This window comes from Pinus tabuliformis, chromosome 9, assembly GCF_031772625.1.
Source record: "Pinus tabuliformis cultivar Carrire ecotype Pingquan chromosome 9, CPIR1, whole genome shotgun sequence".
Taxonomy (NCBI): domain Eukaryota; kingdom Viridiplantae; phylum Streptophyta; class Pinopsida; order Pinales; family Pinaceae; genus Pinus; species Pinus tabuliformis.
The window spans coordinates 685,342,700-685,414,788 of NC_142307.1; the positions used below are offsets into that span (position 1 = coordinate 685,342,700).

A 72,089-nucleotide genomic window follows, 5' to 3' on the forward strand; every position below is an offset into this window, starting at 1 on the left:
TCATGTTGAATCATGTTCAACTCCAAATGAAGTATGGAAAATTTTGGAAGAATTGTTTGGAAAACAGGATGAAATGCAAGGTCACATTCTCGAAAATGAGTTAAACTCATTAGATCCGAAAAACTTTGAGAACATTCAAGATTTTTTCACAAGGTATAAAGCCTTGTTGGTTCAGCGGAAAGGATGCGGGATCGACAAATCCAAGCAAGAAAATCAGTTGATTCTTTCCATTTTATCAAAACTTGGTCCAGAGTATGCAGTATTCGTATCTACATTTCACACAGTCAGATCTGCAACTGGTGCAGATTGGAAGATGCCCTCACTGGATTCTTTTATTCAGTCTTTGATGCATGAGCAATATAAGCTCATCAAAATGGGGACACTTAAAAATTCCAAAGCGCATGCACTTACTGTGCATGCAAAAGGAAAGGCAAATACCAACACCCCTAATGGATCATCTGGCTCAAAGGAAAGGAAAGGAACGAAAGGGCAATCAATGTGCAATTATTGCCACCGTGGTTTTCATCCTGAATCTGCATGCATGAAGAAGACTATAGATCTTATGGCGCAGACACTCCAGCAACACAATCTTGGAGACCACTTTCCTGAGAATGCTAAGAAGAAGTCTGGAGAAAAAGCATCAGATCCAAGAGGTAACGGGCATGCTTTGATTGCTCTTCATTCTGCACCACAAGAATGGATCATCGATTCAGGAGCTTCACATCATATGGCTTCTTCAAAGGAATCCTTTTCTTCTCTACATGCATGGTCAGGTCCTCCCATTCTCATGGGGGATAATTCTGCAGTTGCAGCAACTGGACAAGGAAGAGTGCAATTCGAAGATGGAAGTTTTGAAAATGTCTTGCATATTCTAAGGCTTTCTATGAATCTTCTCTCAGTGTATCAGATGACACACAGGCAGCGGAAGGAAAGTGGAATTTACCCCAGATTCCGTGAGCATTTATGACATGCAAACCAATTTGAAGATTGCATCTAGCAAGGTAAATGATCAATCTCGTCTGTATACATTTTCTGATTTTGTTCCTCAATCAGATTCCTGTGATGGAAATCGAGGTCAACAAGCAGTGAAGGGTTCTCTAGTTGTACCCTTCCCCCCAAATCCAATGAGGGTGAATGCCAAGGCTGCTCCACCTCTCAAGCCTTCCCATGATTGGAAAATATTTGGCCAAGAACTCAGCAAATCTACCGAAGCTGCCGGTACTCTACCATGGCTCCCTGCAGCTACAGGAGATTCTTCTGTACCTTGGGACGCAGAAAGGGCTTTATCAGAGTCGCAACTGTCTATTCACATGGTCACGCCGCATCTTAATTTTCTCGGGCAACAGTTGCAGCCACAAGTGGCGGCCTCTGGCCAAATTAAGCAGAAGAACGACTTCTATGAAGGATCTGCCGATTCCATTAATCATGCAGAAAAGCCACCCGCCATGCATATCGATCCAATTTCTCTGCAAGACATTCAACAGGTAGGCTTACCGATGAGGAACAATTCACTACCTCGCGGGCATGGCCTCACTGAATCCCCTCATACGAGTGGTTTGTCAAAAGAGGTTCATGATAAAGATGTCAAACAAGAGATCTCACGAGCAGACTCTTCAGACTGCACCGATCAAATGGAGGACGACGATGACCAGAAAGCTGCAGGCCGATCTGGCAGAAGACATCTCTCCAAGAACTTGGTAGCTGAACGCAAGCGGAGGAAAAAGCTCAACGAAAGGCTTTATGCTTTACGCGCATTGGTTCCCAAGATCACCAAGATGGATAGGGCCTCGTATGCATCGAAGTTTATACCCGTATTCACCTGGTCAAAGACGTCGTCAGCTTTCAAGTCTTTGGCGAAGGGGTTTACTTCGCGTTCACGAGAGCCACCAGAACGAGCGTTGGAGGTAGTATTACCCCACCCGCATCCTCCCGATGCACCCCATGAGGGTTTTTCGCCCCAGACCGGCTTCTCATCCCAGCCTAGAGACTTTTCAGATTTTTCACTCGGGGTGAAGGACACGACTGCCTAGCAGTTGTCTTTTCTCTACTTTTGCATTATATTTTGAGGGGGGGTTTTCTTCCCACTGGGTTTTCCCTCTTTCCTCCTTTTTATGCATTGTATATGGGTACCTAAAATGGCCATGTTGCCGGGACTCATTCATTTTGCATCACACTCACCTAAGTTATGCTTAAGGGGGGTGTTGGTGTACATGCACTTAGACTAGCTGTGTTGGTGTACATGCACCTAGATTAGCTCCAGTTAACTTATTGCTTGCATGTGGCACATGTACACATTAACATAAGATAAAGCACACTTAGCTTTAGTTAGCTTTAGTTATTGCATGTACAACTAAGCTTACCTTAGTTGCTTTTATGTATTTATTCTAAAACTAGTATTGGAGAATCAATTTTCATTCTTTTCTCAATTCTTGCTCGCTTCCTTCCTTCTCTTGCAAGCTTGTTTATTGTTTTGCAGATCTAGATCTGTGTATCTCAAAAATCTTACATTCTTATAGTACACTAAAAAAATATAAAAAAACCTTAACTCCTGGCATAAACCCAACCCATGTTATGCCAACCCATCTACCGGGGAAGGGAGTCGACGAATATAGATTCTAAATATGGATGCAAGTGTTCATCAAAGCCTGGTTGTTAAGGAGATTTGGCATTGCAAGAAGACCCCGACCAGAACAGTAGTCTGCCACGAAATTTTTAAAATTTCTTATTCCTTAACTTAGATTAAGAGAAGCCGATTGTTTAAATAATTTGCAAGACGATATCTGCTCATCTGCTGCACAAGAAGTGACTAAGTGGTATTTGAAATTAGGTATTTTCACCATGAAATTTCATTGCTGGATTCTTACTGCTTTCGGAATTAAGCTATACTCAAAAAATAAAAAATAAAAATACAAGCGCGTGGAACTCAGGAGGTTTTATATCAGATTTTTCATTAGAACTGACCATCAAAATTTTCTATTAGAACTTCGGTGTTGGGAGAAAATGGAGATTTATAGTTTATAAATATTACTATCATAGATTGTTTTTTAAATACGAATTTAAAATGAGTGGACAGGAATTTAATTTTTTCATTTTTTATGAATTAAATATTTTATATAGTCTTTTTTTTGAAATTGTTATTTAAGTTGAACAAAATTTCAATTTTAATAATAAATTGGCATAGTTACACATCATACTAGACTGTAAAATAAATCTTTTTGGTCAACAAAAAATAATATAAATAATATATTTTTCTCAAAATATAGATAACACATTAAAACTTACTCAAATTCTAGAAAAAATTAAGAAGCAAGTTATCTGAAACCAGACTAAAAATGATTATCCATCCCATGCACCCTTTTCCGTCAAATATACCAATTTTTAGATTCCATTTTGAGCCATAGGATTAATACAAGAAACACAAGAATTCCAGCTTTGAATTATTTTTTATGTCGCCTATCGGTTTCTTTTTGTTTTCCTCCCCAAACTCAAGCCGTAGAACTCCTCTATTTAGACATATTTTGTATTAAATTTAACTTGAGAAGCTGTATTGCAACTAGCATTTGCACCTGATGTTGCAAAGAAAACGCCGTAAGGCAAGCCAATAGAAAATGAACTAGTAGCTTGAAGTGTCTTGTAAAATCAATGCAATCTCTGCACAACATTATAATGTTTCAAAATGATATATTTACAATGTTGAAGATCATTTAGTCAACATTTATTACCATGAAAAGTAACAATATAAAGGCCTAGAAAATAGGCTTTTGATCACCCTATGAGGACACAAATAATAATGTTGAAGGTACATTTGGGATAATTTCACAAAATGGCTACTGAAGATGCAATATCCACTTGCAAAAATTAAATTACCCTGAATAAGCATAGAGGAATAGAGGAAGTGTGGGTTATGTAGATGGAAAAATTAAGAAGAAGCCTAAGATCATAAAATGAAGGAGAAATAAACTTCAAATAACAATGTTAAATTGACCCTGATTTTCTGAATACAACCATGACCATAAACAACAATGGTGTGATACACTCCATTCCTAGATCTCAACTATAATATTCTATAGAAAACCTTTGTGCCCATTTTCACTGAAGAAAAAACCATTACATATAATAAGGTGACAATAAGACAAAGATATGATAGATATGAAATGGGAAATAACCAATAATTGGCGACAAGACTGAAATAGCTATGATATTAAATTTGACAAATAAACTTCTAACTATAATAACAGTTCAATGAATGGAAAAGGAGCTCTACAAAATCTAGAAATAGATGTTGACTTATGAACTTCCATTTAATAAAAATATCCTATTTACGTTAAGAACTTGTAAAAGTACGGAATCAAGTTGTAGGTGGAAATTACCTGCATTGCTTCCCCCTCCTTATCACTAGATTTTGGGCCTTTCATTGGTCCTTCTTCACCAAAAATCTTTCCCTCATCCATAGCAATTTTCTGATTTGTTTCTTTCTTTGTTCTCACTTTAGCCTTTGCTAATAGATACAAAACAACAGTTGGCATTTTTACTGTAGAAGTTGTTTTTGGAGGTGTTGTAGGATGAGGATACTCAAATAATGAGGGCGTGGCGTGTGAAAGAAACTTAAATTTTGGCTAAAGAACCTTTGTGCCCATTTTCGTTGAAGAAAAAACCATTACATATAATAAGGTGGCAATAAGACAAAGATATCATAGATATGAAATGGGAAATAAGCAATAGGTTGTGACAAGACTAAAATAGCTATGATATGAAATTTGACAAATAACCTTCTAACTATAATAACAGGTCAATTAAAGTTAAAGAAGCTCTACAACGGGTAGAAAGAGATTTTGACTATTGAATAGCCATTTAATAAAAAATTACCATTTATGTTAAGAACTTGTAAAAAAATGGAATCAAGTTGCAGGTGGAAATTACCTGCATTGCTTCCCCTCCTTATCACTAGATTTTGGGCCACTTTTTTGGGATTTTTACCCTGACAAACTTCATGTCCATTTGAATCTGTTCAAAAAATGCAAAGATACAGAAGATGATCTAAACATGATACTATCATTTAATATTCGGTGTGCACCCTGCATTTAATTTCAGTCTCCTTTTATAGTATATGAGATAAATAAGAACCAGACATGAGATAAATAAAAAAACACTATCTCTTGTGGACTAAGAAGTGTACCCGTGTCACAAGTTGCCTCAAAATCAATCACAACGAAGCACTACAAATCTTGGAGTTGAAGTTCCTGGGTATTCCCTTGAGGATGCAGTTTGAAAGGTAGTTGCAGTTCCAAGGCATTCCCTTGAGGTTGCAGTTTAAAAGGTACATTCTGAAGACTGCTTCATGGTGGCACCATGTAGTCCCAATTCCTTTGACTAATAAGTCCCTGCTTCAATGTATGTGTTGGGTATGTATGAAAACTGAAAGCTTGTGGAAAGTACACAGGGGCATCTGGTACACTCAAAGATATTGCCTTTATATAACCTTCATTGAAAGGTAGTACATATCCATGGGGATTTAGTACACTGTCAGAATCTGGTATGCCACATGAAAACAAATCTCTCTCACTCTTTATTGCTGTGCAAACTCCAGCAGTGCCATAAAAGTTAAAACCTGCAATTCTATTTGGTGACCACATTATAGGAACCTCGTGGTTCCTTATAATTTGTTCTGCATTATCATGGAGAAAAAGTTAGAACACATCAGCCAGAAAAACAATTATTTAATATTGTATATTCCTAAGTCTAACCTAGTGACCTATCATATCTTTATGTTTAGGCTTGTAGATGGGAGTTTGGGTATCACATCCTTTTGATTTTTGTTAGTCTGCTTCTGTGGGCTATTTTGCATTCTCAACTTTGGATTTTGAAGGTGTTTTTTTGGCAATTTTGGCTTTCCTCAGAGTGGTACTCGGTCTGGCAATTAGAGAACTCTGGGCTTGTCTCTTACTCAAGCCTGGAAAACTTTGACTTATCCTTTTATATTTGTTTGCTCAAGGGATTCCTTTTGGATGTTTGCCATGTATACTCCATTAGGGCAATTATGGGAGCTTTGGGATATGGATTACCAGGAAGTTCCGTAAATGCACAAAGTTTTGTGAAGGCATGAAGACTTCATTAACAACAATAGGACATTTATATTCTTGGTAACATCTAAGGCCCATGAAAAATGAGCACCAATGAATTAGAATAAAATGGCTATTAGATAAAAATAAAAACAATACAATGCCAGAATCTCACAAAAGAAATAATAAAAAGAATTTGACTCTTGCAACACTTGCCAACTTTTGTTTGCCATTTTGATTGTAAATGAAGATTATAGAAGTGCTCAGAACCACTTATGTTGCATGCTTCAAGACATCCTAAATTAAAACCTAGGTTAACAAAGAAAATCCTCCATAAGCTGCATACATATGATAAGTCAGTGCTCCAAGTACTCTGGATGTAACAAATTTAAGGATGTTCAATTTGAACTAGTGATTTTTGGCAAATTTTTAAAGTCGTGAGTGATCTAATTATAAATTACAATTTACTTGCATCAAAGCAAAGCAAACAAATTAAACAAAACTGAAAACCTGCAACATTGTACATTGGATGCAAAGAGGTACACCTTAAAAATCAAATAACTACAAAGCTTTAAACAGTCTACAGTAAAATGGCATGCATCTTAAGCTCCACTAGCCAGAGCTAGCCACAGACTTGACAATCCATAGATTCAACCTACTATCCATCACGAGTTGACATAAGAAAATAAGTGATATAAATATACGCCGTGTGAAAAGCCTCCCATCAAAATTGGGAACAAAAACTGTAACTTAATTTGATAAAAATTAACTTCTGAAATATAGGCTCAATCTTAACAGTTACTGTCTCAAGCAGAGCAATCAATCTGCTAACTTATGCAAAAACAAGAAAAACTTTTGAGAGTGCACACCATGAAAACTTTGGTTGGCAGAATGAGGGTATTAGCGCATAAGACACAAAATAGTCATTATTTGCAATTATTTACCCACCAAACATGATCATAATCAGGAATCTCTAAATTTGCTAAGGCTCCTCACCTGAAAAGCGATTATACATGACATAAAAATGACTTGAAGTATGAGATGATGGCACGAGTCCGGACACTACTAATAATGTTCAAGCAATCCTGTGGAGGTAAGTGTGATTGACAGTTTCAGAATAGGGCAATCACAGAAAGAAATAGCAGCAGCAGTACTAAAAGCAAATTACCAAATGTGCCTCAAATTATGGACAAGGAGGCTGCTCTTTCACTCTATAGGGGACAGGGCAACTAGGGTAAAGTGCAATTTCAACTAAAGGAGGATCTGGTTATGATGGGCACCTGATACATTTGCTTTCTAATCCTAACGTACTCATCCTAGTCTACAATATATCATGTATTTTTTAAATGTATTATATTAAATTGCATTAGCAGATTTTGATGTTGAACAATGGATGTATGTGAAACCATGCACCAGGCCTCAACTTCTCCAATGGCAGGAAGCAGACTGGGCAAGGTGAAAGTCTGGGTGATTTTGACCAAAATATGCCCATGTCATAGCAGTAGCTGAGCCAAAGGAAGTGCATCAGGTTAATGGTTTGCCCTTGAGCAATGTGCTCAAAGCAAGGATGAAGCGGGTCTGTTTTTTGGAAGCAAAGCGTCGGAAGTGTTATTTTCCAAAAATCGTCAGAAGCGAAGCATCTTGTGTGTGTCTGTGTGTATATTATATATTTGCATTTATATTAAAAAAACATCCAAAATGCCAAATTAGTTGTAGAAGATATGAAAACATGCATATTTGTACATAAATCAAGATAAATATGGCATCCATTATACATCAATGATTAATTATTTAAGAATCAACCATCTAGAATCTAGATTCCTCTCCTCTTGTCTAGTTTTTGCCTCTAGTTCAATTCTCTAGGGATATTAGTCAACACTGCCCAATTTGATCAAACGTCTTAATCCAAGCCTTATAATATAGTAGAGAAAGCTTAGCATGCGTGATCAATGATTTTGACTTGAGTGAAGGGTACACTTTTGCTAAAGCTGTGGCAAAGGGGTTCAACAATCAACACCAAACACTGGGATACATATAGGGCTTGGTGCTCTTGATTAAATGCGAATCACCTATCCTCATACATGATATAATCTAATGAAATGCCACAATCCCGTTGATCCTAAAATCTCGAAAACTGTTAAGTCTGCTAAATTTTGAATGGGTTATGAAATTCTATTTTCTCCATATGAAGTCTGATGAGGTTGGAAACACTCTCCAACATAGCGAGTCATTTCATGGTAATGTTAAAAATTTCTAATCAAGTTTAAAAGGAGGCAATTACAAAAAGAGCTATTATATTAGTAGACATGTATCTAATCCCATGTCAATAACACTATATCATGGGGCCAAATACCCGGAAGAAAAACAACTACACTTTGGCAATGTACGAAGACCATACTAAGGCAGCAAACTGCACACCTATTTTTCAAGCATGTTTGAGTGAATTTCAAACTACTAACACCCACTGAATATGACAGAAACAACAAAATTCTATGTCATCTTTGGAAATGCATTACGGCCATTAATAAACACCAATTTGAAACGGGGCACAGCCTTCATCTTCTAAATTCCAACACATGAAAAAATATAAGTGGCCAGTAGGACCTTATACAACTGTCGTGTGATTGCTAAGAATGTACGGCCATCAACATTTGACGATAGAAGATGATCAATTCTTATATTTTTAGCATAGAATAGACTGATCCATTGCTCCACTAATAAATTGTCCTTTCAGCTTTGAGGCATGCATGAGATTCCAGAGTAGAAAGTACTTTGGCTAGATGGTAGAAACAACAAAAGAAAGTTACTCAATGACAAGCTGAAAAGTTCATCAAGCATATCAACAAAATGCATCGATGGGTGGAAGTGGGCATTGCAGAAGACTCAGAAGTATAAGGAATCTCTTGATAAGCAACGAGTCAACCACAATATTAAGCCAAAGGAAAAGAATGGATGAAGGGATAGAATTTTAAATTGAAAACAAACTAATATGGACTATTTCAAATTCTGAAGCAAAGTGGTAAAAGTGCCTTCAAATTGGATCTATCACAATACATAGTCATTCTTCCATTTTGTTCAGTGTGGATAAACTAATTGTTTTGAACCATCAATGTTAGATGTATCAACCTTTCGAGAAAGACACCATTCTACAAGTCAGGGAGAATGAACCAAGAACAACAATGCAATAAATACACTAGATTTGAAGACAAGGACAACTCCATTGAACTAGCAAGTGGTTTCTCGAAGACCAACTCAAGTCTCAAAAGCAATTCCCTCATTTGGTGGCCCAGATGATGGAGGAACACTATCCTAAAAAATGAGAGGTTTGATCTCTACCTGATTGACGTGAACAAGTTCACCAGCTGACCTCAATAGTGAGCTGACATAACCATGCCTTCCTTCACCCCTCCCCTTTAAGATTAGACATTTGCAATTAGAAATTCCCATTGACCAATGAACATAATATTCAGAAACATTGTCTACTATCTTCTCCCTCTTTTCGTATTTTTGGATTGAATGTTATCTATAACAGTAACGATAATCCCTTTGTACTCTTAATCGCAACTACTCTGATTAATCACGATTGGAATATCTCACATCCGTTCAAAAGAGGCAGGGGAACTAAATGTGGTTGCATATTCTCTCATCTTCAACCTCCCCGTTCTCTTCACCCCCCGAAGATGTCATTATCAGGAATGATATCTAAAAAGATCCATTCTAATTTTTAGGTTGCCCATTTTAGGCTTATTGGTCTTATGTTGACTTCACACTTTGAGAAGATCCTTCAAATTCATGCTAGCCATATAGTTCATCTCGATGATCCTCAAAGTCAGGGCATGTTCTCAAAAGCAGAAAGCAAAGACTGTCCATCACATTTCTTGTGAGGAATGGGTATGTAAGCTTTTGACCCTTATGGAAGGCAGAGACTGAAGAGAATTTTATCTTTTTTAAGTGCTCAATCTATTATATCAGGATGCAATATGATTTCCCTTCCAAGGATTTGAGGGAGTTTCCATCCATGTTTTACAAATACTTCGATTGGAGATGTTTCAATTTGCTCCTCAAAGAGGTGGTCACCTTGAAAACTCTCTTGAGTACAATGAAAACTGCATATATTATTTTTTTACTCCCTACAATAAACGATGATTGCATGGCCGCTGCTACTACAGATATTACACTGATATTCATGACAACAGTCGTAGAACCACTAGACATTGCCCTTTCACAATAATTACCCAGAAGTAGACCTATATTTGGAGACCCAATCTGTAGAGAGGAATAGGCCCCACTCAGTTTCCATTCCGTCATAGAGGACCATGCTGTGATCATATTACCTCCTCCGCGTCTTCTTGGAGGAATTTTCAATTGAGGCAATTCAACTCATTGGAAAAAACAGACTTCCTGTGGCCTTTATATGGTAAGAACTAGTTACCTAGCTCTAAATAGACATAGTGGTTCTAAAGAAGTTTCACTGTTTAAAGAAATCATGATGAAATTCCATGGCTATGCACAGTCATCCTAGAGCAATACTAAGAGGGCTGACCTCCTAGGAATGAGTGCTATTTTCTTTTCATTTGATTATGATTTTGCCCTGAGGGCTTAAACATAATACTATGTTTATTTTAGGCACACACATTCTCACCACGTCTTCGGACCCAACCACTTACAAATTTCAGATCATCACACTGTAGAGTCTAGTGATGCTCAGCATACAACATAGCCAGTGGGATGCGGTCATTCTGGTTCCTCTGCAGACCATGATCCAGGCTACATATTTCGTCAATTTGTACCAAATTTTGATTTCTGATAAAACGACATGATGACTGAACTTGTGGGTGGCTGATACTCCCTCAGCATAAGAGGAAGCCTAATTATTTAAAATGCTCGTCAAACAAAAAAATAGCAAAAGCATTTCTACATGATCTACAAGGGGCAAAATCAGAGAACATGACACTCCAAACATCAATCGGAGCCCATAAATTAAAAACAAGGGTTTTCAATATCTAGTCATTTCTTCTTGAATTGAATAGTAATAAAAACGCCTGCTCCGATTTTTCGGAACTGTAGACCCAACCTTGATTGTTTTATATTCAATTCAAGGCACCGCACCATTTTTCATGTATCAAACTTTAATTATGAGACTAACCCACTTGAAAAAAACGCATACTCAATTAATTGAGTAAATTACTGACCTCTCGGAGCTTGATCAATTATGGCTGCAGAAATTTTGATCGTTGATGCATTCGCTCCCTCGGTCTGCAACAATTTTTTGGTATTCGATTTTACACAAATAACCTAATTGCAGTTCTTAAAAAAAAAAAAACTATTAATAAAAAAATAAACGAACCCAAATTTATTATTGATTGGATGCAAAGAGGTACACCTTAAAAATCAAATAACTACAAAGCTTTAAATAGTCTACAGTAAAACGGCATGCATCTTAGGCTCCACTAGCCAGAGCTAGCCACAGACTTGACAATCCATAGGTTCAACCTACTATCCATCACGAGTTGACATAAGAAAATAAGTGATATAAATATACGCAGTGTGAAAAGCCTCCCATCAAAATTGTGAACAAAGACTATAGCTTAATTTGATAAAAATTAACTTCTGAAATATAGGCTCAATCTTAACAGTTACTGTCTCAAGTAGAGCAATCAATCTGCTAACTTATGCAAAAACAAGCAGAACTTTTGAGAGTGCACACCGTGAAAACTTTGGTTGGCAGAATGAGGGTATTAGCGCATAAGACACAAAATAGTCATTATTTGAAATTATTTACCCACCAAACATGATCATAATCAGGTATCTCTAAATTTGCTAAGGCTCCTCACCTGAAAAGCGACTATACATGATATAAAAATGACTTGAAGTATGAGATGATGGCACGAGTCTGGACACTACTAATAATGTTCAAGCAACCCTGTGGAAGTAAGTGTGATTCACAGTTTCAGAATAGGGTAGTCACAGAAAGAAAGAGTAGCAGCAGTACTAAAATCAAATTACCAAATGTGCCTCAAATTATGGACAAGGAGGCTGCTCTTTCACTCTATAGGGGACAGGGAAACTAGGGTAAAGTGCAATTTCAACTAAAGGAGGATCTGGTTATGATGGGCACCTGATACATTTGCTTTCTAATCCTAACGTACTCATCCTAGTCTACAATATATCATGTATTTTTTAAATGTATTATATTAAATTGCATTAGCAGATTTTGATGTTGAACAATGGATGTATGTCAAACCATGCACCAGGCCTCAACTTCTCCAATGGCAGGAAGCAGACTGGGCAAGGTGAAAGTCTGGGTGATTTTGACCAAAATATGCCCATGTCATAGCAGTAGCTTAGCCAAAGGAAGTGCATCAGGTTAATGGTTTGCCCTTGAGCAATGTTGCTCAAAGCAGGGATGAAGCGGGTCTGTTTTTTGGAAGCAAAGCATCGGAAGTGTTATTTTCCAAAAATCGTCAGAAGCGAAGCATCTTGTGTGTGTGTGTGTATATATTATATATTTTCATTTATATTAAAAAAACATCCAAAATGCCAAATTAGTTGTAGAAGATATGAAAACATGCATATTTGTACATAAATCAAGATAAATATGGCATCCATTGTACATCAATGATTAATTATTTAAGAATCAACCATCTAGAATCTAGATTCCTCTCCTCTTGTCTAGTTTTTGCCTCTAGTTCAATTCTCTAGGGATATTAGTCAACATTGCCCGATTTTCATCAAACATATTAATCCAAGCCTTATAATATAGTAGAGAAAGCTTAACGTGCGTGATCAATGATTTTGACTTGAGTGAAGGGTACACTTTTGCTAAGGCCATGGCAAATGGGTTCAACAATCAACACCAAACACTGGGATACATATAGGGCTTGGTGCTCTTGATTAAATGCCAATCACCTATCCTCATACATGATATAATCTAATGAAATGCCACAATCCCGTTGATCCTGAAATCCCGAAAACTGTTAAGTCTGCTAAATTTTGAATGGGTTATGAAATTCTATTTTCTCCATATGAAGTCTGATGAGGTTGGAAACACTCTCAAACATAGTGAGTCATTTCATGGTAATGTTAAAAATTTCTAATCAAGTTTAAAAGGAGGCAATTACAAAAAGAGCTATTATATTAGTAGACATGTATGTAATCCCATGTCAATAGCACTATGTCATGGGGCCAAATGCCCGAAAGAAAAACAACTACACTTTGGCAATGTACGAAGACCATACTAAGGCAGCAAACTGCACACCTATTTTTCAAGCATGTTTGAGTGAATTTCAAACTACTAACACCCACTGAATATGACAGAAACAACAAAATTCTATGACATCTTTGGAAATGCATTACGGCCATTAATAAACACCAATTTGAAAAGGGGCACAGCCTTCATCTTCTAAATTCCAACACATGAAAAAATATAAGTGGCCAATAGGACCTTATACGACTGTAGTGTGATTGCTAAGAATGTACAGCCATCAACATTTGACGATAGAAGATGATCAATTCTTATATTTTTAGCATAGAATAGACTGATCCATCGCTCCACTAATAAATTGTCCTTTCAACTTTGAGGCATGCATGAGATTCCAGAGTAGAAAGTACTTTGGCTAGATGGTAGAAACAACAAAAGAAAGTTACTCAATGACAAGCTGAAAAGTTCATCAAGCATATCAACAAAATGCATCGATGGGTGGAAGTGGGCATTGCAGAAGACTCAGAAGTATAAGGAATCTCTTGATAAGCAACGAGTCAACCACAATATTAAGCCAAAGGAAAAGAATGGATGAAGGGATAGAATTTTAAATTGAAAACAAACTAATATGGACTATTTCAAATTCTGAAGCAAAGTGGTAAAAGTGCCTTCAAATTGGATCTATCACAATACATAGTCATTCTTCCATTTTGTTTAGTGTGGATAAACTAATTGTTTTGAACCATCAATGTTAGATGTATCAACCTTTCGAGAAAGACACCATTCTACAAGTCAGGGAGAATGAACCAAGAACAACATGCAATAAATACACTAGATTTGAAGACAAGGACAACTCCATTGAACTAGCAAGTGGTTTCTCGAAGACCAACTCAAGTCTCAAAAGCAATTCCCTCATTTGGTGGACCAGATGATGGAGGAACACTATCCTAAAAAACGAGAGGTTTGATCTCTACCTGATTGACGTGAACAAGTTCACTAGCTGACCTCAACAGTGAGCTGACATAACCATGCCTTCCTTCACCCCTCCCCTTTAAGAATAGACATTTGCAATTAGAAATTCCCATTGACCAATGAACATAATATTCAGAAACATTGTCTACTATCTTCTCCCTCTTTTCGTATTTTTGGATTGAATGTTATCTATAACAGTGACGATAATCCCTTTGTACTCTTAATCGCAACTACTCTGATTAATCGCGATTGGAATATCTCACATCCATTCAAAAGAGGCAGGGGAACTAAATGTGGTTGCATATTCTCTCATCTTCAACCTCCCCATTCTCTTCACCCCCCGAAGATGTCATTATCAGGAATGATATCTAAAAAGCTCCATTCTAATTTTTAGGTTGCCCATTTTAGGCTTCTTGGTCTTATGTTGACTTCACACTTCGAGAAGATCCTTCAAATTCATGCTAGCCATATAGTTCATCTCGATGATCCTCAACGTCAGGGCATGTTCTCAAAAGTAGAAAGCAAAGACTATCCATCACATTTCTTGTGAGGAATGGGTATGTAAGCTTTTGACCCTTATGGAAGGCAGAGACTGAAGAGAATTTTATCTTTTTTAAGTGCTCAATCTATTATATCAAGATGCAATATGATTTCCCTTCCAAGGATTTGAGGGAGTTTCCATCCATGTTTTACAAATACTTCGATTGGAGATGTTTCAATTTTCTCCTCAAAGAGGTGGTCACCTTGAAAACTCTCTTGAGTACAATGAAAACTGCATATATTATTTTTTTACTCCCTACAATGAACGATGATTGCATGGCCGCTGCTACTACAGATATTACACTGATATTCATGACAACAGTCGTAGAACCACTAGACATTGCCCTTTCACAATAATTACCCAGAAGTAAACCTATATTTGGAGACCCAATCTGTAGAGAGGAATAGGCCCCACTCAGTTTCCATTCCGTCGTAGAGGACCATGCTGTGATCATATTACCTCCTCCGCGTCTTCTTGGAGGAATTTTCAATTGAGGCAATTCAACTCATTGGAAAAAACAGACTTCCTGTGGCCTTTATATGGTAAGAACTAGTTACCTAGCTCTAAATATACAGTGGTTCTAAAGAAATTTCACTGTTTAAAGAAATCATGATGAAATTCCATGGCTACGCACAGTCATCCTAGAGCAATACTAAGAGGGCTGACCTCCTAGGAATGAGTGCTATTTTCTTTTCATTTGATTATGATTTTTCCCTGAGGGCTTAAACATAATACTATGTTTATTTTAGGCACACACATTCTCACCACGTCTTCGGACCCAACCACTTACAAATTTCAGATCATCACACTGTAGAGTCTAGTGATGCTCAGCATACAACACAGCCAGTGGGATGCGGTCATTCTGGTTCCTCTGCAGACCATGATCCAGGCTACATATTTCGTCAATTTGTACCAAATTTTGATTTCTGATAAAACGACATGATGACTGAACTTGTGGGTGGCTGATACTCCCTCAGCATAAGAGGAAGCCTAATTATTTAAAATGCCCGTCAAACGAAAAAATAGCAAAAGCATTTCTGCATGATCTACAAGGGGCAAAATCAGAGAACATGACACTCCAAACATCAATCAGAGCCCATAAATTAAAAACAAGGGTTTTCAATATCTAGTCATTTCTTCTTGAATTGAATAGTAATAAAAACGCCTGCTCTGATTTTTCAGAACTGTAGACCCAACCCAGATTGTTTTATATTCAATTCAAGGCACCGCACCATTTTTCATGTATCAAACTTTAATTATGACACTAACCCACTTGAAAAAAACGCATACTCAATTAATTGAGTAAATTACTGACCTCTTAGAGCTTGATCAATTATGGCTGCAAAAATTGTGATCGTTGATGCATTCGCTCCCTCGGTCTGCAACAATTTTTTGGTATTCGATTTTCCACAAATAACCTAATTGTGGTTCTTAAAAAAAAAAAAACTATTAATAAAAAAATAAACAAACCAAAATTTATTATTGGTTGACATATCACATCCTAAGAATTAAAAAAACTATATAGCATATGATACATGATCACTACGGATAGAAAGATTGTTGATTGATCATCAAGAAATTGGTATCACCACCCCAAGATATGCAACAATTTTCTGGTATTTAATTTTCCACAAATAACCTAATTGCAATTATAACCAAAGAACGATTATTATTAGATAGACATATCTCATCCTAACTGTTTAGGCAGAATTGACCAGACATAATTACTAAGAGTACATGTATTCACAGGAATCAATCAGAAGAATGCATTGTATTATAGTTCCAAGAAAGCAGGGTACCAAACTTGGAAGCTTCGTAAACAGTAACTCCCCAGGGAACCCCGGATAAGCCCCTTTTCCATATATTCCTGATTCCATATATTCCCGAACAGGAAGATATGGTCTCCATAGGTGAAAAAGCATCGCCTGGGAAGTAGCCATTCTTGAACGGATTGATCACTGCTCCAACAAGAATAGTGGGGATGTTGAGCATCATCCCGTCGATGCGCACTACTCCGGACATTGAGTTTTGGAGTTCCCTACCCAGGCATAGGGTAAATGAACATTCTTCCTTCACAAGAGATTGGTATGGAATCCACATCTCATACAGAATCCTTCCATGGTAACATCATCGCCTTAGATTCTTCAAGTGCAGAGATTTTTGGAGAAGAACCCCAACGAGAATCTTGCATTTAATAGCGTTGAACTCGAACCCTACCAATAATTAACCCACTTGATCATTTTTAGATCCGTTTGCACCATGTTGTGCAGGGGAGGTTTGGAGGCGCAAGTGGAAGCACTACGTCTCCATTTCGAATCCCACTATGACGCCCTTGACCTCGCAGCAAGGCAGGACGTGCTGCAAGTCCTGACGCCCGCCTGGAGAACACCTCTAGAGAAACCCTACCTCTGGATTGGGGATTGGCACCCCGCGCTCTTCATAAATCTCTTCCACGGCCTCGTCACGCATTACTTGGACCGCCTCAGTCTCGAACCTGCGACGCCAGAGAAGAATTATTACCGTAGAGCCGGGCTGGCTTACGCGTCGGAGGACTTGCTGAACAAGGTTAAGAACATCATAATGGTGCTGCGCACCATGGTTCCTGCCCTTTTTCATAGAATGCCCCGCGTTCAGCTCGGCCTGGGAGGCCCCATTGCGAAACACTGGTTGTTGGCCCTGCTCTGAGACTGCCAAGAAATTTCCCCGAGATCGAGTCGCCAAGAGGATCAAGACGCTGTGGTGGCACTGGAGAGTGGATTCACGGCGCAGATCCGGGAATTGAATAGGGAATTACAAGATTGAATAGGGAATTGATCGATAGTTCAAGTGTTTGTAATCGTCTAACATCCAATCTTGTAACTGTTTTGATCGACGGTTCAAGTGTTTGTAATCGTCTAACATCCAATCTTACGGTGTCCAAGGATGACAGGTAGGCAAAAAGGGGGATGCATTTCAGAGGGAAACGCCATACAGCGTAATTACATAATTCAAATTTATAATAAATAAAAAAAACTCTGACCAATTTTGAGAAAAACTAAACTAGAAAATGCCATCTACAAAATCTTCGGGAGAACTCCACACAGGGAATGATAAATTTAAATTCGTTTCAAAATTTAGAACCCTGCATACTCTGAAATTTTGTGCGGTACTACACAGTTTATTAACACATTATTGAAACTTTACAGATACAAGAATAACAGTAAGCTTCTTCTTATCTTCATAATGGGAAGCCTAGTTCTCAATATATGATTTGCATTTAAGTCGTACTTTGCTATGACCACAAGCTTAGTATACTACATACCAGAACAATGGCAGAGAAGATTTGGATTTTCATTACTCTCTTCTATCATCCATGAAAATAATTGTTCACAGGTGATGCGACAGGAGACATGTGCAGTGGGCACTGGGAGCTCGCCGATAACACGAAAACCAAAATAGTCCAGCAAACTGTCATGGGTTCGAATCTCGAGCTCTGGAAGAACATGGAGGAAGAGGATCTCCGCAGAGTCCGTTGTTATCGGTGTAGGAGGATATCGGAAACTTTCGAAGTGGGATCCCATGCGGAATTCTTCCCGACAGGGAATTATGAGACAAGTTCAGTTGCAACAGAGACGTGAGATTCAGAAACTCATTGGGGATTTCTCCACTCAAGCGATTCTCATTCAGCTTCAGAGTCTTTAACTGTGCCAAACTCCCCAGCGTACTGGGTATGGGACCGTACAGTGTATTGCAGCCGAGATCCAGGGCCTTCAATTGTTTCATCATGCCAATTGAAGAGGGGATTTGTCCGCTGAGAGAATTGTGCGACAGAGAAAGCTGTTCCATGCTGTTCTGATCGCCTGCATTAGGAGGTATTGAACCAGTGAATCTGTTGCAGTACAAGTCCAAGGTTCTTAAATTTCCATCAGCAAAGGGGCTGCTGATGGAAAAAAGGGATGCTATAGGCCCGGTGAGGTAGTTTGAATGGAGGTCCAGAGTGGTGAGGTCTTGCAGGTTGCAAATTTCCTCTGGAATGGTGGATGTCAATGCGTTTCTTGACAAGTTGAGAGTATCTAATTGCATCATGTTGCCCAGCCATGGTGGTATGGTGCCGCTGAGGCTGTTGCTGGAAAGGTCAAGCAGAGAAAGAGGCCCCGGCGTTTTGGACAATGACTCGGGAATTCGTCCCTCTATGCCACAACCAGCAAGGGAGAGCTGATACAATCCAGGGAGCTCAAATAGTACTCTGGGAATATTCACAAACTTGAAATTATTGAATGAATTATCCAAGATTGCAGATCAGAAATCTCTGATAATTCCCACGGAAGGCTCTCGGAAAGATTGTTATGAGAGAGATACAGAAACATAAGATTAGAAATTTTTCCTATAGAGTTGGGAATCGAACCTGATAATCTATTATTGTTGAGGTAGAGATCCTTCAGGTTCGATAGCTTACCCCACGAAGCAGGAATGGGCCCGCCTATTATATTATTGGCCACTGAAAGTCTCTGCAAATTGACCAGACCTCAAAGGCGCAGCTTCAGAGTCTTTAACTGTGCCAAACTCCCCAGCGTACTGCGTATGGGACCGTACAGTGTATTGCAGCCGAGATCTAGGGCCTTCAATTGTTTCATCATGCCAATTGAAGTGGGGATTTGTCCGCTGAGAGAATTGTGCGACAGAGAAAGATGTTCCATGCTGTTCTGATTGCCTGCATTAGGAGGTATTGAACCAGTGAATCTGTTGCGGGACAAGTCCAAGGTTCTTAAATTTCCGTCAGCAAAGGGGCTGCTGATGGCAAAAAGGGATGCTATAGGCCCGGTGAGGTAGTTTGAATGGAGGTCCAGAGTGGTGAGGTCTTGCAGGTTGCGAATTTCCTCTGGAATGGTGGATGTCAATGCGTTTCTTGACAAGTTGAGAGTATCTAATTGCATCATGTTGCCCAGCCATGGTGGTATGGTGCCGCTGAGGCTGTTGCTGGAAAGGTCAAGCAGAGAAAGAGGCCCCGGCGTTTTGGACAATGACTCGGGAATTCTTCCCTCTATGCCACAACCAGCAAGGGAGAGCTGATACAATCCAGGGAGCTCAAATAGTACTCTGGGAATATTCACAAACTTGAAATTATTGAATGAAATATCCAAGACTTGCAGATCAGAAATCTCTGATAATTCCCACGGAAGGCTCCCGGAAAGATTGTTATGAGAGAGATACAGAAACATAAGATTAGAAATTTTTCCTATAGAGTTGGGAATCGAACCTGATAATCTATTATTATTGAGGTAGAGATCCTTCAGGTTCGATAGCTTACCCCACGAAGCAGGAATGGGGCCGCTTATTATATTATTGGCCACTGAAAGTCTCTGCAAATTGACCAGACCTCAAACGCGCAGCTTCTTCAACCTCCTAAGCCTCCCAAATGACAAGGGAATAGAGCCAGTAATTTGTTTCAAGGCCCCCATTTCCAAAATTTCAAGAAACTGGAGATCTCCCAAGGACTCCGACAGCGTGCCCTTCATCTGGGTATCCAATATGAAGTCACTCCCAGACAGCAGCCCCGGCAGCAGAAGCCCCATTACACGCCCTGTTTGTCTATTGCAGGATACCCCTTGCCACTGGCAGCAGTTGGAGCCGTTCCATGACCGCAGGCGCCCTGAGGTGTCATCAACAATCCCTGCCTTGAAGTGCAGCAGCGCCTGGAGGAAGTAGCGTAGCGTCGAGTGAGGGCAAGCGTCGATCTGCTGGGTCGCATCGTATACCGGTCTAATCAATTGGATGGGTAAGATCATTTTCATCGTCTAACACTTAAATCAAAGGCTCAGAAATGTACACGTAACCCAAGAGGAAAGTTGATTTCAAAAAGAAACGCCTTACGGCTTAAATATTTAGCTAGTATATAATTGGGATCCTCACATGGTATGGAAACTGAATTGCATGAAATATTTATCGAAATCGTAATGCTGCGATGAATGGGTCTGAATTAGTGTAATACAACAAACATGTGCGTGGTTTTTAACGTAATAAATGGATTATGAGGCTCAATTATTTAATACATGGTCTTCACAATCTTCTTTGCAATCGTAGAAACAAAAGTCCTATTAAAACTAAGGAACACAGTCAAAGGCCGGTATAAAAAACCAATTATGAGATGGAGATTAATATATATTTTAATTAGAATTATTACATAATTTTTGATATAATAAAGACTTTCAATTAAGGAACAACGATTGGTCTCGCGGTGGAACGTGGGATCTTTTAATCCTTTGCTACTCATTCTTAGGAACATTGTTTCTTACCTAATGATGGACCATGGAAATAAGTGTCAAATGAATGCGTAGTGTCATTCACTTCAACTTGGAGGGCCAGCTTTAATAAACCATGCTTTTCAAAGTGAAACATTTTATAATTGAAAATTCTCATAAATATTTTAGATTTAATGCTTTGGGTTTGGGATCTAAAATTAGAATCTTTTGAAAAAAGACCTAGAATATTAAAAAAATAGGTTTATCAAATAAATACAATTACTCTTCATTATATTATAAATATTTTTATCAAAAATTTAATTTTAGATTTAATCCGTTAAAAATATATTTATGAAATTATTATACATATTTTATTTAAAACTTTTATTCTCATGTCAATCTAATTAAAAATGAAAGAATATAAACATTACTTAAATATTCACAATAAATATGTGCATATTTTCACATGTACTTAAACTGATCAGTCTATCACGACAAAGCACCACTTATATATGTGGAGAATGTTAATGGCAATGTGAAATAATAGCATTACCATAACTATCTATTCAGTTCACCAAATTAATGTCTTTGAGATTGTTAAGCACTTAGAAAATTTGACGGGAAATTTAGAGGGTTATAAATAAGTGAAGACGACACTTCCTTTCTCAATCTAACAATGAAGCCTTTATAAATCTCAAAAGATTACTTCGAGATGTCTATGTTTGTTTAGATTGAGTTGAGATTGGTTAGCTTTAATGGTTTGGATTGAGTTGAGAATGGTAAATTTTAATTTTTGACATTAAATTAGGAGGATTTTCAATTTGACTTATAGTTTTCAAGATGCATAATAATAGAATTTGAGAAATGTTAATAGTACATGAACATTGGGTTTATTTAAAAAGATTTATTCATTAGTTTAATTACATAAAATTACATGATTTTTTTAAAGTGATAATATGAGTAATACTATATCAAGTTTAAGGTAATAGGTAATGTTGTTAAATAATATAAATGAGGAAAAATAAATAGAATATAAATACGTTTACTATGAATATAAGCATATATATTATATATTAGTATTTGTGTCTTTTATAATAAAAAATCAATTTAAATGATTTTTATTTTATTTTTTAAATAGGAGTGATTATTACTTAAAAGTGATGGATCCAATGTTGAAAAGCAATGGATTTTTTTATTATTGGGAAGTATTCAAATTTTATAAGGTTTTTTCAGCTTAGAAGTCATTGAGCTATTATTGAGACACCATGAGGTAGTAGTTGAATATGTGGTTGCACTTATAGACATTTATTAAATAACATGGCCTATGCATATATAAGTGAATTAAATCCCACTCATATGTCCTTTTAAATAATTCAAGCATCACTAGCATGACGATATTTTGAGGGTTTTGTTCGGTAAGAAAGCCAAGGTTCAAAAATTGCAATAATCGAGAAGAGACATAAAAAAATTTGCAACCGTGTGAAGGCTTGATGTGGCCTAGGATGGGTGAATTCTTCAAACTTAATTTTATGGCTTAGATGCCCATGGGTTATCAGTTTTTTACCAAGGATAGTACCACAAGTCATAGACACACTAGGAAAAATAAAATTAAAACTACTTCATAGATAGAATCTCAAATGTTGGAAATTATTCCACCAATTAATGTCAAGAGGCATCATGTCATGATCATCCAACATGCCCAAAATTTCTTTGAAAAAGTGTGCTTCTCCCATCGAATTTTGAATTTCCAACCATAATTATTTAGAGAAAAAGTCATCTAGGAATAGGTGATAATTTGTTTCATAAGCCATGCACTCAGGACTAGATCGACCAGTACCAAAGAAAGATCTCTTTTGAAGAACGTCCCAAGTAGTTGCTTTGTTATGTAGTAAAAATAACATGAATAATTTGGAATTTTGAGGGAATTTAAGCTTCCATATTTTTTTTGCAATTGAGGGCAAGACTTATCCAATTTTCTTTGGTAAGAATAGTGTATCTTATCTTTGGACCATATCCCCTAGAAGGGCTTAGGTAGCATATTAGTTGATTTGTGTGATTAATGAGGGCGGAAAAGGATTTCTCCAAGGATTTGATATAATAGTTCTAAAGGGGGGAAATCCCTTTTGAGGTCAAGTTCTCTACAAGAAAGCCAATGGGTTTTACCTATGATGAAATCTTGTCTCATTATGTGATTGAGGAAGAGGAAATATTCTTTGTTGATCCTTTGAATGAGCTACATAGAGAGAAGGTGATTGTTTTGACACCCAATCCATGGATCCTTCTTAATTAGAACTTGAGTTCCATCCTAAACTTGAATGCATCACAATAACAAACCATTGATGAAGGGATAGGCCTGTAGGATGGATTTACGTATGATGGATCCATTTGGTGATTTTTTTCGGTCACTTTGATCTAGTACACTATAGATACATAGAAAATGTACTTAGCCTTTGTAATATGAGCATATAAATCATTTCCTTGTATTAATCTCCCCATACTTTTGGAATCTAGGGCTTTTGAGAACATGGATTTTTTTTTCATGCCCCATCCCCTGTGCTTTTGGAATTTTCAGCCTTTTCCAATAGGATAGTATCGATGGTTTTTTCTCTTCATACGTAGACCATAGAACACAAAAATATAGTTGAGATATTTTGTATAAAATACCATAATATGAATGAGATGACTAGTATAATGTAATTGCTTCAAGGATGACTTTTACTAGGGCCAATTGTCCCACCCAAGTGTGCAATATATTATGTCAAATATAAATATTCTAGACTATTTTTATTAGTAATCAAAGCCAATAAATTTTCCTATTGTTGTTTAGCTTAAGAATAAACCCAAGTGTTTGAAATCCTACTTTATATCCTTCATTTGGAGGGAAATAATCTATGATATGCAATATTTTATGGAACAATCAATCCCCAAGAGAACATAGTGGATTTGGAGTTATTTATACACATGTGTGTCTTTGCTGAGGGTGCTAAGAAGAGCCTTTGAGTGCTAAATATACCTTATATTTCCTTCACAAAAAATTAATTTATCATTAACAAAAGGAAATTATGAGATGGAACATGTAGTACTTACAATGTTTTTATTTATTTCATCCCTAATCACTAAATTAATTATCAATCTACTTAGGTCTTCAACCGCTAAGAGAAAAACAAGCGAAGAAAAAGGGCATGACTCTCTCAATCCTCTTTCCATATTTATAAAAGGAGTGATAAACCATTGGTTAGTAGTGGAAAATACGCAAAACTCATCCAAATAATTCCCATGAAACAAATGTATGAAAAAATCCCAAACGAGTCGAGTATTTGTATGTGTCGGGAACTAACTGGTCAAATCTTTATGAAAATCAACCTTGTGTATCATTACTTTCTGGTTCCTTATGTGATTGGAGTCGTGACCTTCTCATTCCATACCCATTACTTCATGTACTTCTCTCCTCCTTAGAAAACCAAATTGTTGAGCGGAAAGTTGTTAGAAAGGATCCCTTTCAGTCAATTGATAATCATCTTAAGAGTGATTTTATTCAAAAGTAGATGGGTTGTCTAACTTTACAATGAGAGTAATGAAACTTGTGGTGAAAGTAGAAATAGTGTGTCTAAATGTTCTAAAGTATTGAAACCCTTTTAGGAGTTTAGAGCCAAAAATTTCAAAGCATTCAATATAATTCCACTAGGGATCCATCTAGCCCTAGAATTTTTTTCTTTTTTGAAACTATGCAAAACCTTCTAAAGCTCCTCCAATATTACCTCTAAAATAAGCTAAGAGTTCCCATCTTGGTCGATAAAAATAGAATATATGGATGCCACTTGGAGTACGGAATCAGTATCCCTCCAGTCTTCTTTTAATAATAACCAAGTGTTTGAAATCCTATTTGATATCCTTAATTTGGAGGGAAATAATCTATGATGTGCAATATTTTATGGAACAATCAATTCCCAAGAGAATATAGTGTGTTACACAGTAATTTGTCACTGTCTCCCTGTCAGTCTCCCTACTGTGTCAGGGTTTCAAAATAATCAAGCCCATGCTCTCAAAATTGGCCAAATGACCCACTTTGCCAAAGTTTATTTCATCAGCGCGACTGTTATTAAAATATCCGCGCTGACTGGCGGCTTATAGTGCAACTGATGCGCTGCCAGCGCGGAAGCACACGGGTTTCCCGCGCTGGTCGAATTTCATAAGACAACGCATCCCATATTTGTATTAAGTCGCGCTGACACAGCCTGCTCCATTATTACCTTGCGATGTCAGCGCTCCAGTCCAGTTATGCACCCGCGCTGATCCTGTTTGGGCGAATTTGTTCTAACAACCAACCTTCCATATGACTCCAGACCTGGTTGTTGGCCTTGAGAGTATCGCCCTCCCTTCTATGGCATGTCTGTTCGTCATTTGAGCCACCTTCCTTAGAGATAAGCTCATCCTCTTGCCCTCCATGGAGGCTCCTCCTCCTATTTAAACCTCTACCATTGCCAAGAGCAGCTAGTTTGGATTGTGTGGAGTTTATAGAGCTTGAATTGCTGCTAGTGTGCATTTGATAGGTAGTTGGTGTGACAAATGTGGGATTGTTGTAAAGCTTGAGGAAGGTTGTAAAGTGTGGCTTGTGTGAGAGAGAGTTTGTCTTGGGAAATCTACTTCTAAAGGTGAATGCTTAAGAGACTTGCTGGCTGGACCCTCTTGAGAAGGATTCGACGTCAGAACATTTGGTTGTACTCTTCTCTGTTATTGATGATTAATAATAGATGACTACTATTATGGTTCCATTCTCATTTGTCCTTATGATGGTTAATGTGAATTACATCCTTTCTGACTGATGTATAATTGCTTTTATTAGATTTCACGCTTGTATTTGTATCTCTCTTCGTGTGTGCAGGTATCCATTCACCAGGATCGTGAAGGATTGTGACCAGCCAAAGCGAAGGAGCGAGGACAGGGCTTCTTCATCAAACATAAGCGTTGGAATTCAAGTAGGTCTTCTTTGCCTACCTTTTACTTGCAATTAGGAACTTGCGTAGTAGCATTGTGTGATTGTTACTAGACCCGGTCTGGGCTAGTAGGGATCGTCTCTGTCCGCAGAGAGGATTTACCTCCGTAACAATTTGGCGACTCCGCTGGGGAGCTGGCCTTTGTCCCTTTTCATTCATTCTTGTTTTGAGTTTGTTTGATTGCTCTCTCTTTGAAGTTTGGGGATTAGTCTGCTGTTTTTGGATTTCCTGGTTCAATCTGGGAAGTGCTTTAATTGTTTAAAGAACCCTTGCCCTTGTTTGGGAGCTTTTTATTTGATTCTGCTTGTTTTTTAGCCTCAGCGCATTTTTAATTGAAACAGTCGCACTGACATCGCTTGCCTGTTTCTTGAGTCTCGCGGTCATCGCGCTTTCTCATTAAATAGTCGCGACGGTTCTGAAATCGAACCAGCGCGGATAACCCGTGTCCTTCCGCGCTGACAGCGCATTGTTGCTACGCGTGGTCTCCGATCAGCGCATAGTTGTTGTGTACCACCCGCGCTGACACCTGTAGAATTGAATTTTTTTCAATTCTTCCTCCTGGGCTTGTTGGTTTGGCTATTCCTTCTTCTTCTCACCTGGTTTATCACTTGTTTTTCATTGTCTGAATATTGGAGAACTTGCTTTGGGAAGCCTTGTTGAGCGGATCTCGCTTTTGTGTCTTGTGACCTGGTTTTACCATCCTGTTTTTGCTGGATTGGCTTTGTTTAGTTGCTTGTTCACAAAGATCTGTTTGTTACTTGACTTTGCTTTTGCGGGAACTTTCCTTCTTGCTTGGTTTTTATTCCACCTTGTTAGGCTTAGATCACATAGCCTTTTCAAGCTTTTGTTTTCCTTTGATTTGGAGAACTGTTGTAGTGTTTTGGGATTTTGTCGTGCCTTTCATTGAGTGATTTTGCTTCTTTTCACTCAGTGTTGCTATCTCTCAAAATTCATTTTAAAGTGCATAGTGCCATTGGAAAAGAAATCAAACTAGCACATTTTGCGTTCAAATAGTTAATGGGAAAAAGAGCATTTTATTGATTTGTGTTCTCAAAGGAAAAGTTTTATTTCGTTGCCATTAGCTGCATTAGGTTGTTTGTTTGATTGAGTTCATTTTGTTTGATTGAAAACTCTTAACCCTCTCATAGTTAGAATTCATCGAACGAAATGGTATCCTTTGGCATGTAGTTTGCATCTAAGCAATTGTGAGAGATCATACGGTAGGACCTGAAACTGAAACTTAACTCAAGATCAACCATAAAATAAACTGAATGAACATAAAAACGCATTGGAACATAACACTCATATTGTAGAGGTCTAGGCTAGAGACATGCTCCGGCGTCGTTAAACCTAGTCACTGTTGTTTCACATTACGGTTGGGTGATTCCTCCTCTTGTGACTCGATAGTGGTCTAGCACGGATTTGAGCTCCCACATACTGTTGCGTATATAGGGAAGACCCCACTAGGTTATCGACCTTGATCCCTAGGAAGCCGAGTGTGCCGCCTTGAGAACCGTAACGCACCGAACACATCATTCGGGAAGATTGACTGCAGTACGTAAAGTCCTTGGTTCTCATATGATTGCCAAGGTGTATAAGCGGTTTTACGGATTGCCTGGTAAACCCTTTGCCTAGAAGTCTCCAGAGTAGTCACTTTTGATCCTTTTCGGACTCCCTAAATGAAAAGGTGCCAGTGAGCGTCTTGTCACTTCGTGCTCATTAAATATTCGAAGGAGACTAGAGTCATCTTTTGTCCTTTTCTTGACTCTTAAAACATGAAAAGGTCAAGTTGTGTCTGTGCGTCTTAAAATTCATTTGGCTACGATAACATTACCTGATTAGATCTTGTGTGCGTTAGTTTTGAGTAGGGTTTTTATCGCTAGTTTCCCTTAGGTCTTGTTTGGGGTTTTGTCATCCTGGCTGACCCGTCAACTCCTGTTTCGAGTGATCAAGGTTCTCCATCTTCTCCCCCTCCTGAGGTACTAGTTGTAAGCGATACTCTTCCGATTATCTCGAGTATCCAGCCTATCAACTCTCGTGCCCCAGGCGGCGAAGATTACGAAGAAGATTGGAACCCTATCTGGGAGCCTGACGAGGACGATATTCCAGCTACCCCAACAAGTGTCTCGTCTCTGATGTCTACTTCCCCCATGGATGAGACATCTTCTAGCACGGGCGAGACGCCTGTGGTGTCGAATGTTGACAGTCCCATCCCAGCTACTTCTCCACTCCCCCCACGATATCAGTCGATGAGGGAAAGAATAGCTGCCAGGATGCCTACTACGACTATATGGGATCGTCAAATCGTTGCCACCACAGAGCCTTTTGTTTCACGACCCCTTCAAACATCCGTTACCTCATTTCCCACAAATCCAACCGTTTGTGTAGCTTATTCGACTCCGGTCGTCAGTGCCGTAACAGCGTCATCATCAAACTTTGGTGCTAGTCCTCCTCACGATCAAGTGAGTAGTGGCCAGCCGGAACTCTCGCCTAGAGTCGTCCACCCTGCACAAAGTGCTCCACCCTCTTCTGGTCTGTTTCCAGGAGCAGGGCCTTATGATGCCCATGGGCAACCTGTTGACCCGAATGCGCAAGGTCCACTCTTTTATTATGATTCTACTGGTCAATATCTCCAGTATACCCAAACCTTGCCGCTTGAACCTTTTATTGAGATTTCGACACCGTTATCCATTGCTTGGGACTCTAGTACCCATTCTTTCCATGGGGGCCAAGCAATTCCTGGGCAGTTTTAAGGACCGCCGTATCAAGGCCAGCCACCTTACGTGCAAGCCCCTCAAGGGCAACCACTTTATGGCCAGTCTTACCCAGGACAATCTGGGGGCCCACAAGGACAACCCTATCCGGGACAACCTTTGGCCGCCAGTGGTCCGTCATTTACCTATCAGAGTCAGCCTTCTGGTTATCTAGGGCAACCCGGTATCTAGCAAGGTTACCCTTCTGGACAACCGGGACATCCTTACATCCAACAAGGCCAACCTGGTTTCCAGCAGGGTTATCCCTCTGGACCTGCTGGGCAAACTTCTATTCCGCAAGCTCAACTGGCAGTCCAACAAGGATATCCCTCTGGGCAAGGGGGGCAACCCTACGTATAGCAGGGCCAACCCTCTGCTCAGTCTATGCATCCTTCTGGGTAAGGGGGGCAACCCTACGTGCAGCAGGGCCAACCCACTACTCAGTCTGTTCATCCGTCTGGGCAAACGGGCCAGCCTACTGTTCCACAGCAAGGCCAACCCACTGCCCGCCCTAATCCTCCTTCTGGACAAGCTGGCTAGCCTCAGGGTCAACCAGCCGTCCAGCCGGCTTGACCATCTGCTCCGCAAGGACAACCCTTGGTTGCCCAAGGACAACTTGGCACCCAGCAAGTACGTCCTTCTGGGCAAACAGGTTCGTCCCAAACCCAATCAGGCCAACCTTCCGGCCAGATGGTCCTAGCCCAACCCATTCAAGGACATCCCTCTGGGCCCCAAACTCAAATGGGTTATCAGATGCAAGGTGGGCCACGGCCCCAACCTTCTTACCAGACACAGCCTCCTTACCAGGCTCAGTATGGGGCTCAGCAAATGTACGGCTACCAGCAACCCCAGGGGCAAACACAGTTTACACCGTATCAAAATTATCAACGGATGCAGGTCACTCCTTACCAGAATTATCAGTATGCCGCACCTGCAAGACAAGTTTCTAATCCATGGGGTGCTGGGGGGTAGACCCAGGGTCAGCTGTCCGCATATGGACAAAATCCATATGGACAGAATCCGTACGGACAGAACCCCTACGGGCAAAGTCCCTATAGGCCAGGTCCCTTCGGACCGGGTCCATCCGGACAAAGCCCATGGGGGCAACCACCTCCTGGTTGGAACCCTGGTGCTCCTTCTGTCCCGCAGCCACAAATGTCCTTTAACCCTCAGTTGCCATTCTTAGCGACGTTGGAACTCCCAGACGTGTCCAAGCTGACAAATGATCCAATTCTTCATAATCCGTATTGGCCACCCGTTCCAACTAAAATACCTGGTGATTATCCGAAATTTGATGGTAAGGCAGGTGAAGACCCTCAAGCTCATGTAATGACTTATCACCTTTGGTGCTCATCGAACTCATGGCTTGATGACTCTATTCGGCTTCGCCTCTTTCAAAGAACTCTCACCGGCTCAGCCGCTAAATGGTATATTGAGCTTAATCGTGGAACATTTCAAGACTTCAACTCGTTGGCTATGGCGTTCTTAACTCATTTTCAGTTACCCATTCGGTACGAGACTGGGACACATCTCCTTACATCTCTCAAGCAGGATACGGCAACGCATATATTCGATCACATCCATGAATGGAGAAGGCGTCGTCGGTTGATCAAATTTTGGATTCCTGATCAACTCCTCACCGATTGGTTCACGACTTCCTTTGTCCCCGTGATCGCGCGAGACATCGCCATGGGAGCCTGTGTGACTGAAGAGCAAGCTATCGCGCATGCTCAGTACCTTGACTTAGTGTACTCTCAGTCAGGTACTCTTTATGATTATTTGCCAGATGCCCCGAGGCCTGGACAGACCAAAGCTCCACCAAAACCATCTGTTGATGGAGTCATTTGTTCTGTGAATTCGTCGTCAAAGAAATCGTCCGCAAACCCTGGGAAGCAAAAACAGAACGCTTCTAATGGAAATGTTCCTTAGGGCCAATCGAATCCTGGAAGTATCTCAGAGGTTAACGTCGTTCAGTCCACCGCGGCGGAAAAATCCTCGAAAGGGAAAGGGAAGGGAAAAGGAAAAGCTAAAAGTGAGACTAAACAACCCAAACAGGATGCCCCTAAAAATTCATCTGAAGAAGGAGCTAAGCGAAAACCTAAGTATCCTTGTCTCATCTGTGATGAGGATCACTACACCAAAGACTGCCCCAGGTGGTCTGAAGTTAGTCGGTTATTGAAAGGTGCTCTTGGGACTCCTGCTGTGTTGAAAGAGCCTTTCCCTTCTCAACAGACTCAAATGGTGGCAGACCCATCTCAACCCTCTTCCTCATTCGATTCTCAAGTCTTCATGGCTGGCACGATCCCCATCCATGTTTCCACTCGAGCGAAAGATTATCCATCTCATGCCGGGAAAGAGTCGGAGGTTCCCTCCAGCGCTCCTCCGTCCAGTTCTGGTCCTCTCCATATCGAAAGACCCAGCATTGAGACGATCCCCCGACCCCCTCCCAAAGGTGTACTCCGGAAGTCATCTTATAACCCTAATGCTCATGCTGCCCAGCATTATAGCATTGTCGAGGACTTAGCTCAGGCTCCGTCTACTATGTCCGTGTTAGAAGTCCTCCAGAGCTGCCCCTCACTGAGGAAGTCCTTGCTATCAGCTATTGGTGGCATCAACCCGGCAGATTCAGATTTGATTTCTTTTGATCTCGAGGGTTTTACACAGAGATTGCCTCACCAAGTCACTTTCCTTATACAGGTCATCATCAATAGCAAAATGATTCATCGTACAGTTATTGATGAAGGTGCCTCAACCTGCATCATGTCTGTTGCTTGCCGGAAGGCTATTGGTTCCCCTACTCTGAGCCAGTCTCCTACGATGCTAGAAGCCTTCGACAGAAGAGAATCCCGTCCATATGGTATTCTCCAACGATTGCCCATATCTTTAGAAGGTAAAACGGTAGAAGTAGAGGTGGAAGTTGTCGATGCCAATCTTACTTACAACCTCCTCCTCGGACGCAGCTGGACATACGCCATGTAAGCCATGGCTTCCTCCCTGTTCCGTGTCATTCGTTTCCCTCACCAAGGGAAGATTGTCACGGTGGACCAGCTCTCTTTCTTCGCCTCTTCTTCTGAAGGTAATGTGCCATTTGTGGAGCATACCTCTAAGTCGTTAGAGAGTGTGGGAGCCAGAATTTTCAAAGATCCTGCTTTAATGGGAGTCTTTCCCCTCCCACCTGCGAATCTCGCCCCTATCAATATGATCTCTCTACGCTCTGATCCATGGGTCCTTCCTCCCCCGAATCAGGAAGACTCCTGGGGCGATATGATGCCGTTGAGTCCTGCTGAGCTCAACTATGTCGAGATTGTCGCTGCATCGGCTCCCCCCCCTGAACCTGCTCTTCCGAGCAGTGTTCTCGATTCATATGGTCATGTCCCTTGGTTTGGAGAAGATGATACTTTGGACCCATTGAAGGAAGTTTTTCCCTCTGATGAAGCTATCATAGAGACCATGTCTCTTGGAGAGCCTCCTTGGTCAGATCACCACCATCGCTCTTCATTTCTCCCTCCCCATCAAGGCATGATCGCATGTCTCGAGCGGTTTGCTCCATGTATCCCATCTACGCCCCTGCAGACACCTATCCAGATATATCAAGTATCTTCTGAGGGCAACTTGGGAAATATCACGCAAACCCAGCCTATCAACATCTCTGTCAAACCAGGGATCGTCGAGCATATTCATATCGGAGTCACTTGCACTCCAGAGGAAGTTCTACTCTACACTGATTTATTTCGCGAATTTCGTGATGTTTTTGCGTGGTCCTACGAAGAGATGCCCGGCATCGACCCTAGTATTGTGGTGCACGAGATACCTACATATCCCGGGGCCAAACCTGTTCGTCAGCGCCTACGCCCTGTGCACCCCCGAAAGGCCGCCGCCATCAAAGCAGAAGTTGAAAAGCTTCTCAAGGCCGGTTTCATTTACCCCATTCCATTGACGGATTGGGTTTCTAATATAGTCCCTGTGAACAAAAAGCAGGGTACTATCCGAGCTTGTGTTGATTACCGCGATATCAATCGTGCTTGTCCCAAGGATAACTTCCCTACACCCTTCATTGATCAGCTTATCGATGACTGTGCGGGAAGCGAGATTTACTCATTCATGGACGGCTTCTCTGGATATAACCAGATCAACATTGCACCCGCTGATCAACACAAGATGGCTTTTATCTGTCCTTGGGGCACTTTTTCCTACAAGAAGCTACCTTTCGGTCTTAAAAATGCCGGCGCTACCTTCCAACGTGTGATGTCATATGCCTTTCATGATATTCGAAACATCGTACAGCCTTACCTGGATGACCTTCCAGCTCATTCAACAAAGCGTCAGGACCATCCATCACATCTTTGCGCGATTTTTCTCCGCTGTAGACACTATCGTATCAGGCTCAACCCTCATAAGTGTGTCTTCTGCGTGGAATCTGGCCAACTACTTGGGTTCATCGTCTCCCGAGAAGGTATTCGTTTGGATCCTCTCAAAGTTGAGGCCATCCTAAACCTTCCTCCCCCTGCTTCTTTGCAGCAATTGCAGAGCTTGCAGGGAAAAGCAAATTTTCTTAGACGGTTCATCCCGAATTATGTCGAGGTGGCTAAGGGTTTCACACGATTCTTGAAGCGAGACACACCCTTCCATTGGGATGCCATCGCTCAGGAGTCTTTCGAGCAACTCAAGCATCTTCTTGTCTCTGCTCCATTGTTAAGACCTACGAACTACCATCAGGATTACACTCTCTATCTAGCCGCCGCAGATACCACCATCGGCATGGTTCTGGTGCAGGACGACGATGATGGCACTGAACACGTTATTTATTACCTTAGTCGCAACCTCTTGGATACAGAGACTCGTTATGCTTATGTTGAGAAGTTGGCATTGGCCGCCGTGTGCGCCGTCCAACGTTTCCGTCACTATATCCTGTTGCGCACTACGACCGTGATTTCCGACTGCAACCCTATGACGTACATCCTGTCGCGTCAGCTGCTGGGGGGCAAGTACTCGAAGTGGATTGTCATCCTCCAAGAGTTTGACTTGGAATTTACTGCTGCCAAGTCTAAGAAGTCTCTGGTCTTCGCTGAATTGCTTTGTTCTTTGCCATCCTCTTCTGCACCCCCTGTTCCTGAAGAGCATATTCCGGACGAAACATTGTTTCTAATCAGCACCCTCGACCCTTGGTATGGGGACATCATCGTATATTTGCAGACGTCTTCCTTCCGTCCCAATGTATCGAAAGACGCTCGACAAAGGATTCGTCATCAATCCCAACCCTATCGCATCATTGGCGATACCCTGTACCGCCTCGGCGCCGACTCTGTTCTCCGCCGATGTTTGACTTTCGAGGAAGCTGAGCGGGTGTTGAATGATTGCCACTCCGGTGCTTGTGGTGGTCATATGTCCGGATATGCTACTGCTCAGAAGATCCTCCGCGCTGGTTATTTCTGGCCTTCGATATTCAAAGATTGCATCCTTGCCGTTCGCGCATGCCATGAATGTCAGATCTACCACCGGAAGATGCGTGCACCCCCTGCACCACTGCACCCTGTTGTTACCGTAGGTCCGTTTGCCAAATGGGGCATCGATTATACATCCTGTAACCCTCGCTCGGCCGGGGGGCATGGGTTTATCATCGTTGTCGTGGATTATTTCACCAAATGGGCCGAAGCGATGCCTACACTAAACGAAGACGGTCACACAGCGGCGCAGTTTTTGTTTAATCATGTCATTACTCGGTTCGGGGTCCCTCAAGCCATCGTCACTGATCACGGAAAACATTTTCGTAATCATATGATGACGGAATTGACAACCCAGCTAGGCTTGCGTCAGGATAGTTCGACACCATACTATCCCCAATCCAACGGTCAAGTGGAAGCTGTGAACAAAGTTTTGATCACAATGCTTCAACGTACCGTCAACACACACAAGTCTAATTGGCACCTGATGTTATTTCCCGCCTTGTGGGCCTATCGGACCTCTGTGAAGGACGCCACCGGTTTCACCCCTTTTCAGTTGGTTTATGGACTAGAGGCCACCCTTCCTATTGAGTGTGAGATTCCTTCGTTAAAGTTAGCTGTCGAGTTGCTTCCCAACACCACTTCGGTGGAGGAACGACTTCTTTATCTAGAACGGTTAGACGAGACCCGTCGTTTAGCTTCTCTGGCTATCGAAGCGCAAAAGAAGAGAGTCAAGGCTCACTTTGACCATAATATTCAACCTCGTTCCTTTGTTGAGGGAGACTTAGTACTGCTCTATGATCAAGCTAAGGATAAGCTGGGGGCAGGAAAACTCGAATCCATGTGGCTAGGTCCCTATATTGTGAAGAGAGTTTTACAGAAAGGGGCATATGAGCTGATTGACTATGAAGGAAATCCTCTTGACAAGCCCCGCAACGGGCTTTATTTGAAGAAATATTATGCATGATCTCGTGCACCTAGTTTGTACATACGTGTGTTTTTAGCAAGTGTGTGATGAGTGTATGATTTCATGTTTTGCTTTGGTGTGAAGGCGTGCTTGCCTCTTATTGTGTTTTCTGCTTCTTGTGCAGATGTCTAGTGCACCTTATGTTGGTTTCGCTGATGGTGCTTCCCGTAGCACTTGCAATTTGTCGTCTGCGGCGTGGGCGATCTATGATCCTCACGGAGAGTTGTTGGATCTTCAAGGTGTGTGCTTGGGACGTACCACTAACAATGTTGCCGAGTACAGTGCTGTGATTGAGTTATTAGCTGAGGCAATTGATCTCGGCATCCGTACATTGGTGGTGAACCTGGACTCTCAGCTTGTCGTCCATCAGCTCAACGGGCGTTATTCCGTCAGAGACCAACGCATCCTAAGGTTGTATCTACGTGTAAGATTGTTAGAAAGGAATTTTGATTACATCACATATCAACACATTCCGAGACGATTAAACACATTGACTGATGCATTGGCAAACCATGTATTAGATAGACATTTGCGAAATAGATAAATATCATACAAGAAGACATAGAAAGCATAATGAGACCATAGAATAGGCATATGTAAATAAATCTGTTTCCAAGCATAGTTTGCATGTGTGCTGTGTGTGCTTTTAAGCTTGCATTAAAAAATTAAAATATATGGGTCGTGTGTTGTGCAACTGATACGTGAGATTACATTTGTATTAGACATTTGCATAGCATATAAAAACATCATCATATGTAAAAGATCCATTCAAAATCATATATATATCGTGTGGCACACTAGGCGCTCAAAAATAAGTGTATATGTCTAACATAAAGCCGAAGTTCTCAGTACATCTGAGACAAGTGTCTCTCAAAAAACAGCAGTGGAAATAAATCCTAGGTAACTACTGTGGTGGGTTATGCTCTCTATAGCATACCACCGCCCGTGCCACCTGCCTCAAAAGGTGGTGCATCCTGGGCTCTACTCCCACTGTGTGAATTTGGAATGCTATGGGGGCCTCCTCGATCCCCTGGTAGTCTGGGACTCCCTCCAGTAAGCCCTCAAGGTTGTTCACCACAACCTCAGGTGTATTGACTCCTGGAGGAGCCAGGGCCAAGACTCTGTCACTTTGGGCCTCTCTCCTCGCATCTGGAGCCAAGCCAAGGGGTCTCGCTGGTCCTACATCTGCATATCATAGCATTTATCGTCAGGCATGTACATGAAAAATCCAAAAACATTACAAAACATAAAAAATTAAAAAGAGATCGAGTGGCTTACCACCATCGTCCCACTGCTCTCCTGCAGGCAGTGGCATGTCTGGGTCACCTCTGAAATCAATCCCGGCATATGGCCAGTCCTCTATGAAGATAACCTGGCGCTCGAGCCACTCTCGGAAATAATGCCCCCATGCCACTGGGCGGCCGCCACCTCCTCGCGGCATGATATGCCCCCACCGACTGGCCCTCGTCTCTCGGGGACCCCTGGGTGGATCAAGGGCCATATCCTGCAGCTGTAACGCCGGCACCCGCTCCATCATGAGCGGGACTAGAATGGACCCGTAACCGAACTGCTTCGACTCTCCGCGTCGGCAGTTGCTCAGTTGCCTCTTCATGCTGGTAGTAACAGCTGCCGCCCAGTTGAATATGGTGGGCTGTAGACACTCGAGAGCTAGTAGTAGATGGGTCTTTGAGGCCTCATGATTGGCCAAAGAGCCCGCTGCCCGGGTCACCATGAAGAGTATGCTCCGTAGGACGATGTCATCCACTGACGGAATGGACACCTTTCCACTCCGCGTCTTGCGTGCCGTTGGGCACACCCGAGCCATCAGCATGTCTAAGGTCTCTCCGCTGGGACGCTGCCCCTCCAGGATGGGCATCTCACCACGGCGGGATAACCCAGTCAAAAAATAGATATCCGTGGCATGAAACTCAATGTCACGGCCTCGGATTGTGAATTTTCCATCCACTGGGTTCCAGGCTCTGATCAGGAACTCTAGTAGATCAGGTTGCGCTCGTAGGCGCGGAGTGAGGAAGAATTTGAGAAATCTGCATGCCCGCATGGCATTGCGGCTCCCAGCATCGGCATAAGCGGCAATATCCTCGTTATCATGAGCTCTCTCTTGCCACACAAATGCCATTGCGTCCTGCATGGCCATTAAAAAACATTAGAAGCCTGACTAATAAAGTTTGTACGTTCAAAATTGAAAAAATAAATCTTTACGGCGTCAGCGCGGCTGTTTTTAAAACAGTCGCGCTGATCATGGCAGTCTATTGTTTTTTCCGCTGGGTCAGCGCGGAAGCACACGTGTTTTCCGCGCTGACCCGGAGGTGGTACGTGTAAAAATAAATCGATCAGCGTGGACCCGATAGGGATTTCCGCGCTGACCGAGAGCGCACCAACGCTCCAAAAATCCGCCCAAATGGCCAATTTAGACCGTTAAAAAGCTAGCAAAAGGACTCAAAATGGGGCGCATGGAGAGGAGAACCTACCTGGAACAAGTTGCAGGATGAACGGTGCTCGCACAGGATGGAATTTGCTCCGTCAACTTCGCAGCTTCTCAACGTTCTCCACAGCTCAAATGGTAACAATGGTAAAAATAGTTCATTTACCCCCCTATTTATGGTAAAAAATCTATATTTGACTATGGTAGCTCATAAATGTGGGTTTTTGATCAATTTTTGCCATATATTTCATGCTTATGTCACTGTACTATGATTTCTACATGTTTTACTATGTTTTTTAACATGTCGAACAGGTTTTACGTGGGTAGTGTTCTTGTGCAGATTTTCGTCTCGGTGGAGTCATAATAGCCCTGTTCACACTTGATCTCACAACGTCGTTTTTAAGCTCTTTTTCGACGCAAAGAAAGAAAAAGATGGCCGAGCCCTCCTCTCAACTCGTTAAAAGAACGAGAGGCGGTCGCTTTTTAAGCTCTTTTTTCGACCGTTTAACTTAAAAAGATTGCCGAGTGTTTGTCGTTTCGCACTCGTTATTGGTTCCAAAACGACGTACTTCCGACCGCTTTTTTACTTTTTCGGGTCGAAGTTACTATTTACGAAAAGTACTCCTCGATCATAATGGTCGGGCGGTTCTTTCGAGTATTGTTTTATACTTTTTCGGGCTCGAGAGACACAACTCTACGAAAAAGGACCCCCCTGGAGTTTTCTTTTCCGCTGTCTTTTCAGACTCTCTAAATAAGAAAAGACGCCGAGTTTTTCCTTTGTCAGACTCGTTAAAACTTAATGACATCGGGCATTGTCGAAATGACACTCTCCAAGCATATGCTATCCCCGTCAAGCTTGTCATCCAAAAATAATCGGGGTACCTGCCAGAAATGGTGGGGAAAATGGAACTGTAATAATTGTCGTGTCAGCAGTATGTCGCTCTTGAACATGGCACTGGTCTGCATTCGTGTCTGGGTGGGGATTTCTCATCTTGTTTTACACTAGCCTCCGTGGGTTCGGGTTATCCTATTTGGCCTCTCATCTGCTCATTGCCTTGTCACCATGACCTCTGCTCATTTGATGTCAAATACTGCCAAATCCACTGTCGTGCCGCCGATATGTTCAAGAGAAGTTGACCTCTGCAATAGTACAACCTCCGCTTATATCTCACACAAAATATTTTACCTCTGTCTCGTGTCGATGATGTGGGAAACATTATGGCCCACCTTCGATCAAGGTCACTTCCTGTCGACTTCAGCTCATTATCCAGGAAGGTGACTTAGAGACTCCCTTCAGGTGCCTTAGAGCCTGCATGCCTCAATGGCAGGTTCTTCGTGTTCGACGTGAGGTTTACATCATTGGCCTCCGATCGAATGATTCTGCGGGTGTTCGACACCAGCTCATTGATTCACACGCCACGGATTGTACCTATAGTACCTTGAGGGCCATTGTCATTATTGGTGGTACCTCTCGCATCTGTTAACAGTTTTCATCATTGACTGGTAATCAGATGATGTTCATGCATGTTCGACTTTAGCTCATGTATTCACATGCTTGAACTTGTACTTTGTTCAGATTGGGACGGAGCGCAAGACCCTGGATCCCTGTCTATTATGATCCAGGCTGCGATTTTGTGGATGCTTATGATCATTACATGACACATTGATGGATGGCTGCGCCCATACCTGAGTCTTCATGGATGGCTGCGACCATACCTTATTATCATCATGGTCTCCTTAGCTGGGTCGCTGCGTCCATACCACAGACCTTCTTCGCATGTCTTTTGGATGGCTGCGCCAATGCCTAGACTGCATGTACTTGATTATCAGAGATATTCGGTCCTTCCTTGTGGTGTTCCAGTTCAGCGAGTTTTGTAAAGCATTTCACCCCTCCCACTCTCTCGGGCTTCACGCTTTTGGGGGCAATCTGTTACACAGTAATTTGTCACTGTCTCCTTGTCGGTCTCCCTACTGTGTCAAGGTTTCAAAATAATCAAGCCCATGCTCTCAAAATTGGCCAAATGACCCACTTTGCCAAAGTTTATTTCATCAACGCGACTGTTATTAAAATATCTGTGCTGACTGGCGGCTTATAGTGCAACTGATGCGCTGCCAGCGTGGAAGCACACGGGTTTCCCGCGCTGGTCGAATTTCATAAGACAACACATCCCATATTTGTATTAAGTCGCGCTGACACACCCTTCTCTGTTATGACCTTGCGATGTCAGCGCTCCAGTCCAGTTATGCACCCGCGCTGATCCTGTTTGGGCGAATTTGTTCTAACAACCAACCTTCCAGATGACTCCAGACCTGGTTGTTGGCCTTGTGAGTATCGCCCTCCCTTCTATGGCATGTCTGTTCGTCATTTGAGCCACCTTCCTTGGAGATAAGCTCATCCTCTTGCCCTCCATGGAGGCTCCTCCTCCTATTTAAACCTCTACCATTGCCATGAGCAGCTAGTTTGGATTGTGTGGAGTTTATAGAGCTTGGATTGCTGCTAGTGTGCATTTGATAGGTAGTTGGTGTGACAAGTGTGGGATTGTTGTAAAGCTTGAGGAAGGTTGTAAAGTGTGGCTTGTGTGAGAGAGAGTTTGTCTTGGGAAATCTACTTCTAAAGGTGAATGCTTAAGAGACTTGCTGGCTGGACCCTCTTGAGAAGAATTCGACGTCAGAACATTTGGTTGTAATCTTCTCTGTTATTGATGATTAATAATAGATGACTACTATTATGGTTCCATTCTCATTTGTCCTTATGATGGTTAATGTGAATTACATCCTTTCTGACTGATGTATAATTGCTTTTATTAGATTTCACGCTTGTATTTGTATCTCTTTTCGTGTGTGCAGGTATCCATTCACTAGGATCGTGAAGGATTGTGACCAGCCAAAGCGAAGGAGCGAGGACAGGGCTTCTTCATCAAACATAAGCGTTGGAATTCAGGTAGGTCTTCTTTGCCTACCTTTTACTTGCAATTAGGAACTTGCGTAGTAGCATTGTGTGATTGTTACTAGACCCGGTCTAGGCTAGTAGGGATCGTCTCTGTCCGCAGAGAGGATTTACCTCCGTAACATAGTGGATTTGGAGTTATTTACACACGTGTGTGTCTTTGTTGAGGGCGCTAAGAAGAGCCTTTGAGTGATAAATATATCTTATATTTCCTTTACAAAAAATAAATATATCATTAACAAAAGGAAAATGTGAGATGAAACATGTAGTACTTACAATGATCTCCTTTAGTTCATCCCTAGTCACTACATCAATTATCAATCTACTTAGGCCTTCAACCGCTAACAAAAAAAGAAGTGAAGAAAGACGACATGATTGTCTCAATCCTCTTTCCATATTTCTAAAATGAGTGATCAATCCATTGGTTACTAGGGGAAAATATGCAAAACTAATTCAATTCATTACCCATGAAACAAATGTATGAAAAAATCCCAAATGAGTCGAGTATTCGTATGTGTAAACAACTAACTGGTAAAATCTTTATGAATATCAACCTTGTGTATCATTACTTTTCGGTTCCTTATGTGAATGGAGTGGAGACCTACTCATGTCATACCAATTACTTCATGTACTTATCTCCCCTTTAGAAAACCAAATTGTTGAGGGGAAAATTGGTTAGAAAGGGTCCCTTTGAGTCAACCAATAATCATCTTAGCAGCTACATTATTCAAAAGTAGATGGGTTGTCTAAATTTAGGATGAGAGTAATGAAACTTGTGTTGAAAGTATCAATAGTGTGTCTAAAATTTTTAAGGTATTCAACCTCTTTTAGGAGTTTGGAGAAAAAAAATTCTAAAGAATCAATATAGAATTCCACTAGGGATCAATCTAGCCCTAGAATTTTTTTCTTTTTTGAAACTATGTAAAACCTCCTAAAGCTCCTCCAATGTGACCTCTAAAATAAGCTAGGAGTTCCCATCCTAATCGATAAAAATAGAAAACATGGATGTCACTTGGAGAATGGAATCAATAGTATCCCTTCAGTCTTCTTTTAATAAGGTATTAAAATGAGAAATTTCGTCATCATATAGCTCCTCAAATGAGGAGGCTTGAGATCCATTTGATCTCTTTAAAGCCTAAACTATGTTGATGGATTTCCTATCATTTACAAATTGGTTGAAGAATTTTGTATTTTATCCCCTTTTTCAAGAGAAATAATTCTCTATTATTGTTCTCAATATAAGAGTATTTTCCTTTGTCACTCCTCTAGTGATTTGAGAAGGTCCTTTTATTGATCCAATGGAAACCCGATTCCATCAATATCCATATTTAGTTGTAATTGAGATTTTCTATGATGGTTTCTTTTTCTTTCTTTATATTTTCCTAAAACTATAAGGAAGGGGATTTGTAAGTGGTTATAACTAAAGGTCTCCAAAAATCCTTTATTTCATGTAAAAAAAGTAGGGTCCTCCAATAATCAATGGTTCATATTAAAAGGACTAGGAAGCTTATTCAAATAGGGAACTAGTTCTAGAAGGATGGGACAATGGTCTGAATCTCCTCCAAAGGATTCCCATTACCTAATGTCATGCTTTTCTTCTAGAATTATTTCAAAAATTAGGAAACTATTGTCTTTTATACACTATGGCATCCCCTACTCTCTTATTTATCTAGGTAGGTAATAGTATTGTTGGTTTAATTCCAATCATTCTATCCTCATCCATATTTTTGAAAAAGGGAATCTAATAGAGGATTGATTTTTGTCATAGGTCTCCAATTTCACTTAACTTTAGATCTCTCATGCATTGATATGGATCAAAATGACATAAGGCTTACACTTTTATGCATTTGATCATTTTCAATGCATGGTGATTAAAACATTTCAACTGTGTGCGCTCAATGGAAGGGAGATTTGTAATTCCTTCCATGCCTAACATGGATCCGACATGTGGAAAACTAAGAACTAGTGTATATAGATCTTAAATCTAGATCTATCTTGTGCCTATAAGGATTAGACTTTGAGGAAGGATTTTTATCTCTAGAGATTTTATCTCTCTTAATGCATGATAAATCTAAAATTAAAATGAATATATGATAATTATAATATAATTACAATTTAAATGTACAATACCTAAATAATATTGCTTAAACCATATGATAAATGTCCACATTCAAAATATAGTATAAGTGAACATATATATAAACATTTACGATGACAAAACTATAAAAATCATATCATGAAAGAAATATTTAAACTAAATTGCCAAAATTAGTTCATTATAACCCAATACAAATTTCCAATAACATAAAACAACTCAATTGCAATATTAAAAAGAGAAACTATCATATACTTCTAGAGTGAGAGTTTCCATGGTTAATCATATTGTTGAATTTGTTTTGGATTGAACTATGTGCATTGATTTGAAATGTCCAACATTTTAGGTGGATACTCCAATCATCATTCGGGATGAAGAAAGAAAAGTGAATGAAAAAATTTAGGGAAAACAAGAGTACATATAATGAATGAAGGAGCATAAGGTTAAATGATATGAAAAAGGTTTTGATAGAAAAATACATAAAAGTTATAATAGTGACTTACCTATTAGAAATAAAATAATAGTAACAATAATAATAATAATGAGTTAGCCAATTATAAAAGAAAAGAAATGTTGTCATTATTGTAGAATATAATAATTATAATACTAAAATTTTTAACAAAGATAGTGGTAAAATTATGAATTCAAGGAAATAAAAAAAACAAATATTATTTTAAAGATATAGAATATAATAAAATGTCAATAATAAATAATAGATAAAGTAATTTAAGAATGAAAAAAGGGAGGAAGGGGATCACCTTTTATTAATGGGTGGAAAAATATCAACTAAATAACTCTTAACTATAAGGAAAATTATAAATTTAAGCTTAATGAGGGGGATAGGCCAAGAGAAGCAGGAGATAATAAGTAAAGATTAGAGATCAAGGAGAAAGAGGTAGACAAGATTTGATGGGAAAGAGTTAGTGGTTAATGTGATGAATGAGGGCTTACCAGGATTGGATGGGTTTATAGCCATCGTCTGGATAAAGTTGTCTTGGTGTTTTTTTATTCAAGTGCTTCATGGATGATGTGAGAGGTTAATGGGGATATAAAGCTAAGATTTCAGTTTGGTCTAAGAAAATTAAATTCTTAGAATTAAAAGTGTGTTCAACAATGGTGGATTTGGATATGTAGTTATAGTAAGTGTCAATGAGGTGTTCCTTGATACATGCTTCAAAAGACTGACCCATTTTTATGACGTAATATTTTCCACAGGAACAAGGAATTTGGTAAATAATTTATTCACATCATGGGATTTTATTTGTATTTGGTAGAACATAATAATTGATTAAGAGTTTTGTACATATTAAATAGGGACTTAATGCTTCTTTTGACTATGAATTTGGAGATGAGATTCATTAGCTCTCTTAATCTTGGAGATGGAGTAATCACTAGACATTATGGGAATTCAAGGGTAAATATTTGAATGGATTGAGTGAATAGGTTTTTAAGATAGTGGATTTTTTAGCATGGTGATGATGTGAATGAGAATGAGGATAACAATCTATTTGCATAATTTTCCTATAAACATGGTGTGTAAGAGAACCATCAAGAAGCTAAGAAATGAGGATGTCCAAGAAAGGGATAGATTTATCTTTTTCTAGATCCATGGTAAATTGGTGATAGGGAAAGGCTATTAATATGTTCTTGGCATTGAGATAAATCACGACATATCTATGATAGATATATCATTTTAGAAGACCCACAATCATCTAAATCATAAAATTTTCTACACTAAATTTTAATCAAATGAAAGATCCATGGGATCTAACAATTCTCCGTTTTAAGAACCCTACATGCTATATAATGAAACTATTTTTATGAGAAAACATATCTAGTCACTCTAACAATATTTTGAAATAAAAACTCTTCATTTTTGTATGATTTTCATATTTGAATTGATTATGTTGAATAAAGTTTAAGTTTGGTGAGAATTTTTCGGTATTAAAAGTTGTTTTCACAATGTTTAATGTAAGAGGTTGACTCCTATTCTAAGTCAATGTTGTCATCTTTATTTAAGTTTTATATATTATCATTTATTTAAGATTATTTTTCTATTTTTGTTCATATGTGATTTCCATATTATTGTGAAATTACAAATTGAATAATATTTTATTAAATTATAATTGAAAGAGAGCAAAACAAAAATATTACTACAACTTTATCACTTATGTCTTAGGTAGATTGTAGTTCACTATTAGACTGGTATTCATTGTGAAGGAATTATGATTGTTTTCCCTTTATACATTGTTGGTTTTAGATTCAATTTCCAATTCAAGCGATCATTGACTATGTAAGATTCCAAATATACTAAATTAGAGAATTTTTGCAAGAAGGTTTAGTTTTTGAGATTGAATAATTGAATGTAACCTATTATTTCAACATTTGTGAGTAGAGTAGGGATAACTTAGCCATGACATTATAGCATTTGTGAAGTAAAATTACAATTTTTCTTTAGTTCTTAAAATGATTTCTGCACATATCTCTATTTTGATAAACTAAAGTAGTAATTTAAAATAAATTTAATAAATAGGCATTAAACTATAAAATAACTAACTTTGCATATATTGTTTCTAGTAATTCACAAGTTAAAAACAAGTTCATCTCCATAACTAAATGAAAAAATATTTAGATATGTTAACTTTGAAATAAAGAAGACATATATAAATCGACTTTCAATTTTGGTGCCGCTACAAAGGGAGTACTAAAAAGAATTAGGGAGTTTATAGTTTTATAATAATAGATAGTTTGAAATTGGCATTGAAAATAATTATCAACTATTTTCTTTGAACCATTCTAAACCAAATGTTTATTTGCATCTAATTTATTTGCATTATTAATTATGTGCATACAATTTCTTGCATTATTTTTTTTTAAATTCAACCAAAAAAATGGAGAATATAAGAAACATATTTTGTATGAAGTAACAAATATAGTAAGATGGCAACTACCCATGCATTCATGGTAGAAATTTTGTACTAGGGCATTATTTATCTAATGTAAAATCATGTTAGGATAGTTTGAAAATAAATGAATAGACCTAGAGTAATGTAAGTAGAATTATTAGAAGAATATGAAGAAAATTTCCTAATACTCCACCTACTTCACGTCATATTGATATAAAAAGCATTGCATGGACTAATCGATTAGCAAGCAAATAGAATTTCAGTAGAAATTTGAAAGGGAAACGTACCAACAACAAGCACAACTATGGAAACTGTAGTTCTTGTAGAAGATCCTACATCTAAAAAATCATTAACTAGGAGCAAGGTGAACAACAAGAAGTATAAGATCATAGAACTATAATACCCACATCTAGCCTCTCAACCTACACTTTTTTGGAGAGGATAAATGGCATACCAATAAGAAATGACATTAAAATTCAGAAGAAGAGGAAACATTTGGGTTTCAAATATTATACCTGGCCACGATTGTAATGTCCCTGTTTAAGAAGAATTATTTCATTTTTAATTTTCACTGGGAAAGAAAAGAAAAATTAAAAGATGAAATGAATAATTAATTTAAAATGGGCATAAAGAGAATATTCATAGTGTTTTAATGACCATGGTAAATTAAAAGGGGTTAAATTAATAATTAAATAGAAAGGGGTTGTAAAGCGAAAATTCATTTTATGACCCATGATATTGACCATGATATTTGAATGAAACATGGTATTTAATCATGTATTTGGAGGATAAAAATTATAAAATGGAGGAAGAGCATTCATTTGGGGGCATGATTGGGTATTTTATCTTTTGTTAATTATCCCAAGATCTCTAGCAGCTTAAGTTGGGAAGGAGAAACCCACATTGTATTTCCTAGTTTTAGTGTTGTAAGACACACCCTAACTGATGGTAGTTGGTTTCGTTGTTGAGAGACACACCCTAGTCAACTATTATGTTGTGGGTCGTTACTTGTGCTTTAGAGGGAAGAATTGTTATATCTCAAAAGGGTTGACTTGGTGGAATGAGTTGTTGGAGATCAAATTGCATAAGTCAAAGTATTGGAAACCCAATTATGATCTAGGTTTTTTGATGTAATGTCTTTCGAGTAATTAGTTTAAATAAAATAAAATTGGTTTTCTTGCATATTGTTTTCACTTTTTGTGGATCTGTGTTTCATTTTACCAATATTTCAAGCAATGAATTTATGCAAAATAATATTTGTAATATTTTTAGCAAAAATTATAGAAGGGTTATTATAGTGGTATTAGAGCTGGTTTTCCTACCATCTTGAAAGGATATATATATAAATGAATTTTTTTGAAGGAAAAGGAGGGAACAATGGCATCCATTGTATATGCTGTTGATCGCATCGAAGTACGCGGCTGCCCTATGTCTTTTCCTTTCTCCCATGGTGCCAAGATTGGCTCAGCCCTATGTGCAGTTTTGGCCAGACCACACCGGGCTTACATGACCGCAACGCTGCCATCCAATGCAAAAAATGAATTGAAGGAACAGGGGTTCGAGAGGACCTTTGCAGGAGCTAGGGTTGTGGCTACAGTAGAAGTAGAATAGGGCGCAACGGCTCAGAGCAGACCCAGAAACAAAGAACACATTGAAGTTCCCAAATCTGGCATCCCATTTGCAGTCGATTGCACTATGCCTCTGTGTTTCTTCCATGGTGCCAAGCTTGGCTCGGCACCGCGAATAGGTTTGGCTAGATCACACTGGGATTCCATAACTGCAATGTAGCCTCCCATTGCCGATCATGGAATGAACGAACCAGGGCATGTGAGGATATTTACGGGAGTTAGGGTTTTGGCTTCAGCAATAGTAGGAGAGGGTGCGGTGGCTGACAACACTGGCATGGATCTGGTGGAGCTAAATAGGCCCAGGGCCAAAGGACAAGAGGGATGGCTGGATAAAGTAGCGAATGGGGTGACCATGGGTTCTCCCCAACCCCCATTCTAATATCTTCCCAACAAAGCAACCGATGCATCTCAGCCAGAACCAAATCTCGCCCATTCTTGGCATTTTCAGATCCCGAAGGAAAGCACCAAGAACACAAAGATATGTAGCAAATCTGAGGGGAGTGTGAAAAATTTCACTCAGTCAGAAACAAAACCTGAATCACTAGTAAACCTTTTTCGCTTTCAAGTTTTAATTAAAACCCCATCTGGGAGGACACATCTGGCTTGGGTACAGGTTACCAAAACTATACAAAACCTGAAGCACAGTATATTCCAACATACTGGTTATCCTACCAGATCACAAGTTTTGATCTTTGGAGGCAGGGTACAACAAGACCACAAACCTCTTATGGTCTACAAAATTTTACCTGAGTCTACTATTACTCTCAATCTGAGACTGAGGGGAGGTGCAGAACACCACCACAAAACAAATCCTCTAGGCAGTGGCATAGGATGCAGCACAACAAAAACCCCAGAAACGCACCAACAACAAAAAAGTGAAGGTTTATCCTTCAAGAACATTCTGGAAGGAAAGAAAACAACAACAACATCAGCAAAGCAAGCTGGCACAGAACCTGCTCCATACATTGTGGATCAACTGAGTTACACCACAGAATTAAATACGGATACTCCAGAAACAGATGAGTACTGTTCTATAATGGAAAAACAAGCGATAATATGCAGATTCAACTGTTTTTGGCCCAAATCTATGGACCTTTTCCATTGGGTCTTCAGAACCTGGACTAATACATGTGACATTTATCTCTGTGCCAAAGGTTTCTTCATTGTTAAATTTCGTACATCAAAGGAAAGGGACATCATCATGAGGGAAGGACCATGGTTCATGGGATCCACGTGTCTCTTCATTACTCCATGGTTTCCAAAATTTGATCCAAATACAATGATTGTATCCCGGATGCCGGTTTGGGTTCGCCTTCACAACCTACCACTACATTTTTGGAGCCATCGAGTTCTGGTTGGCATAGGCAACACCATTGGGCGTTTCATTAAAATGGACACAGATAGAACAGACGAAAAAATATACACATTTGCACGCATTTGTGTGGAAGTAGACCTCAGCAAAGGATTTCCAGACCAAATACAACTCAAGTATAAACAGGGGTGCTGGACTCAGATACTAGATTACGAAAATACTGCATTCAGATGCAAAATTTTCTGGCAAATAGGACATCTACAAAACACATGCCCAGAAGCTAAAAAAGATATGTGTAGGAAGAAGAAGGTAGGAAAACAGCCCAAGAGATGGCAGTTCCCTCCACCAGACCATGAGATCCCTAATGAGGAGGAAGAAGAGGAAAAGGAACACCCAAATCCCCAAGAGAAAAATCCAACATTCAAGGAACCAGAAATAGAGGAATCAGTATTACAAGATCTGATGGACACTTTGCCGGGGAAGATCCCAGATACAATGGATACCAATGGTTCCAAAAGACATCATACCTTAGATCACTCAGATTCAGATAAGGATTACCCCCACCCCATGGAGGACACTTCTCTAGCACTTGTTTCATCCTTGCTGGCTCAAGGGGAGTGGCAAAAAGTCGAGAAGAAAAAGGGGAGAAAAGTTTAATTTCTCCCCATTTGTACATTATCTTCTTTCTATTTTTTTGTGTCTTTTGTTCTGCAGTCTCTATCTTGATTTCTGGATATGCGCTACAACATCTACAAAATCTAATTTTGTTATCTTTAATAAAATTACGAATTTTACTATGGAATATATAAAAAATATATATATATCTATATATATATATATATATATATATATATATATATATATATATATATATCTATATATATATATATATATATATCTATATATATATATATATATATCTATCTATCTATCTATATATATATATATATATATATATATATATATATATATATATATATATATATATATATATATATATATATATATAGATATATAGATAGATATATATATATATATATATATATATATATATATATATATATATATATAGATATATAGATAGATATATATATATATATATATATCAATGAATTGTTCGCAAAATCAATTGAAATAATTGAATATTGTACCAGAAAAATTGAAAATTGTAACATAAAATTAATTGAATAATTTAAGAGAAAAACTGAAAAATATAATAGGAATTATGCAATAATGGTGGATTAGATCAAATCATGGGAAGAGGCAAAAAAAAAGAAAATTTAACTGTAGACCTTAAGCAACCACTAAATACTAGGAGCAAGTAGTGAAGTGAGCCCAAAAGAAGAAAAATATGCGAAGGGATTGGAGGTTTGCAACTACACTGAGCAACATACAAGTAATGAAAACCTTGTTTTAGAATTTTAGAAACACTTATTAAGGAGAAATATGGAGCAGTATGCAACAAAAGTGGCCCAACATATCGAGTCAAAAATAGGTCAAAATAATTTTTGGTTGATGGTTTCCATTAGAGGTTTTATGGTGAGCTTTATAGAAGAACTTGTATGGCCGAAGAAATTACTAAATAAGTGTTTGTTATGAACTTGGAAGCTCGACATAATAAGATAGAAAAATTTATTGGTACTTAGATAAGACCACCAAATTTGTGCAAGGGGAGGTGTGGGGGTTTTCACTTTGACAAGGTACTGACATTGGATTTGAAAACTTTTAAATTTAGATCACTCTAGACAAGTGGAGAGAGGTCAGATAGTCAAGATATAGAAATCACTATCAATGTTGTTGAAATAATAATTATATTAAGAGGAATCGATGCATCTATCAGAATAAATAACTCTACATTCTTGATTTGTAGAGCAGGGAATAGAAACAACTAGGAGTGGAAGGAAATATCCTAATCTCCCATGAAATCCGCACCACCACATTGATTAGTGGCAGCATGATGGTGTTTTTTGTTGACAGCAGTGAAGTGAAAGGGAATTATTTGAATAACGGAAGGGCCATGAAATGGGTTTTTCCTAACATCAAAGGAGAAATTCTTGCCAAAAAAGACAATCAAACTACTAATATAAAATTGTGATTGATTATTTTAGATGGACCAAACCATGAAGGGAATCATCTTTATTTTCATTCTCAAGTTTTCAAAAAATATGAATTTTATAAAACCATGAATTCTAAATGTTGGTCTTCCCATAAAGAACCTTTTGAAATTGGGATAATAAGTTCTCACAATGTGGATGAGTATATTAAGCTCATAGATTCCTTTGAATCAAGAAAAAGTTTTCATTTTATCCTTTGTGTATGAAGCCTTGATTATTTTAACAATTTCTTCAGAATTGTTGTTTCATGATTGCATTGAGAAATGTCACAGAAATGTATGTAATATTTGGATTTTGTGTGATGGAACTATGAGCAAAAAAATAAACTTTTGGATTTTCCATCATCTTTGCAAGTACATACATTTCCCAATTTAGTCGCCATATTTGGTAGGAATCAATGCAAATATCAGTGTGAATATGTAGTATACCTAGGGGGATAATATGGGGTACAGAGGGAGGTACCTAAGGGAATAATGTAATAATGGGAAGGACCATATTTAATCAATAAAGTGGTTAACCGGCATCATGTAAGGGACCACAAGTAGTTAGCAATAATGTAATAAGCCCATTGTATTAGATATATGGTATTGAGAGAACCATGGTAATGACCCATGGTATTGTATGTATGAGGCCTATATAGAGGCTAGAGACTCCCCATGGAGAGATGTCAAGGATTATTGTATTGGCAAGCATATGGCTTGTGGAGTGTTCTCCTTCCTTAAGGAGTGATTGTATGGTGTTGCCCTACCTTAAGGGTTTGATCAATAAAGAGAAGCATTTTCATGTTATATTATTGGGTCGATTTTGTTATTTCCAGGTTTATTTCCATTTTTATATATCTGTAGGTCAGATCTATTACAAGTGGTATCATAGCACTTTCTTGGGCAAGCAGAGAGATATTTTTTTTTTATTTTTGTAGGAATTTTTTGGGGCGGCGAGTTTGCAGATCAGATCTGAAACTTCCAGTGCACAATTTGCAGAATCAAATTGCAGATATGGATTATTTGTGAAAAAATACCCAATTTCAAAAAACAAATTGGCCGAATCAGAGTTTGGATGAGGGAGATATTGTTGATTTAAAAATCAGCTATGTTGCATAAATGTTTTGATGAAAATTCATGGACAGTGGATCTCCAATTAATTTTGGTCATTTTGTGGGGGAATTTTGAGAAAATAATTATAGATCTAAGAGACACTTAAAAACTTAGCCAATTTCAAAAAATAAAATGGTCGAATCAGAGTCCGGATGAGGGAGATATCACTGATTTAAAATCAACTTTCTTTCTTTTATTTTTCTTTTTTTCAGAGTTTTTTGTGACGACGGGAAATTTGCAGCACACATCTGAAATTCCAGAGTGCCTAGATCGAGATTTTTATCACATGGAAAGATGCAGAATGGTCATTCCATTTTTGGAAACAGGTCACACTAGGGATTCTGAGCAATATTGACTGAACTGTGGCCATTTAAAATTTTCACTAAGTGATTTTTTTTTTCAAAACCCTCTTCATGCCTTCTAGAACGAATTTTTTTACAGGGAACGATAATGGTCCTACTATTGAATAATTCATAAAAAGACAAAAGTACTTATGGCCAAAACAGTGGAAAGGTTGCGTATGGATGGGTTTCACCGATGAGGCTGCTATATGGTGGAGCTCACTTGACAGCAAGAAGTACAACCTTTTGGATGAATAATTTGAAAAACTCCTTTTAGACAAATGGTCTCATGCTAGAAAATAAGATAATGAGAAACATGTGGGGTTATTTTCGACTGGTATCTCGTGACAGGTTCATGGATGTATTCAGAAGGAGAAGATCATTGTGTCTATAAATCCTACTTGCAAGAAAAATCTTATAAATGTTAATTTGGCAAAAAAATTGCAATTTCCAACAAAACACATGGAAAACACACAGGTGGATAAGGAGGATGTTCAAGTTTATTAAGATTTGAAGATTTCTATGGATAAGTATGTATTGCATTCTGATATTTATACTTCAGATATGGATAATGTGGATGTTGTTTTGGGAAACCCTTGGATGGAATCTATTGGTACTATCAATATTGATGTGCAGAAGAAATTCCTAAAGCTTTGGTATAAAAAGAAGAAAATTACATTACAAGATATTTCCATCAATAAACAAGTAGAATCCAAGGAGGATGAAGCAGAAAATGTTACAGATACTGATACATCAAATGAGGAATCCATGGTTGAAGTAATATTTGAAGATAATCAACAACAAAAGGCGACACAACATGTACCAGATACCAACCAGGCTCCATTAGGTGGTGAATTAAAGAAAGATACATTGTTGGTTAAAACTTCAGCATATCACAACCCATATCACCCCACAAGAAAACAACCAACATGATGGCAACAAATTAGCCACAAGGACAACAACCCCCACATGACAGATAGAGAGGGGCAATGATCCACCCACAACACATCAACATAGAAAAGCTGCCAGGGTCAACTTCCATCTCAAGCGAGCAAGGCACCAGCTAGATCGAGGGTTCACCTTTCTCTTGGATGGCTAGATGCACGTGCATGGTACTAGTGGACTACTCTTTTGAGTATATCTTATTATTTGTGTTCTTCTTATGTTTCGGGGACAAAACATGTTTAAGGGGGGTGGAATGTAGTATACCTAGGGGGCATAGTATGGGGTACAGAGGGAGGTACCCAAGGGAATAATGTAATAATTAGATGGGCCATAGTTAATAAATAATGTGGTTAACTCGCATCATGTAAGGGACCATAGGTAGTTACAAATAATGTAATAAGTCCATTGTATTAGATATATGGTATTGAGATAACCATGGTAATGACCCATGGTATTGTATGTATGAGGCCTATATAGAGGCTAGAGACTCCCCATGGAGAGATGTCAAGGAATGGTGTATGGACAAGCATATGGCTTGTGGAGTGTTCTCCTTCCTTAAGGAGTAGTTGTATGGTGTTGCTCTACCTCAAGGGTTTTGATATTAATAAAGATCTGAATTTTATCTATTGATCAATAAAGAAACACTTCTATATTTTGTATTTGTTTACATTTATTGGGTATATTAACATCATTTCATATATTCCAGGTCAGATCTATTACAGAACATTTAGAATTACTTGATGAGTATCTGTCACAATTGTTAAGTGTGATTTCAAATAGGAAAGAAAACTATTGTGGCTTGACTCATGATGGAGTATAGAAATATATTGTCCAATATTCAAAAGGAATGCATCCCCTATAGTAATAGAGAGGTGCATGTCTAAATTGGTGGAGGAAGAGTTGAAGAACTCGTACAAGGGAGGTGAAGTGGCCGATAAATTTTTCCATTGGTTTGTTAAGTTGCGTTGGGGTAGGCACAACCCTTATGCATGTAATCTGCTTGTTGATGTTCTTGGAAATAACAATATGTTTGGTGCATCCAAGTCTATTGGATTTTCCTTAACCCCTAGATCTAGTCTCAGGCTAACCAAGCACACAAACACATTAGGAACTCTCAACTTACAAGAACTTTGCACAGTGGAAATCTATAATAGTGAAATCAATATACACAGAGATATTGGGACTAGAGCTCGATTTTTTTATTAGTATATCAATAAAATAATAATGGGGCTCTCGTACTAGGGACCGTGCCCCTTCAGATCACAAGTATAACTATTATACATAGTATACAAAAAAATAGGGCTTGAGGTTAGATCCATTTGATCATAAATTTTCCCATCACTTCAAGTAATAAAAGACATAACCTACTTGCTCATGTAACCAACCAATTATGTCCACTTTTCCTTGGTGTACTTGGTTTTCCTTTTCCACCATCACATAATCATTAGGTTCCATTCTAATCTCTATCCAATTTATTTCTCACAACAATCTAATCCTTTAGATCTCTTACATATCAGCCTCAAACAACAAATACTCACAGTTACATTTGTCTTTTAAACTCAGTACATTATTAGCCCTTAAAATCAACAATTTGTTATAGGGTACTCAATCCTTCAAATACTCTACATAATCAGCCCAAATGCTTCATCTTCTCATAGTATATTAATTCATCAATAAGATTGCATAACTAGCTATCAATAAATGTGGTTCACAATAATGCTCATCAACCCTCCTTCTTCTAGATCAAACACTTCCGGTCACACTAGCTACCTCCTTCCTAGCCAAATTCATTTTGTGATATCCTGTGACTTGGAGTTTTTAATGTAAATTTATATATGGTTAATTGTGATTATTTTTTTAACATTGAGAACCTATTTGGGAAATAGTTTATCAATATTGTATTTCTAGTAAATATTAAATGTGAATTTTTAATTATTATACTGTTAATGAGATAAAGGAATCTCAAAATTAATACTAAAGGTACACCTGGTTGAAAGAGATAAGGTTGCAAGTTAATGTTAGACATTGATTACGCTTATTAATTAAGTCCTATGCATCTAATTTTAATGATTAGATTATTAATGATCATGGGAATGATTGATCATTAACTTCCCTAAAAGACATGATGATGTCTTTGAGAGTGGGGAAGTGAAGCTCATAAATGAGCTAGTAACTAACTGCCCCTTATTGGGTGAGGTGGAGTTAGTTACCAACTACTAACTATGTTGGTAGTGGGGTAATCTAAATTTTCATTTTGCTGGCTAGAAATCACACAGTGGAAAAAAACTAGTGAGGAAAACGAGATCACATGATAAAAAAGAAAAAGGATTAAGGCCTGTGCTCTGGGGGGTCCTTTCTGAGAGAAAGATGTCAACGCTAGGAGGAGTTAGTTAGCTTGAGTATTAGTTTCTAGATTCATATTTTCAAGTCAGTACCCTGAACTTCTAACATGTGATTTTTTTATGAATTGAATAGTATATTGCTTGATATTTATAATTATATACAAATTATAGAAAAGTAATTCTAAATGAGCAATCTGGTAAGAAGCATAAAGAATTTTCAATTATTTTCTTAAATTAATTACAGTAAACATGCATCTATGTATATTGTAATTTTTTAGTACAAAAGTCAAAGTAGTTTTTAAAGACAAACATTCTTTGAAATAGACATAGTGAATGTATATCTTTCAAGATATAAGTTGTATTTATGTATAGAGAAAACAAATGTTATGTTGATGATCTATTCTGGTTTGATTAGGTTCTTAAACTTATTTACATTTACATAGCATATTATGCTACTCTAATAAATTAGAGCTCAATAGAATTAGTTAATAGTGGTATATTATGTAAGAGTGTAAGCTAAATAATACTGTAAAAACTAACAATATTCAAACTCAGGTGAGGTTATCCCGGAAGAGAACTAAACAAAAGAAAAAAAAAATTATATATATATTGGGTATCAAAAATGGATGGAAATGTCTTTAAGACCGGTAACAAATAAAGAATGTAAGTTAAGAAGAAATATCATTAAAAGTTAAGAACACGGTTTAAACGAATACTTGAGTGAACTGGAAAGATGGCATGTGCAATGGTGATACCAAAATATCAATACACATTTAAGTACCAGCAAAGAAAAATTCGAAAGGAAATCATTGCCAAAAAGATATCTCTAAGCTAAGAAATTTCTCGAAAACAAAAAGTAAACCCAATCATTAAATTTGCGAGAAAGAAAAAAATGCATGAAAAGAAAGTACTATTGTTAAATGAGTTAAACATAAATCTTACATAAATGAAAATAATACTTTTGAATGGAAAATGACATGTATGAAAAAAGTTCTACTAGAAATTTCCAGAATATTGAGTGCCCAAATCCTAAAAATGTTAAATGAGTTAAACATAAATCTTACATAAATGAAAATAATACTTTTGAATGGAAAATGACATGTATGAAAAAAGTTCTACTAGAAATTTCCAGAATATTGAGTGCCCAAATCCTAAAAATCCTAAAATGTTGTGATAGTAAACGCATGCCGAATTTTAAAGCATTGAAGTGAAATCAATCACAGAGCTAGTGAAGTTGTGTACAAGGGCCAAAGAAGTGAATGAACTATGGATTTCAATTAATGGGTATTCATTGCAACAATGAATAACCCTAATCAATTATCATCCATCTATTACGAAAAAATGGATCACAACCGTTAAAATTAGGGTACACAGATATCAAAGTTAAATCACGTGAATTCATGAGGTAACTTCTACCGTGGTAGGATAATCAAACTCCACGGTGAGTACTATAAAAACCTTGCCATGACATCAATGCATTCCATCTCAAAGACTAGGTGTTGACTTTATAAATGGAGTAGTGTCGAATATTCATGCTACTATATCACAAGATAACAACTTTACAATGAGGATTTAAACCAAGGTGTGATATATATATATATTTGTTTGTGGGGGAAACAAATTTGTGGACTTAGGTTCGACCCTCATATATTTGACAGTGAAGTATGTGACATAAAGTATATAGGAAATATATAATAAAATCATGGTGACTTAACATCGTTAAGGTGTTTCTAAAATACTATTATTCAAACATATTTGAATGAGGTAAACGGAATGAATATTGAGTCTATAAGTGTGTATTAGGTATGGATAAGGTAAGGTGGTATGGATAAGGTAAGGTAATAGTTTATCAGTATTGTATTAAAATAAAATGTATGAATTTAGTAGGGTTTTAGTTCAAATAGAAAACAAAGTATAGTGTTGCAAGAAAAGAATTTTAGATGTAAATGATCAAAACTTGAAAGTGCGGCTTTTTTTGGAAAAAATGATCAATTGTAAAAGAACACATAGTAAATGGTCAATAACAAAATGTTAAATATACAAGTATTCAGGTATGATGAGAATAATTATACTTAATATTTTTTTAGGTGCAATTAGTAGGTTATATTACAAGTGGTATCATAACTATTGGTTAGAACATTAGGCCTTTTATGGATCCTAGATGAAAACATTATTTTCTATGAGACATACAAATAATTAAACAACAAACTTGAAGAATGGTTGAGGATAACAATGGACAGACTTTGGTAGGATCACCTAGGGAAGGTGAGGAGCATAATACTCATTTGGGAATGTCGGGAGAATAAACTGATAATACAGATAATCATGAATCTGAAAGCCTATAATTAGTTTGTAGTTTAAAGATGGATTTAGATAGTATTGAAGATAATCAAGAAAAAATGTCGTAAGCAAAGGATGATCAAGCAGATATCAATGGCTACATGATCAGAAGATTGGTGGAAAACAAAGGTAGTAGGAAAGATGGAAAAAGTCATACAATAAAATCTATAAGTGAATCTACTAATAGAACTAAATTTATAAATTATAGTGAAAGAAAAACACTCGAGTTTGATGAGAGGAAAGAGAAAAAGTCTGGTAGTAGTATCTGTATGTCTAAAAAGAGATACGTTGCATCTTGTTTGCAAGGGGAATCCAAAACAATTATACATCCAATCTTTGATGGAGAATATGAGGAAGGGGTGGAAGCTTCGCTTCTGAATATGTCAAAGTATTTTAACGTCTACAATTACCCCAGTAACTTGAAGGCCAAATTTGCTACTTATCAGTTAACTAGTAAAGTAGCCTTGTGGTGGGAGGAGAATAAGGCCATAAAGAAAATTAGAAGAAAAAATTTGGCGTGGAAACTATTTAAAAAGGAATTTAAAAAGAAGTTATTAACAAAAGGATAATTTGATGAGAAGGCTAAAGATTTCCATGAGCTAAGATTCGAAGAATCAACCATGGATGAATTTGTTAACAAATTCATGAGTTTTATGAGGTATGTACCATACCTGAAAGAAGAAAAGGAAAAAATGCATAGGTTTATTAGTTACCTTCCTTTTTCAAATAGGGAGTGGATTGAATTTGACAATCCAAAAACCATGGATGAAAAAATAGGGAAGGAAAAACTATGTTTTAAATCAAACAAATAGAAAAGTGACTATTCTAAAAGTTGGATAGCTAAGAAAAATAGAAAGTTCAATGATAAGGAAAAGAGATTTAAGAAACCTTCCTTTCTAACACCTTTAAAATAATTCAATGTGGAAACTATCGTAGAAATGTAAATCAATAGAAAAACTTAGGACAAAAAAGTGGGCAAGGAGCAGGAAATGGAAACAAAAATTTTGGGGATTTAGTTAGGCCACGAATCATGTGTTGGGGCTATAATGAAAACTATTTGTGGAGGGTCTGTCCATAAAATACTGTGAATAGAAAAGCAATAGTAAATAATATGTAAGAATTTTTTATAGTTAATGATATTACTTGCCATATTCCAAGGATTAGTGTGATGATGGATGGAAGACAGGAAGATCATCATTCCACTATAGTGGAGATCTAAGGTAAGATCTGTGGAAGTAATTTTACTATATTAATTGACCCTAGCTCTATTTTAACTTATATTTACCATGCTACAATTTAAAATTGTGGACTTGAAAATGAAATGAAAAGTAAACTCTGGTTAGTATAATTGGCCATAGGAGCTAAAAGAAAAGTTACCGAAATAAGTAAAGATTGTTCATTAGATGTAAATGGAATGGATACTAAATTAAATTTGAAAATTTTTCCTTTAGGGCCTTATGAGGTTCTTGTTGGCATGAATTGGTTAGAACCACCTAAGGTAATTTTAATCTGTTTCGAGAATTCTTCCACAGAAGGGGAGGCTTGTACAATAAAATGTGTTCTAGTAGCTATTTTGTGAGGAAAATTTCCACCTTGCAATTAAAGAAATGTACTCGAAAGGGATGTCAAATATTTACCGTCGATATTGAAGACCTTTCTAGTAAAAATTAGAAACCATCTTTAGAGGATTATCCTATCTTAGAACAATGGATGTCTTTCCTAACGAAATACTAGACTTCCTCTAGAATGGATATATACTTTATTATTGACCTTATCTCTAGATCAATTCGAGAACCAAAAGCCCCATACAGAATGAGTATTTCTAAGCTGATGGACTTAAAAATATAGTTACAATAACTAATAAATAAGAAGTACATAAGACCTATTGTATCACGTTGGGGTGCACCAATCTTATTTGTTAAAAAGAAAAATGGAACTCTTAGACTTTGTATATATTACAAAAATCTCAATAAAATGATCATAGAAAACAAATATTCATACGGCAGATTGATGTCTTATTTGACCAAGTCAAGGGAGCTTCAATTTTCTCAAAAATTGACCTAATAAAATTAGAATCAAATAAAAAGATATTAACAAAACAACATTAAAGACATGGTATGGACATTATAAGTTCATCGTACTTCCATTTGGACTCAGTAATGCACCAACCACTTTTATGTGTCTGATGAATAGTATACTTAGTCCATTTCTAGACAATTTTTTCATTGTATTTGTGGATGACATTCTAGTCTACTCAAATATTAAATAGGAACAAGGTCAACATTTACAAATGCTTCTTCAAACATTTAGATAAAATGAGTTGTATGCTAAGTTTATAAAATGTTCATTGTATAAGAAACATATTCTCTATTTAGGACATGTGCTATCCAAGGAAGGGAGTGTGGTGGATTTATAAAATATTAAGGCTATCATAGAGTGGCCAATACCTAAGGATATAGTTGATATCAAACCATTCATGATAATTATAGGTTATTATATAAGATTCATAGAAGGATTTTCGAAACTAGAAAACCCAATCACTTCTTTACAAAATAAGGGAACTAAAGTTGAATGGAATCAAAAATGTCAAGATAGATTTGACAAATTAATGAAATTGTTAACTACTGCTCCAATTATGAAATTAATTGATCCCAACAAAGACTTTATAGTATGTATTGATGCATGTAAGGAAGGTTTGGGGTGATTTCTAAAGTAAGAAGGCCATGTGTCACGTCCTGAAGACTCTAACTCATCTCCTAAAAAATTAAATTACATGAGTACTGATAATAATCCTGAGACTATAGGAATTACGAGTAACAAGAAAAAATATCAAAATTCATCTTCTTATGTCTCCTTACATAATTTTTATCTTAGTCATAAATATCAGTTATGCTTCTCTTACATCAAGAGGTTGTTTTTTTTTGTTGTATTATCTTTTTTTCTCGAGAATAAAATATGCCTACTATTTCTTTATGACACACATTACAAATTGTTTTCTTTTCCTTCGACAAAAGACAACATATTATATAGCAATACATTGTCAACAAGAACATGAAAGTTTCTACGTCAATAACTCCCAAAATAAGTGCATAGTAAAGGAAATTATTATTTGTCCCACTATAAAGCTACACATATTATATACACTTCTTATCAAGAACTTTGTTGTATCCCAATTGGGTATTATTGTTTTTCTAACCTCGAGGGGGTTTTCTTGGCCCTTGATACTTGATAGGGAATTTTCTTTTGGAATTGCGTGATTTTTGGTACATAAAACATGTGGGATCATTTCACAACCTGCGCTCTTACGCCTTGAACCCATTTTAATGGTTGTGAGGTTATAGGATATTTCACGTAGACATTATGATAGTGAATTCATATATTAAATCCTTTACGAACTCTTTGGAAACCCCTTGGGTACATTAGTTAGAAAATTCAAGGATCCAATTTAACGGATGAATTTATGGCTCACAATCTAGACCCTTCACTTGTTGATATATGTAATCAACGGTTCTGATTCAATCATCTGGCCGCTAGATAACTACTCTAGGGTCATTGGTCATTCTGTTCATTTGCATGTCATGGAGAGAATTGCCTGCTCTCATGCATTAGGTAGATGTAGGGATAAGATGGTGCACAAACTTAGCCAAGGCATGGCTAAAACTCACAAGGAGCTTGACCATGCCAATCACACCCTCATTATTTTTCCATGGTATTCCCTATGCTCCTTTCTAGGGGTTTCCTTCAGTTATTTCTAGTTAATTCGGTCTAGGGTTTTTCTTTTACCTATGGTTTAAATTTCTATTTTCTCTCTCTTTGGATGGTCTATGTTTAAGACTTCACCACACCAATCCTCCTTTGGCCCTTGATTGTGGCCTCCTATGGTGCACAACTACATGCAGGGTAATTTTATTTTCCTCTTTCTGCTATAGTTCCTATCTCCATTTCCATGTTACCATTTTCAAACTTGATTTATTTCCTTCAACGTTTGTGGTTAATCCTTATGCAGATATTAACACATTATGTTTCCCTCTGTCTAGGATTTTACCTCCATCAAATCCCCCTTTGGTAATTTTCTGCTTAAAAAAATTCTTTCATGATTCGTCTCATGTATGGTTGGTATAAAATTCTTTCTAACTGTAACCCTTTTTCCTTTTTTTTTTGGTTAGGATATTTCTTCCGATAATGAGATGTTAAAAAATTTACCATTATAAAATAGTTTGGGTCTATTACTACGTATCAGCTTTTACAGGTTTCACCCTACTTGACTTTTTATTAATTAGTGAACCCCTTTTTTGGTATACCAAGTCCCTGCCATGACTAGATTTGAAGGAAAGTCGAGACCTATATAATTATTTTTTCGATGAATTTAATTTTTCATTGTCAAGTGTTTTTACCCACCTCGAGGCACTCTGGATTTTCCAATTCCTCCACGGGTATACTATATTTTCCTTTTTTTTTAAAGGCTCATTTTTACTCCTCCTGTAAGGCGTTTCCATAACTATTTCCCATTATTGGAATTGTAATCTAAGTGCAGACTCGTATATTTTGTTTTTAATAAAGATTATATTGAAATACTCTTCTGCAGTTATCTCCATTTTTTCCAGGAATGCGTAGATAAATAAATGTACACATATATGTTGCTTGGTCTTCTAGCGGTCGACATGAATCTTTTTCTTTTGAAAATATAAGCTAGTGGCTCTAATTATCTTAGTTTTGTCTTTTGGAAATAAGAGATTACATGTTGAGAAATACGAGATTATTATTGTACTTCTTGTGGTTATATGATTTCTCTCTCAACAATATCAATTTTGGTTCGAATACCAGCATAGGGTTTTCCTTCCTTTATTATATTGTTTATGGTAAGTGGAAATGATTCTACTTGCATGAGTGTTTTGAAAGGAGAATTTGTGGATTATGTTATTTCTGTTTTCTAATTTAGATTCACAGTCCTAACCACCCCAGTCTGGGGATCATACTATGAACATGGCTACAAGACAATAACGAAGCATAAACCCTATGTCTCGATTACACAAGACCCATCTCTTCTTAAAAAAAACCTCCAAACAACAAGAAATAATAAATGAATTTTCTTTAATCTTTATTTACTAACTCTTCCTACACTGATAGATATTTTTTTTTTGTTTTTATTTCCAATTCTGCTTAACATTCCATTCAAGCATGAAACATTAAAGTATATATGAGATAACACAGGCATATATATTTAGAGTTAGCCTATGAATAGTGAGAGTATATATAAAACCACACACACATATGTATTTTTAGTTACCCTTTTTCGGCATGAGTGGTGATTGAATTAATACCATGGTATCGCTATCTCTATCTTTAATTTATGATACTTATCTTAATATCTCTGACCATGTGTCAATACCACTTCAGGCATCCCAACCATAAGTCAGTTATGTACCCAACTTTCCCGAGCTCTAAACCTTTCTCAATCATGAATAATACTCTCAAAGGTCGAATAAATTAGAAATATTAACCCCAAGCAACACTCTACTTCTATGGGGTACTGCACTAGCATTTATCTCCCATCAGTGGCTTGGAAAACAATGTCTTTCTCTCCCACAGTGCCACCAACATGAGAATACTCAATTAATGGTATTTATCTCCAGCCATTAGAATTATTCCAGACTCACTATCTGTTTCTTAGTAGCCTCGTGGCATCTCTCTCCAGCCATTAGCCTTTTTCCTTTCTTTCTTTCTCAAACTATTACTTTCCAATTTCTTGGAACATAACTAACTTCTTCCAACTATCCTCTGATTGAAAAAGGGATTTCAACTCCCCTGAGTGGTCTTCTCACATTCTTTTAAGATATATATATATATATTGAAGCGGATATGTTAATATTCACAAAGTCAACAAGTTAAATTTGTTGACATGCATGAAGTGACTATGTTAAAAGTGTTAACACACACACACACACGATCATAGTATACACGATTTGCAGGTGGTGTTATGTACATGTGATGTTGTGTAAACGTTGTGCAAATGGTGTTGTGTACATGTTGTACATGTGGTATTGTGTACTTGTTGTACATGTTGTGATATGCATTTGTTACTGTGGTACGTGTATTTTTTAGTTGTTGTATTATGACATATGTATCTGTTCTATTGTACTCTATGTATGAATATGTGTTGTGTTATACACTAGGTGTAGGATAATGTGTCATGTTGTACACTAGGTGTAGGAGTATATGTTGTGTTATACAACGAGTGTAGGAGTATGTATCGTGTTACACAACAAGTGGAGTATGTGTTGTGTTGTACACCTAGTGTAGGTGTGTGTGTTGTGTTGTACACCAGGTTTATGTATTGTGAGGTGTTTTACGTCGTGAGTGGGTGTATGTGTTGTGATGTACATTGTGTGTATTTGTACATGATTGGAAGAGAAGAGAAGGCACTAGGTGCGTTTTGGGTGTGGAAATCAATCCGATGTGTGTACAAAAAGGACAATAACAGAGGTAGAAGAAAAGGACTAATTAAAGGATAAGTATCAATGTATTATTTTAGTTTTATTATGCATGTGATTTATGGTTTTGATTTATGATGGTTACATGTGATTTATGATGGTTATGTCTAGAGATAATCGGATGTGATATGTTTATACATGTTGATTTTATTAAAGAGCTAGTTTGAGTTGTTGTGATAGGAAATAAACAGAATTGTAGGTGTACTATTCCACCATCTACGGTATACACATGGTGAAAAATTCAAGCTGAAGTTGCAAGGTAGAAGGATTAGAACACTTCCTGGTGTTCTACATATTCCTGCATTGGTTAGAAACCTAATTTTTGTAAGCAAGATGGATGATGCAGGTGTAAAAATAGTGTTCGAGAAAGATACCTACAAGATGGTTCGGGGGGCTCTAGTATTGATGTGGGGAGCTCAAGTTGGAACTATGTACAATCTTCTGTGTAACACTATTATTGATGGGTACAATATTTATGTGCTTCCTAAAAGTGGAGCAGAAAATCTAGTGGTCTGAAGAGAAAATACCATGGAATTCCATCAAATACTTGGACATATTGGAGAGAAGGGCCTTTGAATACTACATGGTAATGGTATGGTAGAAGGTATGTCTAATTCCTCTCTAGATTTTTATTTATGTGAACACTGTGTATATGGGAACCAAAAGTGGATTAGTTTCCCCTCAAGTGCTAAAAGGGTGAAAGGGATATTAGAGCTTATGCACAGTTATGTGTTTGGATTTGTGTCAGTTCCATCACTAGGTATGTTTGTGTAATATGCCTCATTTATATATTAATTCTTAAGGAACACATTGATATATTTCCTCAGGAAGAAATATGAAGTCTTTGACAGGTTTAAATAATTTCAGGGTCTGGTGGAAAATCAATGGTCCAGCACTACCCCCTTTAGAACATATTCCACATTATCCAACTCTTCATACTTACTCACTTCATTGCCCACATTTCAATAACTCCGTACTTCATTTTGACAAATTCGACCTTGCTCGCTTTACTTTGAACTCGCTTGCTTGATTGAGACCTTTACCTTTAGCATAATCTTGATACAATCACCACATCGACTCGACCAATCCCGTTAGGCCCAGGCGTGCGTTCTCCAATAGTGCCGCGAGATATGATTCTGATTATATATATGGTTCCCTTTTTTGCAATAGGTTCACTTCTACATTGGGGTGCCGCTCGTTCGGGAGCTCGCCCCACATCGACTTGACCGGAATCTGCGGGCGGGACACAGAGAAGAAGATTAAGGTGTTAAGGACATATAATAGTGGAGAGTTTTGTAAGAAGGAACTTGAAGAGTTCTAAAATAAGTGTGGTTTATCATGGAAGAATACTACTCCATACACACCTAAACAAAATGGAGTTGCGGAAAGAATGAACAGGACGTTGATGGAAAATGAAAGAAGCATGGTAAGTGGTGCTAGATTAGGGTAGGAATTATGGGCAGAGGTAGTTAACACTACATGTTACCTGGTTAATAGATCACGTTCATCTACATTGGAGGATAAGAATCCATATGAGGTATGGACTAGTAAGAAAAACTCTTTTTCATGTTTGAGGGTATTTGGTTGTGATGCATATGTACATGTTCCAAAGGAGAAAAGAACTAAGTTGGATAGTAAATTCGAATGGTGCATATTTATTGGGTATAAGGATGGTTTAAAAGGTTATAAGCTTTGGAACCCATAAGCAAGGAAGGTTGTGTACAGCCAAGATGTGGTGTTTAGAGATGTGAAAGTTATTTTTAAACATGAGGTCCTACCAAAGGAACCTAAGAAGATAGAGTTTGAACTAAAGGAGGAAGAATCAGACTCTACAACAGAATAGGAATCAGAAGAGGAAGAGACACAAACTCCAATTTTGAGAAGATCAATTCGAAAGAGAAGGCAGCTAGATAGGTATAGTCCATCTTCCTTCTATTCAAAATTTTCTTTATCTATTATTGATGGTGATCGCAGAAATGTCAGGGAGGTAGTGGATTCAAAGGATAGAAAACTCTGGAAAGAGGCCATGGTTGATGAAATGGCATCTTTGGACAAAAATGAGGCTTGGGATCTAGTGGAGTTTTCGGATGGAAGGAAAATTATTGGCATCAAATGGGTGTTTAAGAAGAAGATGAATGCAGAAGGAAAGGTGGAGAAATACAAAGCTCGGTTGGTAGAAAAAGGTTATTCCTAGGTGTTGGGAATTGATTTTAGTGATATCTTTTCTCTTGTTGCAAAGTTAGCTTCTTTTAGATTACTTTTTTTTTTTGTTGTTGCATTTTATTTGGAGGTAGAATAGATGGATGTGAACACAAAATTTGTTCATGGGGATCTAGAAGAAGAGATTTATATGAAGCAACCTGAAGGCTTTGCGGTGAAGGGTAAGAAAGAACTTATATGTTGGTTAAAAAAGTCTCGGTGTGGATTAAAACATTCACCAAGGATGTAGTATTAGAAATTTGATACATATATATGGGAACTTGGCTTCACAAGGAGCAAAGCAGATCACTACATGTATTATTTGGTCTTGTATGTGGATGATATGTTGCTTATTGGAAATGACAATGAAATTATCCAGGATTTGAAGACCCAATTGTCCTCCAAATTCAACATGAAGAATATTGGTCTTGCAAACTATATTTTGGGCATGGAAATTAAACGTGATTGAGAAAAGAGGAAGCTTTGGTTAAACCAGAGGATGTATGTCGAGATGATATTGAAGAGGTTTAATATGTAGGATATTAAACCAGTGAAGGTTCCTATTAATCTAGGTGTAAAATTCTCTGTTAAATAGTGTCCCAAGACACGAGAAGAGGAAGAGGACATGTCTCATGTTCCATATGTGAGTGTAGTTGGTAGCATGATGTATGCAATGGTCTATACTAAACTAGACATTACGCATTGATCCAGGTGGCTCCAAAAATGCTCAGAATTTAGAACTGGCTTTGGAAAAGCTAAAAAATGAAAGTTGTTGCATTGAAGTCAAACTACGACCAAATCGTATTTCTCATCGTCTTGATTTAAACAATGCGAGCAAAACTCAAATCCAAATTCATATGCTCAATATATTCACGGTCAAAGTTATGGTCAAACTAGGCCAAGTGACAATCACTAACGAGGCAGAAATTTGGCAGAGTACCAGCGCATAGAATCCAACCACTGGAATGGGAAAATTTATTGCCTCGTTAATTTCTCTAGTGACCTCCAAAAATCAGTCGATTTCTTTTGGCTAATATGGTTATAAAAATCAAAAAAATATTTAAAAAAGGGGCGGGCCCACCCACACCACCAACCAATGTTTTATATATATTATACATATATGGCCTAAGCACATTTTTAAATGGCCAAATAGTTGACCATCATTCAAAATAGGGCCAACGGTACTTTAACCCATGCCTCACATGCCCAACATGGGCACACCACCAATAGGACAACAACCCAACCTTGACAACTCTGCCCACCAAAATATATATAAACCATCGTTTCTCCAAGCGACGGGGAGAGGTGGAATGGAACCGAGAGCACCTAGAACCTTGAATGCACCAGAACCCAGAGCTAACATGGAACCATGACTGGCACATTTTTTGAGAGAGAATATTGCAGGAATATTCTTTGATGCTTAAGGAATCTAAAAGATTCCTTGGAGGACAATTTTTCTTAGTGAAAAAATCATGTCAACTTTAAACTCAAATGAACTAGCATTTCGCATGGAACGTGATGGCGTGGTCCATTTCCTCATCTGAGCAGCATAATTTCAAGCACTCAGTAGTGAGGAATATTTGCAGAATCTTGAGGAATATAAAAGATTCCCTTTGAGGGTAATTTTTTACCGAGGCAGAATGATGTTGACTTTATAGTTATTTTTATCATTATTCATAAGGAGCGTGATGGTGGACTTGTAATTTTCATCTAAGCAGCGGGATTTTCGCCCATATCCCAGAAGGAATATTTGGGGGAATCTTTGAGATTCCCTATGGTCCAAATATTGATGGTGTCAGAAAGGGGCCAAGTTTATAATCGTTTAACATGATTTCACACCACGCATTCAATGGTGATGTCGATTCCTCCAAATGAGCTTTTCATTTTCAAACCATTTGGGAAAATGGAGGTATATGAAGCAGTGATACCATGTCTTTGTTTTGTTTTGTTGAGATGATGATTTTGTTGTTTAGATCCTTATTACCATTAAGTTGAAGGATACTTTTATGCCATGTCATGTGAGAATTTATTATCTTGTCGTGCTAAAGGAGGGCTCATATGAGTGAGAGTTCCTATAGGAGAACATCTCGTAAAGAGACATGCCACTCTTGTTGAGGGATTATCCTTGTAATGACAAATAATATACCATTTACATCATCACCAATTTTCAATATTCAATGAAGTAGCCTCCCCACTCTTGACACAAGGCCCGAAGACATAACCCACACTGGGTGAACTCTGTTATCAATTTGTGTGTGCCCTTTGATTTGATGGTTGTAATTATGTTTCTTCTTCTTTGAAAGCACACAAATGTGGATTTTCATAATCTTTCACATGAAATTATGCTAACATCATAGAAGTAAAATATCTTTGTTAATTCCGGAAGCTAAAGAGATTCATATCAAGTTTGGTATCAAAGCGGTCTTCTCGCTAAGGTGAATTGCAAGTGTGAATGATAACCAGAGATTGAACATGCAACAAGAAGGAAAATGGATAACAATAGAGATCTCTATGAGAACCTCCCAAGGATGGAAAGCATGGTGGATTTAATGTATGCAAATTATGAGGAGAAGATGACAAGAGAGGAATGGGAGAAAGAAAGATAATATGACGATGCTTCATCTACCCCCTCGAGTGAACATTCTTCTTCATCGTCTTCTCATCATTCAATTGAGGAGATTAATCAGAGCCTTCAAGCAAAGAATTGTGAATTGAGGAGACTTCTACGAGAATAAAAAGTGGAGAAGCAAAAATTTCAACTTCAGTTAGGAGCCACAAAAGAGGCCTTGGAAAAGTTGAAGCGCAACGAAGGCTTAGCAAATTCATCATGACCTATTTTAGAATTGACATATGAGGTAAATAATGTTGATCGTTCTTCAGGTTCATTTTCACATGATGTTATTTCTATTAGAAACATGGAGGTACCCATTTCAGGAACTGGCATGAAACTCCTTGCCAAGATGGGGTATAAAGGAGGAGGACTTGGTTTTAATGGTCAAGGAATGAATCACCATTGGAGTTTCTACAAAGACCTCAATTTTTCGATTTGGGATAAATTGAAGGGGAGTGCTCAAAGGTATCAGAAGCTTCCAAGGAATCATCAAAGCCATCAAAGAAAGAGGTTGATTGGGGCACATCACAATACTCTCTCATGGCAACACAGATTTTAGAGGAAGAGCTAAGGCAAGCTCTCATCGTCGAGATTGCATCAGAGATAACCAAGAGAGTTATAAATTGTCTCAGTATTCTAAATTTCATTTTGATTACAAGCATATTAAATCATGGCGTAGAAAACCATGTACCTTTTTTTGTTTGCATAACCATGTGGTTTTTGAGTGCTGGAATAGAATGGCAACAATAAAGTGCACGAGATGTGAAAGGAATTCTTCACATTAGGAAAAGAAGAAGGTAAAGAAGGTCTGGAGGAAGAATACTTTTTGCAAACATTGTAATAGTGGTGGACATCAAAAAGCCACACATTGGAGGCTCCATATAGAGCTATGTCTCAAGGACAAAGCGCATATGTAGGAACCAGTTGGTGAAAATGTTCAACAAGCGAATCCACCACAGGGATATGACCCATTCACTTTGATGAGTGAGAGATGGTTTTACTAGATATGGTAGCTTGTCATGGCTACATTTTATAAATCATGTGTTGTGATATAATTGTAAAAGTGATGATGTATTTTCCATCGCTTATTAAAGAAACAATGATGTTTTTGGCCTTTTGTTGATAGTTGAGGTATTGGTTTCTATTATGATGTACAGTTGACCAAAGAGTGTGTCTTATAAACTCTTGGAAAGTATGGGGATTATTGGGTCATGTAATTGAACATGTAGATTGCAAAGATTGTACTACAGGTTTGCATAGGATGCAAGTGTTGGTTCATCATTTATGGCTATGAAGAACAAAGGTGAAGGAGAAAGAAGGGTGGCCTATCAAGGAACTTGTTGTGCATAAAAGGGAGTACAACAATTGAAGATTATGTTCATGCTTTGGGAGGACCAAAATCTCCTCAGTGGGGAGGAATGATCTAGGTGGCTACAAAAATGCTCAAAATTCAGAAGTGGCTTTGGAAAAGCTCAAGAATAAAAGTTACTAGGTTGAATTCAAAATAGGACTAGATCGTATTTCTCTTTGTCCTGATTCCAACAACATAGAGAACACTCAAATCCGAGTTCATATGCCCAATATATTTGCAGTGAAAGTTATGATCAAACTAGGGGCAGTCACTAATGAGGTAGCAATTTGGAAAATCACTGATGCACAGAATCCAACCATCAAAATAGGTGAATTTTTCGACTTGTTAATTTTTCTGGTGACGCCAAAAACCAATCGAATCTTTTTGGCTAATATGGTTAAAAAAAAGAAAAAAATATTTAAAAAAGGGGCGGGCCCACCCACATCCCTAACCAACGTTTTATATATATTATACATATATGGCCTACGACCATTTTTAAATGGCCAAAAATTTGACCTCCATTCAAAACAAGGCTGATGGGACTTCAACTCGGGCCTCGCGCACCCAAATTGGGCACACCACCAACGGGCTAATGACCCAACCTTGACAACTTTGCCCACCAAAATATATATAAACCATCATTTTACCAAGCGACGGGGAGAGGCAGAATGGACTCAAGAGCACTTGGAACCTTGAACGCACCAAAACCTAGAGCTGAGATGAAACCATCCTTGGCATGTTTTTCAAGACAAAATCTTGCAAGAATATTCTTTGATGCTTGAGGAATCTAAAAGATTCCCTAGAGGACAATTTTTCACAGTGACAGAATTATATCAACTTTATAATAAAACAAACCAAAATTTCACAACAAACCTTATGGTGTGGTCTATTTCCTTATCTAAGCAGCAAACTTTCAAACAGTCACACTGAGGAATTTTTGTAGAAGCTTGAGGAATCTAAAATATTACCTTGGAGGATGTTTTTTGACCGAGGTGGAATGATGTTGACTTTATAGTCATTTTTCTTAGAATTTCACAGGGAGCATGATGGTGGACTCAAAATTTTCATTTGAGCAGTGTATTTTTCACCCATCTCCAAGAAGGAACCTTTTGGGGAATCATCGAGATTCCTGAGGGTCCAAATCTTGATGGTGTCAAAAAGGGGCCAAGATTATAGTCGTTTGACATGATTTCATGCCACAAATTTGACAATGATGTCTGTTCCTGCAGGTAAACTTTTCATTTTCAAATGAAGGTATATGAATAAATGATGCCATGACTTTCTTTTGTTTTGCTGAGATGATGATTTTTTTGTTGAGATCCTTATTACCATTATGTTGAAGGATAATTGTATGCCACGTCATGTGAGAATTTATTATCTTTTCATGCTGAAGGAGGGCCCATATGAGTGAGAGTTCCTATAGGAGAACATCTCATGAAGAGACATGCTACTCTTGTTGAGGGATTATCCTTGTAATGACAAAGAATATACCATGTACATCATCATCATTTTATAGCATTTAATGAAGTGGCCTCTGCACTCTTGGGACCAGGCCCACAGATGTAACCCACACTGGGTGAACTATGTTATTAATTTGTGTGTGTCCTTTGATTTGATGGTAATCATTATGTTTCGTCTTCTTTGAAATTACACAAATGTGGCTTTTCATACTCTTTCACAAGCAATTTTGATAACATCATAAAAGTAAAAGACCCTAGTTAATTCTGGAAACTAAAGAGATATGGATCACACATGTAGTGGGAGTATCAAGCAAGTTTATGTCA

General features: G+C 38.0%; 1 protein-coding gene and 1 long non-coding RNA gene across 2 annotated transcripts; one reads left to right on the forward strand and one right to left on the reverse strand.

Moving 5' to 3' along the window:
- Positions 1-5,565: 5,565 nt before the first annotated feature.
- Positions 5,566-11,316, reverse strand: LOC149150515 (uncharacterized). Its single transcript, XR_016263793.1, has 2 exons — positions 11,252-11,316; positions 5,566-5,665 (listed from the first exon to the last, which is right to left on the reverse strand). It is a non-coding gene; the product is annotated as an uncharacterized LOC149150515 (long non-coding RNA).
- Positions 11,317-17,032: 5,716 nt separating this feature from the next.
- On the forward strand, positions 17,033-17,458 carry LOC149150516 (protein INAPERTURATE POLLEN1-like). Its single transcript, XM_089442839.1, has one exon. It carries the CDS (start codon positions 17,033-17,035, stop codon positions 17,456-17,458), a length of 426 nt encoding a protein of 141 aa, XP_089298965.1.
- Positions 17,459-72,089: the final 54,631 nt, after the last annotated feature.

Bases quoted from the DNA above. Each gene is read 5' to 3' on its own strand.
- LOC149150516 (XM_089442839.1), top strand. From the start codon at position 17,033: ATGTTGTGCAGGGGAGGTTTGGAGGCGCAAGTGGAAGCACTACGTCTC.